This window comes from Pimephales promelas, chromosome 14 (genome assembly GCF_988280905.1).
Source record: "Pimephales promelas chromosome 14, fPimPro1.hap1.1, whole genome shotgun sequence".
NCBI classification, from domain to species: domain Eukaryota; kingdom Metazoa; phylum Chordata; class Actinopteri; order Cypriniformes; family Leuciscidae; genus Pimephales; species Pimephales promelas.
In genome coordinates, this window is record NC_142782.1 from 12,196,444 (window position 1) to 12,268,532 (window position 72,089).

Below are 72,089 nucleotides of genomic sequence, written 5' to 3' on the forward strand. Positions count from 1 at the left end.
AATCTTTACATTAAATCAAATATTTAAATTGAATATATTTAAATTGTAAGTTGAGCTATATACACAGCCATGTCAGCAGTGCTCACTGCATTTAGTTGTGCAATTTTAATTCAAGAGCGAAATTGTACAGATTCACTTAAAGTCATGTAACACCAACATTGTGTAGATGGACATATCAAACACTATCAGACCAAAGAACCGATACTTTAGTTGAGCTCTGGGATTTGTGTTTGGATCTAACATGAGATAAGATCTCTCCTTCCTCTTTGTCTGTCTATTATTTCATTCTTTTTGACTGTCATATCTGTCACGGTTCATGAATCCACTGTCTCATTCTGATGTTGTGTGTGTGTGTATGTGTGGGCGTGGTTACTAATTCCATTGATTGGTCAGATCGTTCTGTTATGAAACAGTAGGAAACAATAGCAAGTAAAACTGTTTATTAAAGTTGGTCAGGTGACACACAGGTCGTGGAACAAACACTCAGGTGGAGGTGAGACACAGGGACGTTGATGGGCAACCCGGAGAGATGTGATGAAGATCGGCGTGCTCAGTGACAGGAACCAGGAACAATAAACAATCCAACCGTGAAGACGTAAAGACGACGACGATCACGGAGACAGGAAATCCGCACGAGGAGAAGACTGTAGCCACACTGGAACAGGACACAACACCGGGGAAGCCACAACGATCTGACAACATGAGACTGAAATTACTGACATTATATAGGAAGCGGTGATGACTCGCAGCTGGTGCTGACAATCAGTGGAATTAGTAACCACGCCCACACATACACACACACACACAACATCAGAATGAGACAGTGGATTCATGAACCGTGACAATATCATATTAATTCCATTTGCTGCAATTAAATTCATGTTTACACCTTAAATCAGAAAACCAATAAATAAGAGAATTTCAGTTAATCAGTTATGTTATACCATTTCCCATTTTTACCATTTATATATACTGTATATACGTATATATATACGTATATATGAAGAGTTCAGATGCAAAAGCCTCTAAATGCCATTTGAAATTTTCTTCTTTAATGATGATTTTTATCAAACTTGTATATTTAAGTTCAGTAATTTCACTTAAATAACAATTAATAGGTAATTATCATTGCCATTTAAGTTAAATTACTGAACTTAAATATACAAGTTTAATAAAAATCATCATTAAAGAAGAAAATTTCAAATGGCATTTAGAGGCTTTTGCATCTGAACTCTTCATATATATATATATATATATATATATATATATATATATATATAAGGAACAGCACTTAACATGTTTTCATAGTCAATGAACAAATAAAATGTCTCGGTTACGGATGGATGTAACCCTCATTCCCTGAGTAGGGAACAGAGACGTTCCGTCAGATGACGACTAATGGGGTTCGCTTAGAAAGCCTATCAACTTCTTATGACTTCGATCAATATAAAACAATCCAACGGCAAATAAATGCCTTTTGTGCATTTCTTTGCGGAAAGTGGCAGGAAGACAGAACATTCTGTAACCGAGACGTTCCCTTTCGTTGTCACTCCGAGTTCCGTCGGATGATGACGAATGGGGAGACCAGTCTAATCACGCCACCTTCTCAATTGTCTTCCAGTGCCCTGCGTAAATCTGAGATCCTTGTCGTGAGACTGACATCGACGAAGGACTCCTATTTAGCACAGGAATACCAAGGTACACTGGGGAGCATATCCCATAGCTTTGCACACAGGAGGCACCTAGCCGACACGCAGGCAATAGACACTGGCGCCAATATCAGGAGTGCTGGAGGAACTCAGGGCTTATGAGGCTCACCTCAGGAGAATATCGCACTTATCGCAATGGCGAGCAAGCAAAGACAGGTCCGGTACTAGCTGGTTGTTGCGAGTACACGAGAGGACACAGGCTCCACTCGGAGATTATAGAATCTGGCGAATGTGTTGAGTGTCGCCCAGCCTGCAGCTCTGCAGATGTCTGTTAGCGAGGCGCCATGCACTAGAGCCCAAGAGGAAGCCACACTCCGGGTGGAGTTGGCCGTCACACCAAGGGGGCAAAGTCGACCTTGCTGTTGGTATGCCAAAGCAATGGCGTCCACTATCCAGTGGGACAACCTTTGCTTGGAGAGAGCCTTTCCCTTCAGCTTCCCACCATAACAGACAAAGAGCTGGTCTGAGGTCCTGAAACACTGCGTTCTGTCTACATAGATGCGGAGAGCATGTTCTGGACAGAGCAGTGCGAAGGCTGGGTCTGCCTCCTCCTTTAGGGGCAGCGCTTGCAGGTTCACCACCTGGTCCCGGAAGGGAGTGGTAGGAACCTTGGGCACATATCCAGGCCAGGGTCTCAGGATCACGTGAGAGTAAGCCCGCCCGAATTCCAGGCTCGATTCGTCAACGGAGAATGCGAACCCCGTGTTTCCGAAGGGGAACAAGGGCTGCCTCGGCGACCTTCGTCGTTACCATGAATTATTTTGCCCACGATATCCACTGTGTGAAAAATCGGATAATGTGACTAATTTTAAACAACACTAAATAAATCTAAAACAGCTTGAAAACATCCATTTCAGCACACAGCAGTGCCCTCAGAAAGCATCAACTCTAATCACACTCAAAGTGTTTAATTTATGTGCTCTGTCTTTGTCTCTCTTTCTTTATCCCTCTTATTTATGCACACAAAAAATGTTTTCCCTCAGTAAGGCAATTAGCACTCATTGTGTTTTAATAGCCTCTTCCTTAGCCACAAACCACAATAGTTCCCCACAGGCTGTGTGAGAGATTACAAAAGGGTAAAAAAAATCTGCAGGATTTCCTGTCTGTTCACAAATCATGTCACTGTGTGCTAGCTGACACTTTAAGCATCAATGATAACATCTTAATTGGAGTCATTGGGCATAATTTGATCAAGCCAGCATAGACAGAGCACCAATGGAGTTCTACAATGTATCATAATGAAGTATAAACCCACAGGACCAAGAAAAAAACCAAAAAAAAAAAACATCATCTCGCTATTAGCCTCATAGTTTCTCATTAATAGCTGTGAGAATTATATGTTTTATTTCCCCTCATAAAAGCCAAGAACTGTCTCCCATAGAGTTTCAGAATAGATCCCAACAATACTGCACTCAGGAATGAACTCTCAAATTCTTCCTATACTGAATTATCAGAGCTGCAATCCACATTTTTCCACACATCTCCCAAACAATTCTGATTGGTCAGTCAGATATTTCCTAACATCCGTTCAGTGCAAATATTACTCATAGAATGTACCTTGATAAAGATTATTTGATTAAAAAATAAATTGAAGCGAATATTTATTAAAGGTGTATTCTGCAAAAATGAACCTAAAACATTAGCCCATCTTTATTCAAACTCCCATCTACCCCCTTGAATTATGTCTCTCAATTCGTAAGTAGAAAAACTGATTCTAATCTGTACCTCGAAAAAAAGAAAAACAAGATTTCAATCTTGTTTGTATTATTCATGTCTTAATTATTTTTTTTCTTAATTATATAAGTTGTTATTTAAGAATTATTTAAAATTGAGTTACAAAGTTATTTTAGGATGAAAAAACCCTGTAAAAACTGTAAAGCAAAAATACATTTGCTGTAATTTTATCTTTTTATTTTGCTGTACATTTCTTTAATCCCTCCTTGTACTTAAATTTCAACATATTTTCCAAGCCTGTTTTAATTAATAAATTAAGTAATCTAACATTCATTGCCACCCAAGGCAACGATTTCTATAGCGCGTTATACACTTGTTTCAAAGCAGACTCACAGTAATAACAGAAATTATTCAAGGATGCAAACAGTTCATTTCACTTGTACAGCAGCTCTAAAAGAAAATAGTGCATTGTAAAGATTATACATTATTAAATTAGTTAATTTATTCTATAAAGCACCATTATCGATTGTTGTGAAAATGACTTCAGTAGGCCTAATTCTACTGTACAGTATCATTGTGTTAGCGTTGGTCTTTATATGCTGATTGTTTTGTACATTTATATAAGTTACTTTTCATTTCTATCCAACTTTTAGATAATATACAGGTACGGTTATAAAATTAAATGTGGACATGACATATTGAGAAAAAATTATGTACAGGGTCCCACTTTATATTAACTGTCTTATAAATTGATACAATGGACTTATTGTGCACATGCATGTTTTTACATCGAACTTATTTAAAAAAAAAAAAATACCAACATGTTATAAAAAACAGGTATAATTATTTACACTGTTGACCTTCACCCTTAATTAAACCGACCCATACCACCACACCTGTCCCTAACCTTACCTGTATCTCACCTCAATAGCAGCAAAAGTGTTTTACAATACAACAGGAACACAATAATACATTGTACTTATTTTTTGATGCAAGTACAGTACTTGAAGCCAGTTAAGACAAATTGGGACCAAGATAATATAAGTATGTAACTGTGTAACAAAACAAAGAGCAACCAAAATCCTCAGAGAATTACCACATCTTTGCATCATGGACATTGAATTCTTGGTCCCACTTCATAGATTTCAATTTATTTTGAATTTTTTTTTTTACTTATTGTGTAAAAACATGTTTTTACATTGTACTTCTATTTAAAATATACCTGCATATAGTTACAGCTGTAGTTTATTTCTGTAATTGTATCTATAATTACACTTTTGACCATTCCCTTACCCCTGAACCCACCACTGAACTTAATCTGAACTTAAGATTTGTCCCGTGTCCCACCTCAAAAGCAGCAAGTGTTTTGCAATACAACATGAACACAATAAACACATTGGGTCTCATTCATGAAACATTCGTAAATATACGAGTAAATATGTGAGTGATTTGCGCGTAAAGAGACCTTCCCGAAAAACTCTTCTCCTGATTCACAAATACTTCGTAAACGTCAGATGTGATAGTGAAAATATGTGTTTGTGTGTGTGTTAATGAATTCCAATGAGTCATAAATGGGATGTGCGCGCATGTTCATTCTCAATTACCATAAATCAGGCCCATTATATCCGACTGACATCTATACGCATATAATAACATGAATGCGAATGAAAAAGAAAGATTTCTCAGATGCAGAAACAGAAATCAGAAGTTCATTCAAAACTCCAATTTTATTTTCATGCATACATCAGGACCTAAAAAAAGGAAGCTTGGCAGCATATTACAGATGCAGTTAATGGAGTTTCATCTGTTAATCGAACAGTCCCAGAAGTGAGAAGAAAATGGCTCGACATTAAGCTTGACAGCAAAAAACGAATTAGTTCACTTCGGAAAAATCGTATTCAAACTGGAGAAGGACCGCCATCGATCACCAGATTTATTACTGGCTCTTATAATGAAAGTAAAAAGATAAACTGTATGCTATTACTATATAATTTTTTTTTTCAAAATGCTGTTTAAATATGTACCCGATTAAGTTGAGTTAAAATGTAGCCTTATAAATGAGCAAAACGTTCGAATGTTAAGCTCACCATTTACGTATGAAAGCTTGTTTCCGCCACTGAATAAAAAAATGTAATAAATAATTGTGACTTTTTATCTCACAATTCTGACTTTTTTTCTCACAATTGCGAGTTTATATCTCACAATTCTGACTTTATTTCTCAGAATTGCGTGATATAAAGTCGCAATTGCGAGTTATAAAGTCAGAATTGTGTGTTATAAAGTCAGAATTGTGAGATATAAAGTCAGAATTGCGAGATATAAAGTCAGAATTGTGTGATATAAAGTCGCAATTCTGAGAAAAAAAGACAGAAGTGTGACTTTTTTTCTCACAATTGCGAGTTTACATCTCGCAATTCTGACTTTATAACACATAATTGCGAGTTTATATGTCGAAATTCTGACATCTTTTCTCAGAATTGTGAGATATAAACTCGCAATTGCGACTTATTAGGCCAATTCTAAGGGGAAAACTTTTTTCCCCCTCAGAATAGTTTAAATCCCACAATTCTGACTTTATATCATGCATTTCTGACTTTATAACACGCAATTGCGACTTTATATCTAGCAATTCTGACTTTATAACTCGCAATTCTGACTTCATATCTCGCAATTCTGACTTTATATCTTGCAATTCTGACTTTATAACTCGCAATTCTGACTTCATATCTCGCAATTCTGACTTTATATCACGCAATTCTGACTTCATATCTCGCAATTCTGACTTTATATCACGCAATTCTGACTTTATATCTCGCACTTGCGACTTTATATCACGCAATTATGACTTTATATCTCGCAATTGCGACTTTATATCACGCAATTCTGACTTTATATCTCACAATTCTGACTTTCCATCTCGCAATTCTGAGAAATAATGTCAGAATTGCGAGAAGTAAAATCACAATTGTGAGAACAAGCTTCCATATTTACTCGTGGCTGGGAGCAGGTGTAGATTTCTTGTGTACCAACTAACATTTGGAAAATACGAACATTTTAATGAATCCGAAAATTTACACCAGAACCACTTTACACACGATTTACACACAATTTCGTTCTGCTTGTGTTTCATGAATGAGACCCATTGTACCTAACATTTTTTTGTAAGTGCCCGATAAAGTGACCAAAGCCTACACTGAAGCTTACTTTTACTGCACATAAAAATAACTTTCCACACCTCCTCAGTTTTAAACTCGTAAACAGCTGCTCTCCATCAACTAAAAGGTAGAGATTGCATTTGATTGCTGCACCAGCTTAGTTCTGGGGGGAAAAAGCTGGAAGTCAGTGCATGCTTTCTGTTGAGTGTAATGCTGACCATAATGACAGGAGATCGCTGGGTGAAGCATTCAGGCTGTGCAGTTTTTCTGAGCATCTAACATTACGTAACTATCAGTCTCCTCTAGTACACAGGTGTTGGGCTGCTCTATCCAGATGTGTTAAACTCTTCAGTACATGAGAAAACACAGACCCGCATTCTTACTCATTAATTGCTGTGCAGAAAAGGAAAAAGGGGGAATTTTCTTTGCCTTTCACAATTCATGTATACCGCTACGAAATCCCTACCCCTCAGATTACGTAAGGGATTGTGAAGTATAATCGAGAGGCATTATATTGGAGGGAAATGTATTGCTATGAGGTACTTCAGCTATGTCCTCGCAGCTTCAGGTTCCCAGGGACCCCTGCTTCCCCCTTGCTAATGGATGTAATCAAGGGGACAATTAGACATTCTGTCCTGGCGTGGAAAATAACAGTCAGGGTATTTGTGGTATCTAAGAAATGCCCTGAAACAGGGCAGCTTTTGTTATCTGCGATATTTTAATAATAACATTATCAAATCAGTGTTTATAAGTGCAGCGTTTAGTTAGAAAGCCAGTGATTAGGATGGTTCTGAAGAGGACTTCTATCCAGAATCAAGAAACAATGGGAAACGTCTATTCCACGTCTCGTAGTCAAGCCTAAGGAAACAGATATGCATATGAGGAACATTTCTAAGTGTATGATTTATTTTTTTAATAATTGGAAAATGTGATGTGTGTGTGTATATATTGTTACGTGCAGAGGAACGAAGGCAAAGGTGAGGATCTAAATGCAGGATCTTTTAATGAAATGAAAATAAATACAAACTAATCAGAACAAAGGAACAAAGCCACAAGGAAACGAAAGCAACCATAACATGTACAACAACTGACAAAGTAAAAACTGACAACAACTGACAAAGTGAAACACAAGGGCTATAAATACACAGGGGCAAACAAGCTTAACTTGGAAATGATGAAACAAGACACTCCTGGGGAGACTAATCAACATGCAAAACTACATAGGAAGACTTAGCACAAGACAGGAAATGACAAAAGTATATATATATATATATATATATATATATATATATATATATGCAACACACCAAAATCTGAAGCATTTTGTATGATGCCATATCTTAAAGACATTTTCCTTTTTACCTCCAACTGTAATAAATGAAAACAGAACACTAACCCTGAATGAGACAGTATAAGGCTTTCACAGTATGCCCAGCACACAGCTCCTGTTTGGAGTTTTTCAAGCCTGGAGTTGAGCCTCATACCTCATTAATCCTTTCCCAGGGCAGACTTTCAACCGCATGATGAATCGGGCAGCAATTTGGTGTAGTCTCCGCTTCATAAACCCATGTGAATGTGGCTGGTCATTAATAAAGCAACCCCTTAAAAAGACCAAAGCAGCCAAATAATTTACATATGTGTCTTTGTCAGTTTACTTTACCAAGTATCATATACACATTATAACATCTTTATAGTACAATACTGCTTTTTCCTCAGCATAGCCTTATATCGATAGATGTGTCAAAACATCACAGCAATGGAAAACTGCAAATTCATAAAGGTTCTGAACATGCTCATTCTCACAACATGACATCATGACTTTTGCGTAAACATATACGCCACTTTCGAGTCAGGTGGCGTGTTATCTCCACGCATTTTGTGCTATCCGCGTGTGTCCGCGTGTATGCGTATAAATGTCTACGCCATTAACGTCCGCGTCATTCCGCGTGTCTGAACACGCAGTCAAATCTCCAGTCATAAATGCCATTAAACCCAGTGACGGTTAAGTTTAGGGATGGGGTTGAGGTAAGTCATATCTTTTTTTTTTTACCTAGGATGGTAAGGGAACAGTCATAAATGCCATTAACCCCAGTGACGGTTAGGTTTAGGGACGGGGTTGAGGTAAGTCATATATTTATATAACGTTAAGTCAACGGCGTTCATAAACACGCTGAAAGGCGATTATGCGTCTTGATAGCACGCCAAAAATGGAAATACGAATTGGCGTGTCATACACACGCTACTTCATGAGATCAGTCTGATTCTCCATACTGGGATTAGAAAACGAAGAGCAGTTCATAATCCATTTAGCTGGATGTGCCGAAAAACTAAGCAGCTGCAGATAAAAATGCAATAACATCATAATGATGTAGTCAGCAGGAATATTCACATTTCTGTAAGTCCATATAATCAACAAAGAGAACATGTGGAAAATGTACCTTTATGTGACAGTATTATTCTGCTGGTAAATGTCACCACAATACCACATGGAAACTAAATGTTTGGCGTGGCATGTAGTCCTCTTAGAGACACCATACAGTGTGAGAAATGGATATAATAAAGTACAGTGCTATTCACTCCCTAGAGCTGGTCAATTTTGATCTGAGACAACCACTTTATAGAGAAGAACAACAAATAGTATTGCAGATAGAGTTGCTACTTCAACTAAATACTATATGTTTAATATGTTAATTTCATCAAAACATGTACTTTTTATTAACTTTTATAATAAAAATTTTAAAAATATTCTGAAATAAAGTAGAGTTTGTATAACTTATGGTTTGCACATTGCGGGGGTGAAATAAACTAAGAAAGAAACTGCAGCATATGTGAAATATTGGCATCTTGGCTAATTGGAACCAAACTTTTAATAAAATGTACTTCAATTTCAAAATGCTTTTTATCACTCACAGCCTCAATGAATTGAGCAAGTATATGATTTTGTCCCTGTAGCTTGGCCGGTAAAAGTGGGTTGCAGTGCTGACTGAGCACTGGCTGGATTTGTCCATGATCAGTGGGGAAGATTTGTGGTTGGACCACTAAAGCATGTATTTTTTGTGGGAGATCAGTTGACAGTGAGATCATGAAAGTCTGCACCATTTCTGTGTCCCACCCTGATTTTACTTTACAGAAATTATTTTCGGTGCTATTTGTTCTTGAATCTAGTACAAGAACAAATCAGAATCATAACAGATTAAATTAATGAACTAAATTATATATATTTAATGATATATTTTATATTTAGGAATTATGTAAGGAATAGGCCTAATTGATGATGGGATGTTGAATTTTTAGAGAAATAATGGACACCCGAGGTGGTAATGCTGTCACACTGCTGTATTTTTCAATAATCCAATAGCCCGAAGTTATTAATTATTATTAATAATTTGACGTTTTTTATCTTATTGTTTCATATATTTATTTGCTTGGTCTGTGTCGTTGTAGTTTTGTGTTATTTTGCTGTTGTAAGGACCTTTGAAATAACTGAAATCATTTGGCGAAGTGATATGGAACTATAATGAGGTCAAGACCAGCCTGGAACTACTTTAGCCGTGCGTTTCCCTGAAAATAATTCCACTCATTTGTCAACCAATCAGCAGTGTTGGGCAGTAGTGTTGTTACAAGTAGTGACTAGTAGGCAATCAGATTCAAGCATTTGTAAATATATAAGTTAATTTAAATCAAATTATATGAAATAAAAAGGCATTGCATTTTTTTTATGTATAATATTTTTAATAATGAACTTTTATTATGAAGTAAACTCTGAATCAACATACAATATGCTAAATTTTCTATATATCCCAATCATTTTGTTAACAACATACAGTATACTCATTACTTCAATGAGTTTATTGTTTCTGCCTTAAATTTATACATTGTTTAAATGAATACAGTGTCAGCTAACTGTGTGATTTGTATATGTACAGTTTTGAAATCCATTACTTGGACACTGCATTCACCTCTGTTCACAGATCGCTCTAAATTGTAATGTAGACTCCGTAAAGCTGCTTTGAAACTATATGTATTGTGAAAAGCGCTATAATAGTAAATGTGAATTTAATTATATAATTAACTGATTTAATAAATGGTTACACACTATTTTAAGGTGATGTGGTTACATTGTAAGTATAAATAAGTACTGAGTAATATTAATCAGCTACATGTACTTACTATAGAGTTACGATTAGAGTGGATGGTTTGTTTTAGGCTTAGTTACTTGTAATTGTGCATAATTAACTGTCATTACTATAGTATGTACATGTCGTAATGTGTAACTACCTTAAAATAGTCATTTTTCATTTTTTTTTTCCTTTTTCTTTTGGACTACCAAATCGACTTTGCAAACAAAATATGTAAATCAAACCAACTTTATGCAGCACAGCAGCCTGCAATGCAATCCTATTGTTCATCATCCAAAACCAACAACGTTTTTCATGACTTTGTATTAGTAAAATAATCTGAAATATGGAAGAAAAAGACTCGAGGTTTGGATTAAAACAAAAAGAATACTTGGCTTTATATGAAAAGTTTTACAGCCAAGGCAAGGCCACACACAACTGTACCAGTCACTTTAATTATTTGGATAACCTGTCAGAGATGTTTGCACAAATCCACTAAAGCAAATGCCAAATCCAGTGTGGACTGATAAGAGATTTTCTTGGCTTTCCTCTTGCAATATATAAATAATATTTATTTTCTTGTTCTTTCAAATATAATAGGTTGTGCCTCCAAACTGCAGGCAAGTCCAGTGTCATTAAACTTGTGCTGACAATAATAACGAGAATATTTTCTATGTTTTTTTTTCTGTCTTCTGACCATCCACTAATTATTTCCAGATTGTTTGACATGCACAATTGGAAGTAATATTTTTTTTTTCGGCCATGGGTTCCTCTGGGTCATCTGCATCAGCGTTCACCACTTAACTCTGTCCGTTCGAGTCAACAACACTCAGCTGACCATTTTAGGAGGCTGTCCCTGTGAATCTTTCTATTATGGATGAGGTTCTCAAACATCTGAATTGACAGCCTATGGCCCTGAAGACTAGAGGGAAGCACCAGTACACATCTCCAGAGAGTTTTGCAGAGCTGAAAGACAAAAGCCTTTGCTGATGCTTTCCATCTGGCTAAGACTGAAGCTGGACTTCTAAAATTCAGGCAAATGTTTGGGTTTTTTGTTTTTAGGTTATGTTCCAGTTATTTGATAGTTTCTGGTCTGAAGGCAAATGAAACAGCATTTTTCTTTAACTGCCAGCAATATGGTGATAAAAAAATAGGAGGAGAAATCATATGTCAATGTATTTACATTCTATAGAAAAATAAAAACTGCAGTAAATATACAGTTACAGTAACTGGAAGCGGTTGACATAGTGTCACATTTAGTGTTTGTTAGTTCATGTTTGCCTGTTAATTTGACCCATTTTTCCCATGAGTGCTTCTCAAAACCAAAAATGCAAAGATCGGACTTGTGTCCTTGGGTAGAACGCTCTTGCCAGTTGTTCTTGGAAGAATTAACTCACAAGGTGACGAGCACACAGACAGTTTGAGACGATGTGTTCTTAATCGTATTGCACAATAATACCCCTGTACAGATGCCATCTGCAGTACCCCAACATAACGAGAATAATTGACGATAACAGCCAGGCTGTAATTTTCTCTTGACTGTGGGGTAAAACGAGTCAGTGAGTAGACTGGCCGGTTGGCTCGCTAGCTAACATAAAACCCGCAGGTGCTTATGGAGATTCTCAGTTCCGAAAACTTTTGAGAACATTTTTGTCACAGGTCGGGGCGGGCCAATCTGACCTGCACCCACCCCTGAGACCCGGACCACCCTTGGAGAGTCGGACGGAGCAAGGAGGACAGACAAGAAGGAATCAGTTAAAACAAGGTTTTTATTAAGGATAAAAATTATTTCAGAAGAATGCAGGGCCAGGGCTGCTTTGTGTCAACTTATCCGGAGTCAATCAGGGGGAATTTACAGCACTCATTCCTATCGTTTGCAGGCTGGTGGTCGCGAACTTGCTGCAGGAAACTTCAGGCTGGAGGTTTCCACTGCAAAGCAGTCAGGTGTGAGTATACAGACACGTCATCCTCTTCACTGCAGGGCCGACAGACACAGAGCTTACAGCGGGAGAACTTCACTGTAAAGCAGACTGCTGAATATACAGGCATGTAATCCTCTGGCATACAAACACACAATTCTCTTCTTAGCTCATAATCCTCTTCTTCTCCCATGGACAGACAGAGAACTTACGGCTGGAGGTCTCCACTGCAAAGCAGTCGGGTGTGAGTATACATGCACATAATCCTCTTCACTGCAAAGCAGTTGGTTAAACATTCACCCCATGTCTCTCTTCACAGTGGGCTGCCAGATAAATACACTCAATAGTCTGTGGAGTATAACAGTGTTAGCCTCTTCTTATACAGTCAGAATGTGATAGAAACCTCAGGTAAGACATGGACATCCAGCAGGTTTAGGTTCACACTTCACACAGCAAGCAGTGCATCACATCACTTCATCTCAGCAATTTAGCACTCAGTGGGAAATACACATATATATGGCCGTTGCCCATCTTCTGATCTGGCTTTCACATCAAGGTGTCACAAGAGAGGAGGATGGAAATTGATTTGGACTACTCACTATCTCTCACAAACGATCTTCCGCCCCATGTTTACCTCTTCCTCCCAACTCACAGCCCTGCGCCCGTCTGTCGGCCCCACTTCCTCTTCACCACGGCTCACTTTCCACGATTACACCGTTCCCAAAAGCAACTCAACGTTTGGTCTGTACTTCCTCCTTTTATCTTCGTTTGGTCACTACATGTCCCAATCGCAAGGCTTGTTTTCCCCATGCGCAGCTGTTAGCGATCTTTGGCTGATCACCCCATTGTCAGGGATGTTTGCGCTACCCCTGGAACTAGCCTGGTGTCCTGTTGTTATGGATCCAGTGGGGGGAAAAACTCGGAGAACATTAAGCTCCATCTTGAGAAAGGAATGAATTTTGTCACCCCGTGATATTTTCGATTATCCATAAATTTGAATAAAAATACCAATTTTTGAAATCTACACAGTTGATTTCTCACATCAAATGTTCTCAGAAGTGAATAGTGTGATGAAATAGTGTACAAAATTGTAGAAAACAAATTACTGTATTGACCTGCCTCTCCTTCCTCGAATGCCGAAATCAATGCTGGGATAATTCTGCTCTCAAGTTCACACAAGTTAGCAACCGATGCATCCTCGGTAAAATGGCCGTGTCAAGAACACTTCCGGGATTTTGAACAGTTCTTGCCAAAATGCAAACTTGTGTATTCGGACAGTACTTGGGCCACAAAATATGATGTTTCACAAAAACACAAGTACAGACAAGAACACAGGTTGAGAAAGGCCCAGTCTGTCTCTTTTATTTAGTGTCCTGATCACCTGTACCTCATTATTCATGTCAGCTATGTCTTGTTACCTTGATTTAGTCCCTGTGTATTTATTCAAGCCCCATGTTAGATTTTGCATCCTTCCCTGCTTCAACCTGCATTGTGACACATAGGAAGACACTCTTACAATAAACATAAGATGTATAATATTAAAGTAAAAGCAATTTTTTTTGTGTGTATATTTGATGTTCATACTAGATGTTTTTCAAAAACAAAGTTCTGGCATGAAACTCTAGATGGTGCAGGCTAATAGGTCCTTTTACTCACCTGTTCATAATCACATCGTTATCTATAGAGCACATCTGATTGGTTCCTGCTGAATCAGTAGCCAATGAGCTCGCTGCTCAACCTTCAAATACTTTGGCAGCATTTGCCTTAGCAGTGCAGTGCTCTTTCAGAAACCCTCCACCTTCCCCAGCTTCACCTGTAGAGATCTGCTACGGGTAATTCATGTACCTATTGAGAATGAGGAGTTGACGTCATTTTACAGAGCCCCTCCCCTCTCCGCCATGTTAGTAGGATTCCCACGGCAAAACAGTATTGTTTACGTGTGTTTTTAGCTCGGTAGTAGAGGAGTTTCTCGCAATACCGCACTGTTTTACCATGCCTGAAAGTAACTGCTGCGTTAAGAACTCCTCCAGTAACTCACACGATACATTTGGAAAACATAGGAACAATGGAATACAGTTTTTGGGGTTACCGAAATGGACACAGCAGGGAGAGTCTGACCTGACGAAGAGACGCGGATTGCTGGGTTTGCTGATGCCTTTAGTATATGGTTTTCACTGTTTGCTGTGCCTTAACAAACATATGCAAAAGTGTTGTTTGAGTGCCTTGGCTTGTTCATTACTTTTTTATTTCATTGAAATAAATGTTTGAAACAACTTGATATGGCCTAACAATATTTATTGAGAACTAAAATATATAGGCTATTTGGACAACAAGTTTCATGGACAACATAAGTAATAATAATAAAATAATAATACTGTTATTAGTGCAAAAGAACAAATAAATTGATGGTGCTTCTCCAAATACAGCTGTTTTGCACTTTGTGTGAGTTTGTTCCTGTAAGGTCCCTTTTCTTTCGCCTTAAATTTTAGCATTGCCTTACTTTCTTCCTTTTTTTCTCGTATTCTTAGATCCGTCTCTGTCCTGCCAAAATAGTAAATGCGCGAAAATTAAAGAGCTCTGGAATGTTTAGTCGCGTCTATGGGTTCTAAAGGCGTTGCCCCTGGTAACCGATAGCGTCTCCTACCATCATGGCCGACCGGCTCAGACCCCGCCCAAATCGGCACGTGACTCCTCATTCTCAATATTGGATGGCAGCAGCATGTCTTACTTGCTCACAGCAGCGAATCGTGTATGAATTGGCAGGCAGTAGTAAGTCCCGTACTTGCTTTGCCGCAGCAATAAAAGCAGCATCAGTGTAGCAGATCTATTCCGCCAAGACCAAACACACAACATTGTCAAACCCATTACCATCCCAATCACTCTGAGAGTTGTCAAGACAGAACTATTGTTATTATTATTAGTCACCTTTCTACTTTTTTTCCACAATTGCAGTTAATTTATGTAATAATTATGAAAATAAGGCAGAATTCAGTTTGTAATGTTGGAATTCTACCCAATTTTAACCCATTTTTCTGAATGTGGAAATTAAAATGATTAGCTACTAGCATTTTTCAGCAGTTTGTTTGATTGATATTGATAAATACTCCCTTGCAGTAGGAAAACACTGGCACTGGAAATGCATTATGCAGTGGAAATTTTTCAAGAGTTGATATATTTGACTAATGAGGTGGAGAGAGAGAGAGAGAGAGAGAGCGAGAAAGAGAAGTAAAAGTGCTTGTATAAAATGAAAGGGAAAGCAAAGAAACATCAAAAACTCATTTTCAATGTTCATTATTATTATAGTGCAGCATTGGTCTGGCTGTCCATCTGTGTTAGTATATCATCTCTTTCGTATTGTTAGTCACTTCACTCATGTTAAAGTTTGGCAGTTAATATAGTGCCCAGATGCATCAATGGACTTTCTTCAAAATGTTGACAAGATCAGAGCATAATGGGACATTTGGTTTTGTTAAAAAGTTGACCTTTCACTCTCATCTGAGACAATTCTCTCAATCGCTTCACAAATTGTCAAGATTGGTACTTGGGTGAGGAAAGCTGGATCAGTGTCAAAGTACCAATAACTTCTGCCCAGATTAATTTGTTTATGCGCCAACCAGGCACCGTTGGCCAGGCTCCAAGAGCAACTCCGAATGTGGAAGATTCATTTATTACTGTTTAGACAGTTGTGAAAGTTTCTCTCATTTAAAATAATAAATAGCCAAAATGAGAAGGAAAGAAATACACTTACAATGTAATTATCATCATAATTTAGAATGGGATCGATCTATCAGAACATTAGTAGCTATAAAATTCTCAGTTTGATGCACATTATTTTAATAGAAAATCTGTTTAGTATGTTGTGAAACATTATGTAACCCTAATCAGTCATTAAAACTATTTGCTGCTATTTGTTCAAGATCATTCTTTCCATACATGACTGGTTGCATGCTTTTATGATACAGTTGCTTTAAGTGTCAGCTACTGCAATGAGAGCATAACTATTTGAAATGTTCCTCTTCAATGTCAACCACACAGCTCAGCATTAAGCATGTCGAAACTTAGAGCGGACTGAGGTGGAAAACATAATGCGACCTTTGACCTTATATAGGACCTTTTCTGCTCCGGGAAATCAGCGAACAGTTCAGCTAATATATGTAAAAATTATATATATATATATATATATATATATATATATATAATTTGCCTGGATCTTTGTTACTAATCTAATTCTAAACAATAGTTATTATATTATATTGCTAAATTGTATTTGTTAAAAAAAATAAATAAATAAAATGTTATTTGCACTTCGTTATAAAGCATTTGTTGTCAGGACTTTCTGATAGCAACTGCTGCAGAGTGATCATAATAGTATTCATTTTGCCTGATGTTGGTTACTAATCTAGTCCTAAACATTTTTAATATATTTCATAATAATAATAATTTTTATTTCTGTTATTTGACAAGTTACAACTTTAAATCATATTTTTTCCTTATTGGATTCTGCTTTAAATGCTAGTCTGTAAAATGTGTGAAACAAATACGTAACAGCTATTTAAAAAAATGTAATTAATGTATAAAATGCTTGGTTCCCTATCACATAACAGTTTTGAGAAACTTTTAATCACTTCGGTTAGGTTTCCATTTCTCATGGACATAATTGACTTAAAAAGGCAATTTCTGCTTTTTTGTATTTATTTTGATTTTCACTCATCTTCCACTCAGTCTGGGCAAATCATTTGCTTTTATTTGGCAGTCCTACAGAAATATCTGCTTCCCTGCCCCAGGCTCACTCAACACTTGGAATGCGAATACCAGAGCAATTATTTATATCCGGATCATGTTCAAAATGGTCCCCAACACTTCACCTATCACGTAGCATCCAGCGGGTGTGATAACAAACAGCTGTAGGCCCAATATTTGCATCACAGATGAGCGAATGTTGTCAGTCAGGATACCAAACAACAATAATTTTTGCCACAATTTTTAACAACAACTTTGTTCTGGCCCTGGTTGTTCTGGTTTATATTGCAAAGACAAATATAAGTAATCCATTCATAAATGAATTCCCCTATAACGTGTAAACGCTATGGCATTATCAAAACATTGCTCTGTTTGTTTGGACGGAGTTGATTTGGGCGGAGCAAATGGTTTTGGCTGACCAATGGCAGACAGGAAGTGGTCAAGGAAACCCATTTGAAAACAGACATTATTTTTGCAATTCTGTTTGGTGCAAAAATTACCCACTTCACTTTTAAAGCTAAATTAATTTTCTTAAAACAATAAAGATTTAGTTAAATCATCAAATCATTTCAAATACCTCCTTACCTTACAACAATTACATTATATTTATGCATTTGGCAGATCCAAAGATAATTCAATTTTATCACTTGCATGCATTCCCAAGGGCAGTTATGTATGAAATCAATTTTGAGTCAGCACTGGTCTTCCTCTGAAATCCACTGGGATTCTCGGGTTATGTAAGACTTATCATTTGGTTCTTATTAGTTTTTGATCTCCCTCCCACATTTTTTCTGCTACTTGCTTTTGACTTTTTTTCAGTCTTGATTCATATCAGTGACCTCCAGCAGAACTAGTTAGAGAGAGTTAATATCTGCTTGTCTCTGGTGTCACATTATAAGAACTCTGCCTATTTTAAGATCTTACAAAAAGAAAATCATTTTCGTCTATGGTTCGTATGACCCTGCTGGATCGGTTCCTGAGAGCTTGGTTAGAGCTCCCCAGCCTATCCCGCTGGGTCACCAGAACGATCAGACTTGGCTACGCGATTCAGTTCGCATGGTCTCCTCCCCGCTTCCGGGGAGTTCGCTTTACGATGGTCGGCGGCAATGCCCCGGTCATGAGAGCGGAGATTGCGACCCTGCTGGCGAAGGGTGCAATCGAGACTGTCCCTCCAGCCAAGATGAGGTCAGGGTTTTACAGTCCCTACTTCATTGTCCCCAAAAAGACCGGTGGGTTATGACCGATCCTAGACCTTCGCGTTTTGAACCGTACTCTTCACTGACTACCAAAATGCTTCAAAATGCTCACGGCCAAGCGCATTTTCGAGTGCATTCGGCCTCAGGATTGGTTTGCAGCGGTAGACCTGAAGGACGCGTACTTTGAGACCGTTTCTGCGGTTTGCCTTCGAGGGACAGGCATATCAGTACACGGTCCTCCCATTCGGGTTAGCTCTGTCTCCTCGCTTCTTTACGAAGATCGTCGAGGCGGCCCTTTTTCCCCTTCACGAACACAGGGTTCGCATCCTGAATTATCTCGACGATTGGCTGATTCTGGCACACTCTCGAGAGCAGGTTTGCAAACACAGAGACCTTGTGCTCCGGCACTTCAGGTCATTCGGGAGAAGAGCAAACTTTGCCCAGTGCAAAGGATCTCTTTTCTCGGTATGGAGATAGACTTGGTCGCCATGTCAGCAGTGCGTGCTCACTCACTGCTGACTTGTCTTCGACAGTTCGAGGGCAAGAGTGCGGTCCCACTGAAATTCTTTTCACTTTAACCGAGGTATTACTTATTGGTCCAAAAAACTACTCACAAAACCTCTTACAATACAACTTTAATATAGACGGATGTCCTGTTACTTTATCCACTACAGTAAAAGACCTGGGTGTTATACTAGACCGCAACTTGTCTTTCGAAAATCATATTTCATGTTACAAGAACAGCCTTTTTCCACCTTAGAAACATTGCTAAGCTACGTAACTATCTGTTTCTGATGCAGAAAAATTAGTTCACGCATTCATGACCTCGAGACTAGATTACTGTAATGCTTTATTAGCCGGTTGTCCTGCATCCTCAATAAACAAGCTACAGTTAGTACAAAATGCAGCTGCTAGAGTTCTTACTAGGTCAAGAAAATATGATCACCGATTTTATCATCTCTACACTGGTTACCTATTAAGTTCCGTATCAACTACAAAATACTACTACTGACCTATAAAGCCCTAAATGGTTTAGCTCCTATGTACTTAACGGACCTTCTTTCGCCCTACAATCCACCGCGTTCCTTAAGATCACTAAATTCAAGGCTTCTGGTCATTCCTAGGATATCGAAGTCCACTAAAGGAGGGAGGGCATTCTCGCATTTAGCTCCAAAACTCTGGAATAGCCTTCCCGATACGGTCCGAGGCTCTGACTCGCTTACACAGTTTAAAACTAGATTAAAGACGCATCTCTTTAGTCAAGCATTCACATAATGCTTACCTTTTAGTCCTCTGTTATGCCATACGGAACCGTTTGCCACTGAAACTGCTTAACGCACCAGTGGGGCTCGACAGCCTTTTAGACAAACAGGTCGGCGCGTATGGTTGGGTTGCGGAGAGTTTGTGAGATAGTGGTTTTCTAACACCAACTCCCCTATAATGGAAATCATTATGAACATCAACTTTGCTAATTATTTCCCATCTGCCTTTCTGCTGTTATCTCGGGACGCTTGTCCCAAGAAAAATGGCGTTCGTCAGGTCCAGTTTTGTGTCCAGCCTCTCACGGGATTTCGGATGAGAGGACCAGCGCCTGTGAAGAGACGACTCAACGCCTGAGATATGTTATGGCGCCGTTTTATACATAAACAATATTTATATTTAATATTTATATATGTTATCACTGTGAAGCTGCTTTGATACAATCTGTATTGTGAAAAGCACTATATAAATAAATTTGACTTGACTTAAGTTCATAGTTTGGTCATTAGTTTTATGTTAGGCTGCATCACATTAAATCCTATTTGTGTGTGACAGAACATAGATGTAATTTCATTTATTTTGGTTGCCTATTGTAGACGTGTTGCAAGTCAGAATGGCTTGATTTGTTTGTTCTTTAATGCTTGCATAAAATTTGTTTCTGAAACTTCAACATGGAGCTGAATTGGGCTCTATGTCTTATTTGCCAGAAAGACACCTCTGAACCCCTGAGATGTCCCTTGCAGACACCTGGGACAAGTGGTGATAAATCTCATGCCTATAGATCATTACTTGCAAATGTCGAACAATTCAGGGCGATTGACAATCTTACTTCACATTCTGCTTCTTGGCACAAATCTTGCCACCTAAAGTTTAACAATTCAAAGCTAATGAAAGCGACAAAGAAGATCGGAAAGCTGTTGAATCTGAAGGGGAAAAGCCAATGAAATGCCAATGACTGGATGTTTAAAAGTTCTTCTTCTGTGAGAGTGGCATAGATCAAGGGACTCTACATGAAGTATCAACATTTGATACTGACAGGAATATCCGAACCATGATCACTGAACTTAAGGACACAAGGCTTATGACAAGGATAATTGGAGGAGATTTAATTGAATAACAGTCCTTCCCTCCTTCCCTCTCTGACTTTGGAAAGCTTCACCTGCCAGGCACAAAGTCTGACTTACTTCAATGCCTTGAGCAACCTGGGCAATCACAGCCACCCTCATGCTTTGACCTCAAAATTTTGGATGGAGCGGTCATTTTCCACAGTCTGTCCACTAATACAGTGAACACATTTAATGAATATGCAAGTAATGTTTTATCCCTTACCTGCAGAGGCAGCTACAGGATACACAAAGATTGGATATTGTATGGGATACATCTCGGACAGTTTAAGGGATTTCACACGTCAAAAGAGAGGTCAAGGTGTACGGAGGAAAGTGTCTGGCCAAACAAAGCTGCCAGGCAATTGGATGGATTTCCTACGTGATCCAATGAATAAGAAATAGCTTTTTGCCTTTCTGACAACTAAGACTGAAGAGTTCAACTGGCCCCCAGACAAATCTCTGTATATCACATCAGGGCAAGTATCTTCTTTTGGTTCCAGCAGCACCATGAGCAGTTGCAATCATGAAGAGGCAGACACCCGGATTGTGTCCTTCAAGCTCCATTGTCCAGAAGAGGAAAGAACTCTTCTGCCATGGGAGTAGGACAATGGATAAACTGCCACCCACCCAAGATACTCTACTGCAGCACATCAGACGGGGAGTTTATCAGACTGGAATCTGGGCGACCAGCACACTCTCACAGCAAGTTATTCCTTCTCCAAGGGATTATGGATGGGCCAGGGAACCAGGGTCTTGTGAACGAATTTGGATGACACTTCCAGAAGTCCCCACAGCCTAGAGAACTTATCAAATGTTGCTGTAAGGGGAATTGTTCCACCTGCAAATGTGGCAAAGCAAGCCTAGACTGCTCCCCTCTATGCAAATGCAACTGTAACGACTCATAATTATCAATTACAGGGCCCATACAGATCCTATTGCATGTATTGAAGCTTATGTAAAAGTTCATGAACATAAATAAGCATATAAAATGTTAACTTTGGGATTCATTTGAATACTTATTCTTTTGCACTAACTTAAATATCGCTGTGTTTTAACCATATTTCATTGATAATGATATACTTCTAATATGACTGTAATACAGTTCAGTTAGGGGTGAAGAAGGAGACAGGATCGGCGAAACTGGAACTCGTACTGTTTTATTACTCAGAATCGTACAAACAAAAAAAAGGCGCGCACACAGCGCATTCACCGTAGCGCAGCTACAGCACAAGTCATTCACAAAAACTCTTTCCACGTTGATAACCATCCGGTTCCAGGTCAACCTCACAGCACGGGCACGAGTTCCAGTCAGTTTCTCTCTCTCCCTCCTCTCTCCCAGTCTGCGGCCTTTACGGTCTCCCCGCTCCAATCACTGCAAATAGACACAGCTGTTCATCATTTGCACTTGACCCACTTACTCTCCGCGCAGCTCATTGACTCGTCTCTCACCACAGACGCCGCGAAAACCACGCCCCCCTACCACATACCCCCACCGCCCGACTCAGGCCGGGGAACCGTCCGGCCTGCAGCCTCCCCCCCCCCTCCTGGAGAGGAAGTCGGCCACCGCCATCTGCGTCCCCGGCCTGTGGACCACCTGAAACTTAAAAGGTTGTAACGCCAAATACCACCGGGTGATCCGCGCGTTGGTATCTTTCATGCGGTGGAGCCATTGGAGGGGCGCGTGGTCCGAACACAGGGTGAACTCCCGGCCCAGGAGGTAGTAGCAGAGGGTGAGGACAGCCCACCGTATGGCCAAACACTCCTTCTCAATGGTGCTGTACATCGTCTCTCTCTTCGAAAGCTTCCGACTGATGTACAGCACCGGCCGTTCCTCCCCCCCACCTCCTGGGACAGGACCGCGCCCAAACCCCTGTCCGACGCGTCCGTCTGTAGGATGAAAGGGAGAGAAAAGTCAGGAGCATGCAAAAGCGGGCCGCCGCACAGAGCAGCCTTTATCTGGGTAAAAGCCCGCTGGCACTGCTCCGTCCACTGAATCGTATCTGGAGCACCCTTTTTAGTTAGGTCAGTCAGCGGGCTAGCGAGGTCCGAATAGTTAGGTACAAACCGTCTATAATATCCCGCCAGCCCCAGGAACTGCCTAACCTCCTTTTTGGTCTTCGGACTTGGACAGGTTGCAACTGCAGCTGTCTTATCAATTTGGGGACGCACCTGTCCATGTCCCAAGTGGAACCCCAGATACTTTACTTCCACCCGCCCAATTGCACACTTCTTCGGGTTGGCCGTGAGCCCAGCTCTTCTCAGCGTTTTCAGGACAGCACGCAAATACTGCATATGACGCTGCCAATCATTACTATAGATGATGATGTCATCCAAGTAAGCAGCGGCATATGCAGCATGCGGCCGGAGAATTCTGTCCATCAAACGCTGAAAAGTCGCCGGTGCCCCGAACAACCCGAACGGAAGCGTGACAAATTGGTGTAATCCAAACGGCGTGGTAAAAGCTGTTTTTTCTTTGGACATTGGAGATAAGGGGATCTGCCAATATCCCTTTGTTAAATCCAGTGTCGAATAAAATCGAGCGGAACCAAGCCGATCAAGCAATTCGTCAATCCTCGGCATTGGATAAGCATCAAACTTAGACACCGCGTTCACCTTTCTATAATCCACACAGAACCGAACCGAGCCGTCAGGTTTCGGGACTAAAACTATCGGGCTTGCCCAGTCACTGTTGGATTCCTCTATTACCCCCAGGTCCAGCATTGTCTCTAATTCGTCTTGAACCACTTTTTTTTTGTGTTCCGGTAAACGATACGGGCGGCAACGTACTACGGCCCCCGGATCAGTCTCAACGTGGTGCTGAATGAGATTCGTTCGGCCAGGTAGGGGCGAGAACACATCCGCAAACTCTGTTTGTAAATTCTTAATGTCAGTGAGCTGCGAGGGTGAGAGGTGGTCGCCAGAGGGAGCCAGAGCGAAGGAATGGTGTTTGATATTCGCTTCTGGCCCGAGGTCCTCCTCTCCACCTACCACCGTCGCCAGCATCACTGCCTCAGCCTCAACCCATTTTTTAAGCAGGTTGAGGTGGTAAACCTGACGTCCCCCGCCCCTATCTGTTCGCACTACCTCATAGTTGAGATCCCCAACCCGCCGTGTGACCTCAAAGGGCCCTTGCCACTTTGCGAGTAATTTCGAACTGGACGTGGGAAGTAATACCAGGACCTTATCTCCCGGTGCAAATTGACGAAGTCTAGCCCCCCTATTATATTGCTGCCTCTGTCTGTCCTGGGCCTGTAACAAATTCTCCAAAGATAGCCGCCCCAAAGTGTGAAGTTTCGTTCTCAGGTCCAGGACATACTGAATTTCGTTTTTGCTAGCGGATGGTCCGTCCTCCCAAGTCTCCTTCAGTACATCCAACACCCCACGGGGTTGACGACCGAAAAGAAGCTCGAAAGGGGAAAACCCCGTGGAGGCTTGGGGGACCTCGCGTACAGCAAACAACAGGGGTTCTAGCCACTTATCCCAATTTTTGGCGTCTTCGTGAACGAACTTACGAATCATGGCTTTTAACGTCCGATTAAACCGTTCGACCAGACCATCCGTTTGTGGGTGATAGACGCTGGTGCGAATCGATTTAATGCCTAACAACTCGTAAAGTTCGCGTATTGTCTTTGACATAAACGCCGTGCCCTGATCGGTGAGGATCTCTTTCGGGACCCCCACCCGGGAGATTAAAGAAAACAGCGCGCTTGCGACACTCTTAGCTGAGATATTGCGAAGCGGAACTGCCTCCGGGTATCGTGTTGCGTAGTCCACTAAGACTAACGCAAAACGATGCCCTCGTGCTGACCGTTCTAATGGCCCGATGAGGTCCATGCCAATTCGCTCGAAGGGGACCTGCATCAGTGGAAGGGGGCACAAGGGTGCTTTTGGAGTGGCCGGTGGATTAACCAACTGACATTCGCGACAAGACGCGCACCACCTGCGCACGTTCTCGTGAATGCCCGGCCAAAAGAATCGGGCCATGAGACGGTTTAGTGTCGCCGTTTGCCCTAAATGACCGGCCATCGGATTACAGTGAGCCGCCTGGAAAAGCATTTCCCGACGGCTCTTTGGTACCAATAACTGGGTTGTATCCTCATTTGTCTGGGCGTCTCGGGCCACCCGATACAACCTATCTTTAATTATGCAAAAATAGGGGTAAGAGAGCGGTTGGTGCGGGTGGAGCCGCCGTCCGTCGATGGACTGGACCTTATCAAACGCATGTTTGAGCGTCTCATCCTGGGACTGCTCCAAGGGAAAATCATCGCGCTCAGAGAGAATATTTCCCTCTGACGCGCTCTGTTCCCCCGCCGCAGTGCCCAGAGGTCCCGGTACAGTGTCTCCCACCTGCACCAACGCTGTCTTCCCCCGCTGTTTTTTTCCCCGAGCGGCACCCGCACATAAAAATTTCAACAAATTCGTAAAGCCCGGCCAATCCGTACCCAAAATTAGCGGATGCCGGAGGTGCGGGTTAACTGCCACCTCCACACTATGCTTTTGACCCCGGAATAAAATTTTTACCGGCATTAAGGGATAACTCACCACGACCCCGTGCACACACCGTACCTTAACCATGCGGCTGTTATCCAATGCCCCAGATCGAATCAGGCTTTGATGAATCGAGGTTTGGTTACATCCGGAATCCACCAAAGCCTGATAAGTACCCCCCTTGATACTCACGGGTATCTGGTACAAGCCAGCTTGATCGGGGGCGGCCCTTGGCGCGTCGGGGACCCGGACCAGCGTCCCCACCTCCATCACCGGACAGCGATCAATAAAGTGTCCCGGATCCCCACAGCGCCAACAGGCCGGCCCGGGCTTTCCCGCTGTCCCAGCGGCGGGAAGTGGGGCAAGGGATTGGTGTGGGGAGAGCGCAACGACCGGAGCCGGGGAGGGGAATCCCCCGCCCGGTGCCCCCCCTTCCGTCATCCTCCCGGCCGACGGGGAGTCCCTCTGGCCGCCGGATCTCCATCGCGGCGCGAGCCTGGGCGCCGGCCCACCCCGAGACCTGGGAGAAGGAATAGTTTTTCCAGAGGGGGACGAGAGAGAGACTGGGGAGGGGGAGAAAAAAGAGTGGGAGAGAGAGGCAGATGGGAGGGGTTCGCCGACCCCCGAGCACGCCACCATGTGATCTTCCGCCAGTTGGATGGCCTGGTCCAGGGACGTCGGACGGTGGCACTGGACCCATTGAGCTGTTTTCTTGGGAAGCCTCGTGATGAACTGCTCCAGAACCACCAGGTCGACGATTGTCCCGACGTCCCTTCCCTCGGCCACCAGCCATTTACGGCAGGAGTCCCGGAGCTGTTGCGCCATCACGAAGGGCCGACCGGCCTCCTCCAGAGTCAGGGAACGGAACCGCTGACGATGTTGTTCCGCCGACCGGCCGACCCGCTGCAGAATGGCGCGCCGTAGATCTTGGTAGACCAGGAGACTGGAGACTGGCAGTTGGTGGGCGGCGAGCTGCGACTCCCCTGATAGAAGTGGGATGAGTCGCAGCGGCCAGTCTGTTTTGGGCCACCCCCGGGCCTCAGCTGTCCTCTCGAACAGGTCCAGGAACGCCTCCGGTTCATCCTCGGGACCCATCCTTGACACCGAGAGTGCCGCGGCCGATGTTGTAGCGGGGGTGGCCGCAGCCCCCTGGTCGAAACAGCTCCGGAACAACTCGCGGTCCTCCTGCTGTCCTTGAAGCAGCGCCTGGAAGCGCTGCTCGTGTTCTTCCTTAAAGGACAGCAGGGCTTGATGTTGTTCCCTCTGCATGGCCGCGAGTGATTGAATAATCTCCGTAAACGGCGAACCTGACGGGCTCGACATGGCGACGGCGGTCTCCTTCTTCCCGGGTTTCGGCACCAGTGTAATACAGTTCAGTTAGGGGTGAAGAAGGAGACAGGATCGGCGAAACTGGAACTCGTACTGTTTTATTACTCAGAATCGTACAAACAAAAAAAAGGCGCGCACACAGCGCATTCACCGTAGCGCAGCTACAGCACAAGTCATTCACAAAAACTCTTTCCACGTTGATAACCATCCGGTTCCAGGTCAACCTCACAGCACGGGCACGAGTTCCAGTCAGTTTCTCTCTCTCCCTCCTCTCTCCCAGTCTGCGGCCTTTACGGTCTCCCCGCTCCAATCACTGCAAATAGACACAGCTGTTCATCATTTGCACTTGACCCACTTACTCTCCGCGCAGCTCATTGACTCGTCTCTCACCACAGACGCCGCGAAAACCACGCCCCCCTACCACAATGACATATGACAAAATTACACAAAGGAAACACCATGCAAAATGTGGTGCTTTTATCACCTCGGTAACGGTATTTTCACTATGCCACCGGACTATTTGGTTGGTCCCTTGGATGGGAAATTTTGTTATAATAACGAACGGATGGAAGCGTCATTAAGAGCATGGTTGTGTGCAAGCTATGCAACAAGGAATTTGCATATCACATCGACCCTCAAGTTTCACCTCAACGCAAAACATATACAATTGCACTGGTCAGCTGGGGTCTGTTCTTCGTACGTTAAAACATCCGAGATCAAACGAGACATCCAAGATAATATCATCGCGTCAATCATGATCCGGCTAATTAGGTTCTTCGAACACTCCTGCTGGTTATAATTAGTATAGCTGGATTGAGTTTTCTGAGATAATTGCGCGTTCATGCACTGGGTTAAAAGGGGATATGTATCGATAGCAGAAACATTGATCAGCAACGCTGCTATTGGCTGTTTGCCGTGGCCAAAAAACACGCCCAGTTTTTTTTCTCCACAGAAGAGCAATAGTTATTAAGAGTTATTATCTATTATTATCTATTATAGTTATTATTATTCCCTAGTTATTGCTTGGAGGATAAGCTGAATTTGAAAACTTAATTAAAACGCAGGAAACACCTTAAAATATGCAAAAGCCACGAGAGAGAGCCGGCAAAAAGTAGTAGACCAATTAAATTTGTAGTTAGATATTTTTATTACTTATTAAAGTATATATGAAGAGTTTGGTTCCAAAACGCTATAAATCCATTTTGATGAATTTGAGTAAAACTGTGTTTTCTTTAGCAAGAAAATGGGAAGCTGAAAACCACTATTTTTGGTTTCAAATTTTCACATAGCATTTGTAGGTTATAATAACAATAAAAAATGAAATCCAGGTTTTGATTTCCAAAGATTTATTATAAAAACAGATCGTTTTTTCCCCAAAATGCAATAAATCCAATAATTATTTTTTTTTCAAAATGCAATTAATCAAAATAAAATTTTATAGACATTGAATTTCTTGTGCATACTATCCATTGTATCCATTGCTTTAATATAACAATATTCGGTAACACTTTAAGGGTTGATGTCATGAATTATCATGAATTCATGGATAAATGAATTATGCATTAATTCATATTAATATCATCAGGAACTATCAATGGTTTTTTTTTAACAGTTCAACGTTTTTCATTCATGACTTCATGGATGAACAAAACCTTAATTAAAACATTAACTAAGACGAGCACATCATCATGAATTATGATTTATTAAGCATGATCTAACGTTATGCATATCGCTGTTGTCAACCTTGGGACGTCGCCGCTGAACTTTTTTGACGGCGATCAGCTGTAAACTGGCTTGGTCCTGCTCGGTTTTCGTTGACTTTGAATAAAACAACTGAAAGTTTTCCAAAAGATCCTCTGGGGGTCAGTGTGTCAGCGTGACAGAAGTTTGTTGCTGTCGTGTGAGAACAAGCAACAGCCGGCATTTCCTCCTCCCGAGTCCATCTTCTTCCTCACGTAAATGATTCGATTTCGATGTCACGTTTACCCATGCAGGATGCCTTACTGGTCTGTTGTTTCCTTATCACCTAGGTGTTGTCACCTTATCACCTTATTCACATCTCACCAGCGCACTTGGATCGGCGTTCGTAGATCGATATTGATATTTTTTCTCATTCAACTGTACATTTCTACTCTATTGCATAGATAGACAGTCTGAATTCTATTGATCATATTGTATGGTATATACAACAATTACTATAGTATAGTATATAAAAATAATTTTCTTTTAAACTGTGTTTTTACCTTGAGAGCTGTAGTAAGAATATGCCAAAAGGTTTCGAGAGATTTCCACATGTAATACCATCACATGCCAATCACAACTAGCCGTTGTCACAGTCCTCGTCTGCACCTTTCTGTCTGCATCTGCTGCACTACACGTCCCAGGATCCTCTTGTCTCCATACCTGAACTCACTCCCTCATCAGCCACCTGTTCCTTGTCTTGATCATCTGTGTCACCTGTTTTCACATCGTTATGTTTGATTCCTGCTTGTATTTAGTTCCCGCTGTTTCATTCAGTCTTTGTCGGTCGTTGTAAATGTTACCTGGTGTTGCTGCCTGTACCTGTACCTGTACCTGTACCTGTGCCTGGTCTTTGTAAGTAAAAGTTATCTTCATTGGAATTCTGGACTCCTCCTGTTCTTCTGCCTGCACCCACACCGTGACAGCCGTTTACACGGAAGTCTCACAGCAGACAAGCCCCTTAAAACAGTGAGTTCAAATCAGAGGGCTAAAAACAGAGTAGGAAAAATGCCTTTATTTATAAAAGATGATGAGATTTTTTTTTATGTAAAAATCATAACAAAAAACAAGAACAAAACAAATGCTTAAAAAAGGGAGGGAGAAAACATTGAACCTGGGTATTTTTTTTTTTTTTTTAACTCCACTGTGTAATTGAATCATTCAACTCTTGGTTATCAGCTATCAGAAAGTGACCAGGTGCACCAGAAGTATGTTATCATTTGTAATTCCCATTACTTCATTTTGCTCTTTGTAGTCTGTTCAAACACACGGTTTCTAAACTAGGTTGCTCTGAGTTGGGACTGCATCAGGCGTCTTTTTGATGCTGGCAGGGAAGGCATTTTTTTTTTTTTTTTTTTTTAGAAAGCATTTGTTAATTGTTAGTCTTTAGAAAGCATTCTTTGTCATTAGTTTCTGAGTGCGGCCTAAATGAAGCAAGTACTTTGAGATTATTTCCAGGTGTTATATTGATAAGTAAAATGTTTGAAGGTTGTGTTGTTGTTGTGTGTGTGTGTGTGTGTGTGTATGACTGGTGACAAAAAGGATGTAAATAATTTTAGGCCCATTAAATGCCTTACAAGTTCAAAATGATTGAAAGAACAACGATGTAGGGGTGAAAACAAGTTTCTGGTCCACTGCGGGAGATGATGATGCTTTATTTCTGACGCGTGCAAAGTACCATGAATTGATCCAGAGAGGCGTGTTGATGTTCCAAACAAATAACTGAAGTTTATTAAATCAAAAATAAAGATGCCTTGTAACACAAAACAAAACTAACAACTTTTAGGCCGCTTGCTGGTTTGTGGCACCATGCCACTCTCGCTCCATGTGCACGGTCAAAAGACTGTGTGCTCTTGCACCAGCGCCCCCTCCTGTCAGGGGTGGCCTCTTATTTATACAACTTTACCCCTCTCACCTATAGAGGGCACACACTCAGAGAAATGAACACAATTAACAATACACAATTGACTGATATTTAAATGAACAAATTAATAAAAATTAAATAAGGTGGTAAGTATGGCTCCTACAAACGATATTCCTGATCCCTTGCTGACCTTAACAAACCTCTTGATTGTTCAAGCAATGCTGTCATATCCTTGCTTTTATGTAAATACAGATCCCAAAATACCCCCATGATGAGGTCAGGATCCCTTTAGCTTCAACAACCCTAATACTGCTACTTATCAAGTTGTGAACAAAACAGCAGTTTGACATAAAAAAAAACGGCATTAAACACAGGCATTTTTCGTGCATTTCAAATATGCATAAATAAAAATAAATTATAAAAATGTAATTGTAATAATTGAATTAATGTTGCAGTCCCCCTGTTATATGTTACCTTTTAAGCTCCCTATAACCTTCAATGCATGTTTTAAGACAAGGTATTCTGACATTTAGAATATTAATTGCAATTCATTAATTAGCTGATTAATATTGTATTGTTAATTCTATAGCTTTGCATTCATTTGATTAATATACAGTAATACCAAGTGTAGCATCAATTCAGGCAGGTCATGTTAGTCGAGCTCACATCAGCTGACTTTCAGCTGATCCACGTCTACCAATAGGAATAGGACGCCGCACTGTATACATATAAACTCCTTCAGTATTATCAACAGCTATTGCGTTTCTCATGAGCTAATTACCCTCCTCTATCCCCAGCTCCTCATCTCACCCAGTCAGGATTTGGCATTCTGATTCCTATTGAATCAGAATAAATTCTCAAATTATGTTGTACTTTAAAATCTTGAATTAATGATATCTGCATACATTCATATTGGTTCTGTTCTGTTTACCCTAAGCGAGGTTATCCCTGCTCTTATCCATGCTTGGCTGCATGGATGCGTAGGGAGTTCAACCATACCGCCAATCCAAACTGTATGCTAATTGCCAATCGTATTTGACAATAGTGGTCCTGACAGAAATGATTATTTACACAACAAACATGACAGAAATAATGCAAATATAAAATTATTTTCTATTAATAATATTTATATTTTTTATATTAAATTAATATATTTCTGTAATTTTTTAAAGCAAGATGAAATGTTTTAAAGAGATACAAAACCAACTATTACCACAAGATTACAGAATAATGTCATTGAAGAGCTGCTAGTTAAAGTGATATATAAAAAGTATAATGCAAAGTTAAATCAATAATCAAAATAATGTTTGGTTTGAATTTTGATTTGACTTGAAAAATTATTTAAAAATTAAATTTAAGGACACCTATTATGCAAAATTCACTTTTACATGGCTTTTTGAACATAATTGTGTGGCAGTGTGTGTACACAACCATTATGACCCACTGACAATTAAAAGTAAGTGTATTTATTTTTTAGAAGGGTCCACAAACTTAGTACTGTAAAATTTGATATTTATAATACACTCTAATGGCCCAAACTATTTGCAATTATGTAAAAATGAAAAAAAAAAAAAGGAAGCCAGAGTTTTGTGTTCACAAAACACAAAACAGCTAAGTTAGAGTATATTCACAAGCCAAAACTGTTTGTCACCTAAAGTCTGACAGAAATTATATATGAGTGGGAATGACTGTTTTTGCACTGTCTATGACAACGAAAGCAGCTTGAGTTGGTACTGGATAAATGCATGCTCATTTCTCACCTACATTGTCTCAGCTGTGCGAACACTGTCCCTCACACACTCTATCAATGAAGCTCTTGCCAAAAATAGCAAAGACTGCTGAAGCTGTCCAGTAGGGTGAATAATTTACATAAGATAAACACTGCCTTGCCTAATAGTGGACTAGTTGACAAGTAAAAATGAATAGTTATGTAAGGCCTACCAGATCCAGGCATGTGGATGAAAGGAGCAGGTACATTTGGGAAGGTGTGAATTCACAACTCTCTCCCCAACTAAACCAAAACGCCAACACACACACTCATGCAAACAGTGCACAAACTTCATGTAAATATATTTGGAAGGAATTCCACATTCCACAGGAAGCTTACATGTCGCTCCTTCCTCTCTGCCTCTTATCCTCACTGATCTGAGATTATTGTTGTGGCCTGGGAGGGAAGATAATGGAGGAAAGAGAGATATGAAAGAGGAACCACGACAGCATAGACATCATTACCTTCCTCATTATTGTATATCTAACAATTATGGCAGAGGGGCGTGGCAACATAACACGCGTTTATGTGTTTTGGGGGCGTTGCATTGTAAGGATCTCAGACAGGAGGGGGTGGGAGTGAATGAAATAATGAGCTGTGTTTATTGCAGCACTGAGAGGACTACAGCCACTCAATTTGTATACTTTCTTTTTCAGAGTACTTGCATTTTAATTATGTATTGGTATATAGATTTATATTTTAAATATATATATATAGAGATTATATTTTTTTTCCCGAAAATTTCAACCTATCCCACCTTTAAGTTTAGTCTATTTTATTCTGATTGAAATTTAATTTAATTAAATGAAAATAGGAAAAAAAGACAACTTTTTTAATATACATTTTCATCATTTAATTGACAAAATTAATTGATGACAATTTACCATCAGCGATCAACTTTCTCTTAGCAGAATTTCCAATCGTATTCTGACCAAAAGAGTCTTTCCATTGTTCTTAGGTGCCATTCACAGAACAGTGGAAATGGTGAGCTAGGCTAATCATTGTGGGAAATAGAAAATGAGATGTGACTCTGTAGAAAAGCCACGGCAACATTGCTGGAAAACAAGATTATCACATAAAAAATAAAAAATAAACATTCGAGAATTAAACAGAGACAAACAGTGAGTGGAGCTGTAAGAGAAAAGTCTGCCTTCAATTTTCTACAAGGCCATTTTTGGCATTGCGTTCAATGTTTTCTTTCTCTTTATGAATAGAAACCATGTTCTGACTCAAGAGTTGTCAAATGTCGGAGGAGCCATTTCCTGAAGCTATTGAAATTGGGCAACTATCGGACAACAAGCTACTGATGGCGTTAGAGTTTACTTTGCTTTGTTTCAATTTGCAGCTTTATTCTTTAAAGGTGCCATATGGAATAATTGAGGTAAAAATATCCGAAAAATGAGCAACACGCATCAAAAGAATGAGAAGAAATACGTGCAATGATGTCATTAAAAAACTGACAAGTTATAGTGCTGCCGAGATATAAACCTAAATTAGCATGCTAAATTACTAGCCCCGGCCCGGCAGGTGTCGTAATACCAGTTCCGGCCATGGGAGGCGGTATGCGGGGAGGCAACGTTACCACCAGCCAAACTGCTGTACACGAGTGAGTCGCGCTCGCGCCGGCTTGTGTGTGTACTTGAACCTGATGTCAGTCGTGTGGAAATACAGCCCACTACTACATTTCAGTTCAGGGAAGAGTTCAAAAAATGACTGCTCGATATTATGCATGAGGAATACATTTTGGTAAGTTGTAGCATACTGTATCTTTCAACAGAGTTCATGTTCTTTTTCCATTAGCTAGTAGAGACGATCGGTTCACGTGCGCTAGGGATCTGTGGTGTAACATGTACAAGCACCAAAACGGTATTTATTCTTTGAATTGCGTAATAAAATTGACAGAATCTGACAGCTTAACTAACCTGCTTGCTAAGTGTCAATAGCGTGTGTCTCACGGTGAATTCGTTAAGAGTTGGCAGCTCTGAATGGCGCTAGCTTGATCAACATCAGCGAATGCTGTCTGTCAAATTAATTCAAACTAACAATAAAAGTGTAATATGAACAAAACGAATACCATAAACTTCAAATAATTGCCCAAGCTTTTATTTTCCCATGTCGTCGAAATGCACCAGCTTGTTTTTGAGACAGGCGTCTATGAGGCGGTCTTCATCATTTAGTGTTGAGATGTTGTTCATTGAGTCTCTGAAAAATCTCCAAATGCTCCACGTGAAACTGCGGTCTTTTACTATCATGTCAAATGATTTGAATAACATGCGCGATGGTAAGAGCACAACTCATTTTCTGGAGGTATACTGCCCCCATCTGTTATGGAATATGGAGTAGGATTTGATTTATTATGTCAGATGGCACCTTTAAGCCCTTCAGAATGATGAAAGCCCTTCAGAATGGGTGCCCTTCAGAAGATGAAGTGTTAGAGTGAGACTTGGAGTGAGATTTTTGGAATGGGGTGATTTCACAATTCGATTCATAAGCTTGGGATTTAATTTTGGTCGCTACTCACTATCGATTCATTCTGATATATAAATAGGGTACAGCGCACTGCTGTAAAATGATTTGATTTGATTCTCTTCTAAACCACTAGATGGCACAACTTACTGCATAAAATAATAATTTGAATATACATTTAATAAAAAAATAATTATGTATTATAAAAAACAAAAAATGTTACAAACTTTGCTGAAGTGATTGTTTTGAAAAAGTATTAGTTATTATGCAAAACATATTACTTTACCTAAAGGATTAATGTTTTAATAATGGTGCCTTTTGCCACCCGAAAATGGTCTAAAAGGCCCCCCCTTGCCACCTCGTACATTTCTATGATTTTTTTGCGAAACAAACCACTTTAATGAAATAATTTCACAAAATATTTGAATCCATTAATGTTCAACACAGGACTATAGGATTTTGTTATAGTATTATAGACATAGTATCCTCGCAAGCACGGTTGAGTTAAATTAAGTCTTAACCCCTTAACTGTCACTTGCCCTTATACGGGCAATCTAAATTTACTTCACTATATTACTATTAAATCCTAAACCCCTCCCCTTTTTTGGCATCATCTTTCATAATTTATTATCAAAACCTTTTCTAATCTTGACAAAACACATTGTCAAAAAGGTCTGAGTCTGAAGGTTCCATATTTAGTGACAGAAGTGATATTTGGATAGAAATTTATTAATTTGTTATGGCAGAATGCATACAATTAAATTCAATGGAATTCAATGGCACCCGGTTGCTATTTTTGGTATAACGCCTAAACAAAATCTCATGGGAACTTCAAAATTTGTGGTATCAACTTTAAATTTGGAACACAACTTGGTTAGATATATAGCTTTCATTTTTTAAGTAATTTTATAGTAAAAAAAATTTTGTAAAATATTTATTTTATATTAAAAAATTTACTGTAAATTATAACTTCCATAACTTTTTCATACTTTAATTTTTTTAAGTGCTTTCACTTCAGTAATAATCTGCTGATTGTTTTCTTTAAAACAAGACCAAACTTGGGTATGTATATATGTGTAGCCTTCGCGCTCTTAAATCACCCACAATCCTATGCGCAGCTTTGCTATCTTGTTCAAAAAAATAAAAAATGTCGACCGTTAATGGAGTCGGAGTGATAACGGCAATATGCTTTCAAGTGTAAGCAAGTATAATTTCATCTTAGCCATTTATTTAATGTTTGTTAAACTATTTAATATATCGGCTCAAATTCACAGAGGCGATTTAAAGCTTTTTTCTGTTACTGGTGATTAACTTTTTAATTTTTACTTCATATAACGTTATAGCCTTTTTTGTTGGTCACATATTTTACCATTGCATGTGTTTTAACAGCTAAATCATGTTGCTATGGACGTAGTTCTGTTCACTCAGGTAATATAATCATTTTTGAACTAAACTCCTTTTTAAATCAATATTTTGTGTCAAATTATTGATTTATTTGGTAGGTAGCCATGTTAGAAGGGAAAATGTATAGCGAGGCGGTTGTTACAGCGAATACAACCCCTTCAGGCTGATTCAATCAAGACCCCTCCGCTTTAGAGTTTGCGGGGTTGTATTCACTATAACAACTTCCTGGCTATACATTATCCCTTATACTTTATTTATTTATTTCTGAGGACTGACAAGACAAAATAAGGACTGTCAAGTGTGTTTCACTGATGTAATGACGCAATGACGTGCACTTGCCACTTCCATGTATGTGTTCTGTTCTCTGAATGCTAAAGAGGACCCTCGCCTAGCTTCTGAAGACTTGAAAGGACCCGTCCTGCCAAGCAAGTATCCTTGACATTGAGACACCTTATATCTACCCCATAATGTCCTGTCACGTGAAATAAAAGATTTAGCTTTGCAGTGGTTCAGCCCATGATTGAGACTGCACATTTCAATTTGAATACAAACTTTTGCTGATTAAAATAATACTATTGTGTCAGGAGTGCAGAAAGAAAGAGGTACCATACAGTACTTTGGTAACTCAGGTCCAATGCTTGAGAGGGTCTATATTTGGATTTGGCTTAAGGATGTGACTCACTTTCTTTTTTTCTTTCTTTTTTTTCTTTATGGCAAAAAATAAAGAAAAGAAAAAAAATAGCTGACATATTGCCCTAGACTTGATCAGGCATGAGGTGCCCCACCAACATGAACACAATTAAACATGTTAACACCTTTTTTTTTAATAAAGTACTGATTATGTCATGCTATGGGAGTGACTTTAAAGTCAACATGATATCAAAAGTGACCCTATTTACTTTCTTAATGTACTTTACTGGTCTTATTGTGACCAATCCATTACTGTATGTTATTTCAAAGAAAAAAAAAATGTTTGTCTTTGTAATCTTTAATCAGAGTATAATAACAAATTCTTCCTATGAAACAACTTTCCTTTTACGCTGACGCTAATCTGACGGCATGGATGAGGAGCAAAAGGTCATGGTGTAGCCAGATTTTCAGACTGAGGGCAGCAGGTCTGAACTCTAAAATAGATTTAATTTGCCAAGGTCCGCCCAAGAGGACGTCTGACTTAAATATACAAGCTTGATAAAAATTATCATTCTAGAAGAAAATTTCAAATGGCACTTAGAGGCTTTTGCATCTGAACTCTTCATATGAAGAGTTCAGATGCAAAAGCCTCTAAGTGCCATTTGAAATTTTCTTTTAGAATGATCATTTTTATCAAGCTTGTATATTTAAGTTCAGTGATTTCACTTAAATGGCAATGATAATTACCTATTAATTGTTATTTAAGTGAAATTACTGAACTTAAATATACAAGTTTGATAAAAATCATCATTAAAGAAGAAAATTTCAAATGGCATTTAGAGGCTTTTGCATCTGAACTCTTCATATATATATATATATATATATATATATATATAGGCCATTTTTCATCGCCTTTTTTATTAGTACTTATCATAAATTAGGTATCATTTGAAAGCTTATTCTTGCATAGTGCGCCTTTTAGTTTGAACAGTGCATTTTAATGTCCATTCTCAAAAAAGGGGGGTGAAAGTTAAAGACACACTATGCAAGAACTGTACCTTAATATAACAGCTTTAAAATAATTTCGGTGGTTAACAAACGCATAGTAGGGCAAATCACCCTTGTAGTAAAGCTTGGGGGGGATGCAGCTGGAAAAACCAGCAATGCAAGTTTGAGAGGAGAGACCCCGACAAATCTCGCGAGAATCACAACATGCTTTACGGCAACGACGTTACACACGTCAACCACAACATGAAGCACGAAGACATTTGCACGTATTTCAGACGTGATACTCGACGATGGAAAAAACAAAATGCGGTCGGAAGAGACTATGAAAAAAGAGAATGAGCCTCTCTGCTCAACCCGTAAATAAATGCATAAATCCGCAAGGTTTGTTTGAGTTCTTTAATTGGTTTAAGTGGTAGATCTTTTGCCAAGCGTGTCAGGTTCGACGTTTTTTCTCTCTCATCAACACTGAATATGTTCATCAGTGGTTACAGTCTATATGAAGCAGGGACACAATTTTGTGCATTTTATTTTGTTATTTCACCGGAATGAATAGAGTCTCCATAACTGTGATAGATTGTAGAGCACGTCTGAGTGAAGACTGCTATTTCGGCTCCCATGTTAACGGATTAGAGCTTGCACACTGCCTGTGTGACGCGCGTCTCAGGAAACAATGTTTATGTCATTTTGTACACAAATACATATTAATAAATTACATTTTGATGTGTGAAAGTCTAGGTTTTGACATAAATTCATATATCAATGTAATTTAAACAAATATTAATAATAATAGAGTCAGTATAGAGAAAAAAAATCTCTGATAACCGAGGCAACCCTTGATTAAAATGTCTTTATTGCAAAAGAAGAAGGCTCCATGCCACTACGTGTGGGCGTTTTAAATGTGTCTGTTTAGGACAAGATTTTTTTTTCTCTATACTGACTCTTAGATGGTCTACCTTGGTCCGAAGAGCACCCGAATCAAACGAAAAAGGAATTGAGCACACCATTCATCTTAAATCAAAACAGCATTAATAATAATAATTATCGATTTTCAAATATTGCCGTTATTTTTGCCTATATATAATTTCATGTTATTTTTTTAAAGTCAAGATCAACACACCACTAATCCAAATTTAGAATGTAGATAATTTTCTTTAAATTACACACTGTCTCTTTCTCTCTCACACATATGTAGGCTAGATATAAACTCTTTAGACATTTAATGATTTAGTGCTTTATTTTTAAAGTTTGTGGGTAAGAGTCCTATTTAAAAAAATCCCTTATTTTGGGGTTGGATTCTGGGAAATCTCCCTCATTTTCAATGTTCAATGTTGACAGCTATGACACTGATAGCAGCGGACATGAGCGCTCAGCTTGAGTTCAAAAACACATTTTAGCACTAGGTCTCTTATTTAATACAAAAAAATGCACACTATGCAATATTTGTACCTTAATATAACAGCTTTAAAGTATCAGGCTGTGAGTGCAGAGACAAGTCTAGGACAGAGACGCTCTACGTGAGTGGTATTTATGACAGTAACATTAATACAAGTACTCCAGAGCGACTCTAGGGGTCACTGTTTGACAAAAACAGAATTCCTGTATATTGTGCCTTTAAGGGGCTAGGGGTGTGGAAATGTGAAGTCAATGACTTCTGTGCAACCAATACATCATTAATTCAAGAATGTTGTGCAAATTTCCTGCAATGATTGTGCATCAGTCAACCAAAAAAAATAAAAAAAAAAATAAATAATTAAAATCCAACATTTAATTTATCCTGATAATCACTCATTGCTATTATTTTTAATCTCTATTATTGTTTTTAATTGTATTTACATTTTAAAGTTGTTTTATTATGCCAATTAAAATAAGAATGTTCTGGGGGTTTTAATCCCTTTTTTTATATATATATATATATATTATGCCTGGAGACAAAAACTTGAAAACTTATTAAAAAAAAAAAAAAAGTTCAAACACACAAACAAAAAATAAAAAAATAAAAAAAATAAAAAATATTTCCTAATTAATTAAAAATAAATAAATACAATGAAAAAACACCCCTTTAGTAAAAAAAAATGACTATACTATTTTGGATTTTATGAAAAGTTTTGCTGTCTATTAATTAATAAATCTTGAGGTAAAGAAGTGTGAATAATTCAATTGATTTTGCAAATGTAGAGTACTTAAAATCTTAAAAGTATATTTTTAAAAACCCAGTACTTGCAGATGATATAATATTAATGAAATAAAAGGAAGTACAGTTTCATAGCTATGTTTACTTAAGTGCTTTTATGTCAAATATATTCAATGTCAAATTACAAGTTTTAATATTATTTTTAAATAATTACATTTAATAATCTAAATAATTTAATAAGTACACATTTTGATGTGTAGTTTAACATGTAAAGCACATGACATTAAAGTATATTTTAGTTTACCATAAATGCCCTTCTGAACATTTGGCAGTACAGTTTAACCATATTTAAAAGACAAAAGCATTACTTTGAAATGTCAAATAAAGATGTACTTTGGTCCTTCTTAAGTGGGTCAAACAAACACTCTCAAGTTCAACTACTCAAATTTCAACTGAAATATGGTTTTATTTAACCCTTTCAAAAGTATGCTAAAGTGTAATTATTTTTCACAAGGGTGAATTACCCAAGATAAAAATAAACAAAAATAAAAGGGCATGTACAGAATATTGTAAATGAAGGGTATTTTTGCAGGCACAGATAATTCCATGTGATCCAGATCAAGATCCCTATGTCACTAAATGAGGTAAAAGAATATTAATTCTTCAGAGAATTTCATGGACTATTAAAAAATTGTGATTATGAAAGATTTAAACTTAAGGACACGGCAAATAGGTCAATAATTAGACAGTTCACACAACGGTGAATCGAAAGTTCTTTGACATTTGACATTTCATTGCCTTTATCAAGTTTATTTTTTGATCATAGTTGAATGGAGATAATGCCTTCATTAAACATTCTTCACAGTGAATACATGCCACATTCACTTTGTGGTGCTCCTTCATATCTAGGATCATCTCTACCACGGGACTCACTCTCTATTGATAGGATCCTGTTTTAGCTCTTACTTAAGCCCTCTCATGAAGCTTTCCTGTCATCTACGATAACCCATCTTCCTATCTTCCACCCTGACCTTATACAAAATGTGCTTCACTTCAAAGAGTCTTGGAGAAGTAACTTGTAGTTGTGGAGGTCCTAAATAGGTAATGAACATTTCTGAGACAGTTAGTGAAAAATCATCTTTGAAAACAGAAGCTTCTCTAATGAGGCATTAAGACCAACCCAAACACATCAGAACTCCTCTTTTTCTTTTTTTTTCTCTATTTGTTGACACAGTTTGGAACACTGTCCCCCCTAAGCTTGTAAAAACAACATGCAATATTAGATGATTTTCTGATTACACGTCTCTCTGAAACTGTCTTTATGTGACTAATAAAGCAAAACCATTGAAAGCTGACATTTTGATTTAAGTTGATTCAATCGGAATGGGTTGAAGCTGAGGGGAGTCCTTTTCATTTTCGGACCAGAAGCTTAATTTCAATTGCAATACCTTTTCAGTACATCCAATAAACGACTTGGAGAAGCTCCAGACTAGAATATTTTATTCCACGATTGAGCTTTATTTTGAGCTTTGCAGTACAACAGCACCATCTAGTGTTTAAGTGGCGCAATTTAAGTTAAGGCATTCATTTCTAAAAATCTTGTCTGGCTTACTATTTGACCAACATTTATATTTACAAATCAGACCTTTCTTTTTTATTTTTTTTATTTTTATTTTTTATTCAACACAATTTTAAATATCAAGGGGTACAGTGCAGATGTGACTATATAGAGTTGATACACACTTTGTCACTGTTTCTTCTGACCTTCTAGGTTATCATCAAATTTGCAGATGATTCGGTGGTGATGGGCCTCATCTCTGGCTATAATGATGCAGCCTACCTTAATGAGGTGGAGAAACTGTCATCATGGTGTCAGTCAAACTGTCTCTCTCTGAATGGAGATGGTTGTTGACTTCAGAAGGAGGAACTAGTCAGCATCGGCGGGATACTAGGGCTGGGTATTGACACAAATTTCACAATTCGATTCGATTTCAATTCACAAGCTTGCAATTCGATTCGATTCCGATTCGAATCAATATTGATTATTTTGGATATTAGTTACAATAAATGGCAAATTTTCTGAAGGAAATCAAATCTCTTAACTAATGCTGTAAAATATGGGAGTCTAGTTGTAGCCTATAGGCTTCATTAGCCTAATATGAAGGTAATAATGAACTGTTTTGTAGCTGTACAAACACTTAAATTACACTTTTATTTATTTTATAATAAGAAGATTATATGAAATATAAACATTTAAATGGTGGCTGCATACAAAACTTGCCAGATTTATTCAATTATGCATTAAATAGTGAAGAACATTTAGATTAGAATGCATATGTAATATGGTGTATATATTTAGCAAAATGCTCCTCTCTAGAATTATTTTTTCTAGCTGACTAACGAGTTTATGGGTTTTGAGGTAAATGACAAAGACATTGAAGGCCTAAGCGGTTTAACTGATGTCTTTCCACGGTTGAAACGCTGATTGAGCAAATCAATGTGACGTGATACGGATTTCGATAAGTTGTACTCTATGTTTTAACACACTTTCATTTGCTCATTCATTTTTATTTCGCGCTGTGACTGGTATTATTAAGCCGGAAGAGAGATCAGCGCTGCTTTCTCTTGAGCTCCGCCAGAGCGATCTCACGCCACAGCACCAAAACCTTATTTATGTTTTTGAATTTCTAAAGAAAATGGACATAATTTGAAAATTGAGACTTTGTTTCATAATAGTAACAAAGCACAAAGACTATTGCGATTTTTTTTTGGATGCGTGCAGCCGCGATACAATGTTCCATTCATTCAAATGAAACAGGATGACTAATCGATTCTCGAGATTTAAGAATCGATATCAGTTCGTAAAAATGAGAATCGATTCATATCGAGAAATTGATATTTATTACCCAGCCCTACGGGATGCCTTCAAATACCTTGGAGAATATCTCTGAGGGTTTGTGGACTCAACACATTCAAGCCTAAGTAAAAAAGCCAGTTAATGGCTGTACCATCCGAGACTGGAAATTTCTATATTGGGGCATCACTAGGGATGGGCGGATCGATCCTGAAGTATCGATACTTCGATACTGACATGGTATCGAAAAGGATCGATCCTCACATAAAAATATCGATCCAAATGTGTATTTTTTTTAACCAGTAATTTTTTAATAATTTAGCACGCAATTCAGTGCGAAAAATAAGCTTCTAAGTGGAAAATAAGCGAATGTTAGCGGGTTGTGTAGGATAGAACCTTTTCTACTAGTCATCTCTATACAAGACGAAACCAACCAATCACAGAGAGCGTTCGATGCTGGTGCTTTGCTGAGCTCACAGGCCCAGTGCGTTTGGGAAACGAAGCCTTGCTTAGACGACAGAGAAGCAATCGGGAGTTATTTCGCAATAAACAAACCAAAACTGTACATAACATTTTAAAATGTTGACGTCAGTAATATCTTTTTTATGAAATTATTATTTTTATTCAACAAGCATCGATGCATTCAATTAATCAAAAGTGAAAGTCAAGGGTTTTACACTGTTAAAAAATCTACTTCATATAAATGATGTTCTTTCAACTTTGTTCATCAAATAATTCTGCATAAAATGTATCATGGTTTCCAACAAAATATTAAACTGTTTTCAACATTGATAAAATAAGAAATGTTTCCTGAGTAGCAAATCAGCATATTAAAATGAATTATTATCATGACTGGAGTAATGATGCCGAAAATTCTGCTTTGATCACATGAATAAATTACAGTTTAGTATGGCATAGAAAACAGATAGCCTATGTTAAATTGTTAAATTGTAATATTACAGTTTACAATATTACTAAGAGAAATAAAAATCTTAAAGACCCCAAACTTTTGAACAGTAGACTAGTGCTAGTACTATAATTAGGGTAGTTTTGTAAAAGTCACTGACTAATTAAAGGGTAGTTGAGAGCACAAATCACAAAATAGCTATTTAGGCCTAGTAGTCTTGAAAACATGTTCAGATTTAACAAGTTCAAATGCATGCTTTTAAAATGAAAAAGTATCGGTATCGGTATCGATATCGGCGATACTGGCCCTCTATTTACTTGGTATCGGATCGATACAGAAATTTGCAGTATCGCCCATCACTAGGCATCACCAGCAGGGGGGATTATTGTAATGTACTCCTCACTGGCCTTTCCAAAATGTCAAAAAGACAGGTAGTTGCAGCTCATACAGTGAGGGTTCTCAGCAGAACCAGAAAATATGAACATATCACACCTGTCCTCAGGTCATTACACTGGCTCCCAGTTACATTTAGGATTGATTTTAAAAAGTACTGGTATATAAATCATTCAATGCCCTAGGACCTCAATACATTGCAGATATGCTCACTGAATGTAACATATAGTATAGCACTCAAATCATTAGGATCACATCAGCTAGAATTACCGAAGGTTCACTCTAAGCATGGAGAGTCTGCTTTTAGCTATTATGCCAGCCGCAGCTGGAACCAGCTTCCAGAGGAGATCAGATGTGCTCCTACAGTAGACACATTCAAATCCAGACTCAAAACACACGTGTTTAGCTGTGCATTTACTGAATGAGCACTGTAAGTCTGACTGTTTGACCTGCTATTTTACTTCATTTTTATTCTAAACTGTTTGTTTTGATTATTTTAATTACTTCTATTAGTATGGAGGTTAAGCCCAAACAATATGCCATGCAAAATCATGATGCAAAAGTCGTCTTTGGTATGGATATTTAAAGCACTTTGAATTACTATTGTGTATGAAATGTGCTATATAAATAAACTTGCCTTGCCTTGCCTTGCTAGAAAGTATATTGATTCAATGCATTTCATCATGGTACAAGAACTGATCAGCCCAGGACCGTAAAGCCATTATAGAAAGTGATGAGCTCATCCAAGCGTATATCCAAAACTGCTTTCCCTTTTCTGCACTATATCCACACCAGGCGATGCAGAGCCAGGGCTGTCAAGATCCTCAAGGACTCCACCAACACTGAAAACTCACTGTTCAACATGTTGGGCAGGCAGACTTTTCTGCAGCCTGATGGCTAAAACTAAGAGGCTCAGGACATCAGACTTCTTAACATGGACATGAAAAAAATTGCACTTTCTGATAGTAAAGAGTTACTTAGTTGCAAAGAAAAAAAATAACTGCACACACTCTTAAAGGAGTAGTTCAAAAAAAAACTTTTGCTGATACTTTACTCACCCTCATGTCATCCAAGATATCCATGTCATTCTTTCTTCAGTCGAAAAGAAATTAAAGGTGCCCTATAATGGTTTTTTAAATTATTTTTATAATGTTTCCTGGGTTGCCCTTATAATGTTAATATGTTTTTTAGATCAAAAATAGTCATAATTTAGAAATAAAAGGCATTTTTCCTAGCCTGATTTTAGCCTCTGATCTGAACACTCTGTTTGAAGGGGCGTGTCTGCTGTGTGTAACCGGCCTCTGCTGTGATTGGCTGACATGCTTGCATATGAAATAGCCATGTACCCCATAGAGCATCACAGTCCCGCCCACAGCCCGAGAGAGCGCTGGTGCCGGAAGTAAATTTCCCATTCATTTCTTCCATTGACATTTTGTAAAATCCATGTCTAAAGAGTATTAGAGCATGTCTGAGGATAATGAGCTACGGCTGAACACATTTATTACTAACGTCTCGGCACAAGTAGCCTTTGTCAAGGAATAATGTCTTACAAGATGAAGAACAGTATAAATAGAGACGATAGTGATGCACAGATGAGAGTAATGGCATCGAAATTCTACTTTCACTTGACTTGAGCAACATCTAACGGTTCAGTTGCGAGTTTGCACTAAGGGCTCAGCCCACTTCTCACCCCTCCCTTTCGAAGAAGCTATGGTGGCAAAAACGAGACAAACATATCATCGTCTGACTGAGACAGCAGAAAATAGCCAATGTAAGCCAGAAGTGTGTAACATTGTCACTGTCGCTGCAAAACTTTCCACTGTAAACACTCAACTTACCCCCGTTATCGCTGAGAACAAAGCCATGCAAGAAACCATCCTGGATATACAGTCACGAAGCATGAGAGACAATCTAACCTCTAAGCATTCCCGAATCATCCGAAAAATCTGTTAACGACTTCATGGTTAACCAGCTCAAACGTGCACCAGAGACTGTAGAGCACATCACTTTCCATCGTGTTCACCGTTTAGGACAGAAACACATCAACTCCACCCGTTCCCGGCCCATCATCGCCAAATTTGAACATTTCAAGCAAAAAGTATGAATGGGAAATTTACTTTACTAGGTACAACATCACCCTCTAGAGTTTTTAAAGGGAAGGCCTACACTAATGAACATTCATTAAAACAAATTAACATGAACACAGCGCAATCAGTCAGCAAATATTTACCCCAACTTGATAGCACTTTCTACTTTGGTTGAAAAGAAAGATGCACAAGTTAGAGTAGATATCAAATGACATTCCGTCGATAGGGCAAGGAAATGAAAAATGGCTGCAGAAAAGGATGCAAAAAAAGTTTCCAAAGGTTTCTTTAAGATGTTGGTCTGACACGGTTTTTGCATTTAGTGTAGGCCTTTGCTTCATACCTCTCCCTACATCTTGTAACTTTAAAGTGCCAATGTCTTGGAGCAACATTTGGACACCATTTTGCATCTTCATCTGCAGCCATTTTTGCTCTCTCCCTCTCGTCTACAATATCCGTTGATATCTACTCTAACTTTGGCATCTTTCTTTTCAACCAGTGTAGAAAGTGCTATCAAGTTGGGGTAAATATTTTCTGACTGATTCCCCTGTGTCCATATTTTTCTTTTTTTTTATTCCCAAAAGCAGGCCACATGCTCCTCGAGTCTCTGACTGCAAAGGATCTCGTCCGGTCCTACCGAGTTTCAGGCTAGAAATTGGACAAGATTTTCAAGTGCTGCTACTGTCACCCTCGGTACCCTCACAATGGCACTAACTCGTCTGTTGTATTTGGTAAGTGCTATTTGTTGGGGTAGTTTCAAGTGACCAGTGCTTCAAGAGACAACTGCCTTCTAGAATTCCAGACTGCGTTCTCCATGCAATGGTCACTTAATCACAGAGTTCAACACATTAAGATTACTTCAAATGGGAGCATTGATTGGTCCTGCGTTCATAAGTGCTTCTCTTTGGGGTAGTTTTAATGAGGAAGTGAACTACAGTCAAGACTCTTTTCTATGGAATTTCATTTTTCAATGTAACTAATATTGTCAACAATTATACGTCTCCCATGAAGGTTTAAGTGCAAACATCTTAAAGAAACCTTTGGAAATTTTTTTTTCATCCTTTTCTGCAGCCATTTTTCGTTTCCTTGCTCTATCGACGGAATGTCTTTGATATCTACTCTAACTTGTGCATCTTTCTTTTCAACCAAAGTAGAAAGTGCTATCAAGTTGAGGTAAATATTTGCTGACTGATTGCGCTGTGTTCATGTTAATTTGTTTTAATGAATGTTCATTAGTGTAGGCCTTCCCTTTAAAAACTCTAGAGGGTGCTGTTGTACCTAGAAGCTTGGTCTGACATGGTTTTTGCATTTAGTGTTGGCCTTTGCTTCATACCTCTCCCTACATCTTGTAACTTTAAAGTGCCAATGTCTTGGAGCAACATTTGGACACCATTTTGCATCCTCATCTGCAACCATTTTTGCTCTCTCCCTCTCATCTAAAATATCCGTTGATATCTACTCTAACTTTGGTATCTTTCTTTTTAACCTGTGTAGAAAGTGCTATCAAGTTGGGGTAAATATTTCCTGACTGAGTCGCCAGTGTCCATGTTAATTTGTTTTAATTAATGTTCATTAGTGTGGCCTTTCCTTTAAAATCTCTAGAGGGTGCTGTTTTACCCAGAAGCTTGGTCTGACACTGCATTTAGTGTAGGCCTTTGCTTCATACCTCTCCCTACATCTTGTAACTGTAAGTGCCAATGACTTGGAACAACATTTGGACACCATTTTGCATCCTCATCTGCAGCCATTTTTGCTCTCTCCCTCTCGTCTACAATATCCGTTGATATCTACTCTAACTTTGGCATCTTTCTTTTCAACCAGTGTAGAAAGTGCTATCAAGTTGGGGTAAATATTTTCTGACTGATTCCCCTGTGTCCATATTTTTCTTTTTTTTATGCGGGTCCCTTACCTTTACAAAGCCCCTTTAGATGACTACAAAGGGAAGCATTCCTGATTCTATTTAAGAATAAGTGCTTCTGTTTAGCGCAATCGTGTTGCAGCTTACACAGTGTAAACACTAGATGGTGCTGGTTTACCTTAAAGTTTGTTCTGCCGCTTCCTGTTTATGTATTTAGTGTAGGTCTTTACTTTACAAATATCTCAACCTCTATTCTAAATTCAGGGGGAATAAAGTTCATAATTGTTGTATTTGTATGAAGTGCTTTAAATGTGTGAAAAGTCAACCCATGCTGAAAAGTGCTGAGTATTTCCGAAGATGTTAACTGGGCAATCAAAACTTGATGGGCTTTACAGAAAAGCAGAGTGTCAACGACCAAGGCAAAGCCAATGGGGCATGGACACACATATATTGGGAGCAGCTGGTTAACCACATGGCTCAGTCCAGCTCTTCCCAAAAGCAGGCCACATGCTCCTCGAGTCTCTGACTGCAAAGGATCTCGTCCAGTCCTACCGAGTTTCAGGCTAGAAATTGGAAAAGATTTTCAACTGCTGGTACTGTCACCCTCGGTACTCTCACAATGGCACTAACTCGTCTGTTGTATTTGGTAAGTGCTATTTGTTGGGGTAGTTTCAAGTGACCAGTGCTTCAAGAGACAACTGCCTTCTAGAACTCCAGACTGCGTTCTCCATGCATTGGTCACTTAATCACAGAGTTCAACACATTAAGATTACTTAAAATGGGAGCATTGATTGGTCCTGCGTTCATAAGTGCTTCTCTTTGGGGTAGTTTTAATGAGGAAGTGAACTACAGTCAAGACTCTTTTCTATGGAATTTCATTTTTCAATGTAACTAATATTGTCAAAAATTATACGTCTCCCATGAAGGTTTAAGTGCAAACATCTTAAAGAAACCTTTGGAAACTTTTTTTGCATCCTTTTCTGTAGCCATTTTTCGTTTCCTTGCCCTATCGACGGAATGTCATTTGATATCTACTCTAACTTGTGCATCTTTCTTTTCAACCAAAGTAGAAAGTGCTATCAAGTTGGGGTAAATATTTGCTGACTGATTGCGCTGTGTTCATGTTAATTTGTTTTAATGAATGTTCATTAGTGTAGGCCTTCCCTTTAAAAACTCTAGAGGGTGCTGTTGTACCTAGAAGCTTGGTCTGACACGGTTTTTGCATTTAGTGTAGGCCTTTGCTTCATACCTCTCCCTACATCTTGTAACTGTAAGTGCCAATGACTTGGAACAACATTTGGACACCATTTTGCATCCTCATCTGCAGCCATTTTGGCTCTCTCCCTCTCGTCTACAATATCCGTTGATATCTACTCTAACTTTGGCATCTTTCTTTTCAACCAGTGTAGAAAGTGCTATCAAGTTGGGGTAAATATTTTCTGACTGATTCCCCTGTGTCCATATGTTTCTTTTTTTTATTCAGGTCCCTTACATTTACAAAGCCCCTTTAGATGACTACAAAGGGAAGCATTCCTGATTCTATTTAAGAAGAAGTGCTTCTGTTTAGCACAATCGTGTTGCAGCTTACACAGTGTAAACACTAGATGGTGCTGGTTTACCTTAAAGTTTGTTCTGCCGCTTCCTGTTTATGTATTTAGTGTAGGCCTTTACTTTACAAATATCTCAACCTCTATTCTAAATTCAGGGGGAATAAAGTTCATAATTGTTGTATTTGCATGAAGTGCTTTAAATGTGTGAAAAGTCAACCCATGCTGAAAAGTGCTGAGTATTTCCGAAGATGTTAACTGGGCAATCAAAACTTGATGGGCTTTACAGAAAAGCAGAGTGTCAACGACCAAGGCAAAGCCAATGGGGCATGGACACACATATATTGGGAGCTGCTGGTTAACCACATGGCTCAGTCCAGCTCTTCCCAAAAGCAGGCCACATGCTCCTCGAGTCTCTGACTGCAAAGGATCTCGTCCGGTCCTACCGAGTTTCAGGCTAGAAATTGGACAAGATTTTCAACTGCTGCTACTGTCACCCTCGGTACCCTCACAATGGCACTAACTCGTCTGTTGTATTTGGTAAGTGCTATTTGTTGGGGTAGTTTCAAGTGACCAGTGCTTCAAGAGACAACTGCCTTCTAGAACTCCAGACTGCGTTCTCCATGCAATGGTCACTTAATCACAGAGTTCAACACATTAAGATTACTTCAAATGGGAGCATTGATTGGTCCTGCGTTCATAAGTGCTTCTCTTTGGGGTAGTTTTAATGAGGAAGTGAACTACAGTCAAGACTCTTTTCTATGGAATTTCATTTTTCAATGTAACTAATATTGTCAAAAATTATACGTCTCCCATGAAGGTTTAAGTGCAAACATCTTAAAGAAACCTTTGGAAACTTTTTTTGCATCCTTTTCTGCAGCCATTTTTCATTTCCTTGCCCTATCGACGGAATGTCATTTGATATCTACTCTAACTTGTGCATCTTTCTTTTCAACCAAAGTAGAAAGTGCTATCAAGTTGGGGTAAATATTTGCTGACTGATTGCGCTGTGTTCATGTTAATTTGTTTTAATGAATGTTCATTAGTGTAGGCCTTCCCTTTAAAAACTCTAGAGGGTGCTGTTGTACCTAGAAGCTTGGTCTGACACGGTTTTTGCATTTAGTGTAGGCCTTTGCTTCATACCTCTCCCTACATCTTGTAACTGTAAGTGCCAATGACTTGGAACAACATTTGGACACAATTTTGCATCCTCATTTGCAGCCATTTTTGCTCTCTCCCTCTCGTCTACAATATCCGTTGATATCTACTCTAACTTTGGTATCTTTCTTTTCAACCTGTTTAGAAAGTGCTATCAAGTTGGGGTAAATATTTTCTGACTGAGTCGCCAGTGTCCATGTTAATTTGTTTTAATTAATGTTCATTAGTGTAGGCCTTACCTTTAAAATCTCTAGAGGGTGCTGTTTTACCCAGAAGCTTGGTCTGACACTGCATTTAGTGTAGGCCTTTGCTTCATACCTCTCCCTACATCTTGTAACTGTAAGTGCCAATGACTTGGAACAACATTTGGACACCATTTTGCATCCTCATCTGCAGCCATTTTTGCTCTCTCCCTCTCGTCTACAATATCCGTTGATATCTACTCTAACTTTGGCATCTTTCTTTTCAACCAGTATAGAAAGTGCTATCAAGTTGGGGTAAATATTTTCTGACTGATTCCCCTGTGTCCATATTTTTCTTTTTTTTTTATTCGGGTCCCTTACCTTTACAAAGCCCCTTTAGATGACTACAAAGGGAAGCATTCCTGATTCTATTTAAGAATAAGTGCTTCTGTTTAGCGCAATCGTGTTGCAGCTTACACAGTGTAAACACTAGATGGTGCTGGTTTACCTTAAAGTTTGTTCTGCCGCTTCCTGTTTATGTATTTAGTGTAGGTCTTTACTTTACAAATATCTCAACCTCTATTCTAAATTCAGGGGGAATAAAGTTCATAATTGTTGTATTTGCATGAAGTGCTTTAAATGTGTGAAAAGTCAACCCATGCTGAAAAGTGCTGAGTATTTCCGAAGATGTTAACTGGGCAATCAAAACTTGATGGGCTTTACAGAAAAGCAGAGTGTCAACGACCAAGGCAAAGCCAATGGGGCATGGACACACATATATTGGGAGCTGCTGGTTAACCACATGGCTCAGTCCAGCTCTTCCCAAAAGCAGGCCACATGCTCCTCGAGTCTCTGACTGCAAAGGATCTCGTCCGGTCCTACCGAGTTTCAGGCTAGAAATTGGACAAGATTTTCAACTGCTGCTACTGTCACCCTCGGTACCCTCACAATGGCAATAACTCGTCTGTTGTATTTGGTAAGTGCTATTTGTTGGGGTAGTTTCAAGTGACCAGTGCTTCAAGAGACAACTGCCTTCTAGAACTCCAGACTGCGTTCTCCATGCAATGGTCACTTAATCACAGAGTTCAACACATTAAGATTACTTCAAATGGGAGCATTGATTGGTCCTGCGTTCATAAGTGCTTCTCTTTGGGGTAGTTTTAATGAGGAAGTGAACTACAGTCAAGACTCTTTTCTATGGAATTTCATTTTTCAATGTAACTAATATTGTCAACAGTTATACGTCTCCCATGAAGGTTTAAGTGCAAACATCTTAAAGAAACCTTTGGAAACTTTTTTTGCATCCTTTTCTGCAGCCATTTTTCGTTTCCTTGCCCTATCGACGGAATGTCTTTTGATATCTACTCTAACTTGTGCATCTTTCTTTTCAACCAAAGTAGAAAGTGCTATCAAGTTGGGGTAAATATTTGCTGACTGATTGCGCTGTGTTCATGTTAATTTGTTTTAATGAATGTTCATTAGTGTAGGCCTTCCCTTTAAAAACTCTAGAGGGTGCTGTTGTACCTAGAAGCTTGGTCTGACACGGTTTTTGCATTTAGTGTAGGCCTTTGCTTCATACCTCTCCCTACATCTTGTAACTGTAAGTGCCAATGACTTGGAACAACATTTGGACACAATTTTGCATCCTCATTTGCAGCCATTTTTGCTCTCTCCCTCTCGTCTACAATATCCGTTGATATCTACTCTAACTTTGGTATCTTTCTTTTCAACCTGTTTAGAAAGTGCTATCAAGTTGGGGTAAATATTTTCTGACTGAGTCGCCAGTGTCCATGTTAATTTGTTTTAATTAATGTTCATTAGTGTAGGCCTTACCTTTAAAATCTCTAGAGGGTGCTGTTTTACCCAGAAGCTTGGTCTGACACTGCATTTAGTGTAGGCCTTTGCTTCATACCTCTCCCTACATCTTGTAACTGTAAGTGCCAATGACTTGGAACAACATTTGGACACCATTTTGCATCCTCATCTGCAGCCATTTTTGCTCTCTCCCTCTCGTCTACAATATCCGTTGATATCTACTCTAACTTTGGCATCTTTCTTTTCAACCAGTATAGAAAGTGCTATCAAGTTGGGGTAAATATTTTCTGACTGATTCCCCTGTGTCCATATTTTTCTTTTTTTTTTATTCGGGTCCCTTACCTTTACAAAGCCCCTTTAGATGACTACAAAGGGAAGCATTCCTGATTCTATTTAAGAATAAGTGCTTCTGTTTAGCGCAATCGTGTTGCAGCTTACACAGTGTAAACACTAGATGGTGCTGGTTTACCTTAAAGTTTGTTCTGCCGCTTCCTGTTTATGTATTTAGTGTAGGTCTTTACTTTACAAATATCTCAACCTCTATTCTAAATTCAGGGGGAATAAAGTTCATAATTGTTGTATTTGCATGAAGTGCTTTAAATGTGTGAAAAGTCAACCCATGCTGAAAAGTGCTGAGTATTTCCGAAGATGTTAACTGGGCAATCAAAACTTGATGGGCTTTACAGAAAAGCAGAGTGTCAACGACCAAGGCAAAGCCAATGGGGCATGGACACACATATATTGGGAGCTGCTGGTTAACCACATGGCTCAGTCCAGCTCTTCCCAAAAGCAGGCCACATGCTCCTCGAGTCTCTGACTGCAAAGGATCTCGTCCGGTCCTACCGAGTTTCAGGCTAGAAATTGGACAAGATTTTCAACTGCTGCTACTGTCACCCTCGGTACCCTCACAATGGCAATAACTCGTCTGTTGTATTTGGTAAGTGCTATTTGTTGGGGTAGTTTCAAGTGACCAGTGCTTCAAGAGACAACTGCCTTCTAGAACTCCAGACTGCGTTCTCCATGCAATGGTCACTTAATCACAGAGTTCAACACATTAAGATTACTTCAAATGGGAGCATTGATTGGTCCTGCGTTCATAAGTGCTTCTCTTTGGGGTAGTTTTAATGAGGAAGTGAACTACAGTCAAGACTCTTTTCTATGGAATTTCATTTTTCAATGTAACTAATATTGTCAACAGTTATACGTCTCCCATGAAGGTTTAAGTGCAAACATCTTAAAGAAACCTTTGGAAACTTTTTTTGCATCCTTTTCTGCAGCCATTTTTCGTTTCCTTGCCCTATCGACGGAATGTCTTTTGATATCTACTCTAACTTGTGCATCTTTCTTTTCAACCAAAGTAGAAAGTGCTATCAAGTTGGGGTAAATATTTGCTGACTGATTGCGCTGTGTTCATGTTAATTTGTTTTAATGAATGTTCATTAGTGTAGGCCTTCCCTTTAAAAACTCTAGAGGGTGCTGTTGTACCTAGAAGCTTGGTCTGACACGGTTTTTGCATTTAGTGTAGGCCTTTGCTTCATACCTCTCCCTACATCTTGTAACTTTTAAGTGCCAATGACTTGGAGCAACATTTGGACACCATTTTGCATCCTCATCTGCAACCATTTTTGCTCTCTCCCTCTCGTCGAAAATATCCGTTGATATCTACTCTAACTTTGGTATCTTTCTTTTCAACCTGTGTAGAAAGTGCTATCAAGTTGGGGTAAATATTTCCTGACTGAGTCGCCAGTGTCCATGTTAATTTGTTTTAATTAATTTTCATTAGTGTAGGCCTTTCCTTTAAAATCTCTAGAGGGTGCTGTTTTACCCAGAAGCTTGGTCTGACACTGCATTTAGTGTAGGCCTTTGCTTCATACCTCTCCCTACATCTTGTAACTTTAAGTGCCAATGACTTGGAGCAACATTTGGACACCATTTTGCATCCTCATCTGCAGCCATTTTGGCTCTCTCCCTCTCGTCTACAATATCCGTTGATATCTACTCTAACTTTGGCATCTTTCTTTTCAACCAGTGTAGAAAGTGCTATCAAGTTGGGGTAAATATTTTCTGACTGATTCCCCTGTGTCCATATTTTTCTTTTTTTTATTCAGGTCCCTTACATTTACAAAGCCCCTTTAGATGACTACAAAGGGAAGCATTCCTGATTCTATTTAAGAATAAGTGCTTCTGTTTAGCGCAATCGTGTTGCAGCTTACACAGTGTAAACACTAGATGGTGCTGGTTTACCTTAAAGTTTGTTCTGCCGCTTCCTGTTTATGTATTTAGTGTAGGCCTTTACTTTACAAATATCTCAACCTCTATTCTAAATTCAGGGGGAATAAAGTTCATAATTGTTGTATTTGCATGAAGTGCTTTAAATGTGTGAAAAGTCAACCCATGCTGAAAAGTGCTGAGTATTTCCGAAGATGTTAACTGGGCAATCAAAACTTGATGGGCTTTACAGAAAAGCAGAGTGTCAACGACCAAGTCAAAGCCAATGGGGCATGGACACACATATATTGGGAGCTGCTGGTTAACCACATGGCTCAGTCCAGCTCTTCCCAAAAGCAGGCCACATGCTCCTCGAGTCTCTGACTGCAAAGGATCTCGTCCGGTCCTACCGAGTTTCAGGCTAGAAATTGGACAAGATTTTCAACTGCTGCTACTGTCACCCTCGGTACCCTCACAATGGCACTAACTCGTCTGTTGTATTTGGTAAGTGCTATTTGTTGGGGTAGTTTCAAGTGACCAGTGCTTCAAGAGACAACTGCCTTCTAGAACTCCAGACTGCGTTCTCCATGCAATGGTCACTTAATCACAGAGTTCAACACATTAAGATTACTTCAAATGGGAGCATTGATTGGTCCTGCGTTCATAAGTGCTTCTCTTTGGGGTAGTTTTAATGAGGAAGTGAACTACAGTCAAGACTCTTTTCTATGGAATTTCATTTTTCAATGTAACTAATATTGTCAACAGTTATACGTCTCCCATGAAGGTTTAAGTGCAAACATCTTAAAGAAACCTTTGGAAACTTTTTTTGCATCCTTTTCTGCAGCCATTTTTCGTTTCCTTGCCCTATCGACGGAATGTCATTTGATATCTACTCTAACTTGTGCATCTTTCTTTTCAACCAAAGTAGAAAGTGCTATCAAGTTGGGGTAAATATTTGCTGACTGATTGCGCTGTGTTCATGTTAATTTGTTTTAATGAATGTTCATTAGTGTAGGCCTTCCCTTTAAAAACTCTAGAGAGTGCTGTTGTACCTAGAAGCTTGGTCTGACACGGTTTTTGCATTTAGTGTTGGCCTTTGCTTCATACCTCTCCCTACATCTTGTAACTTTTAAGTGCCAATGACTTGGAGCAACATTTGGACACCATTTTGCATCCTCATCTGCAACCATTTTTGCTCTCTCCCTCTCGTCTAAAATATCCGTTGATATCTACTCTAACTTTGGTATCTTTCTTTTCAACCTGTGTAGAAAGTGCTATCAAGTTGGGGTAAATATTTCCTGACTGAGTCGCCAGTGTCCATGTTAATTTGTTTTAATTAATGTTCATTAGTGTAGGCCTTTCCTTTAAAATCTCTAGAGGGTGCTGTTTTACCCAGAAGCTTGGTCTGACACTGCATTTAGTGTAGGCCTTTGCTTCATACCTCTTCCTACATCTTGTAACTGTAAGTGCCAATGACTTGGAGCAACATTTGGACACCATTTTGCATCCTCATCTGCAGCCATTTTTGCTCTCTCACTCTCGTCTACAATATCCGTTGATATCTACTCTAACTTTGGCATCTTTCTTTTCAACCAGTGTAGAAAGTGCTATCAAGTTGGGGTAAATATTTTCTGACTGATTCCCCTGTGTCCATATTTTTCTTTTTTTTTATTCAGGTCCCTTACATTTACAAAGCCCCTTTAGATGACTACAAAGGGAAGCATTCCTGATTCTATTTAAGAATAAGTGCTTCTGTTTAGCGCAATCGTGTTGCAGCTTACACAGTGTAAACACTAGATGGTGCTGGTTTACCTTAAAGTTTGTTCTGCCGCTTCCTGTTTATGTATTTAGTGTAGGCCTTTACTTTACAAATATCTCAACCTCTATTCTAAATTCAGGGGGAATAAAGTTCATAATTGTTGTATTTGCATGAAGTGCTTTTAATGTGTGAAAAGTCAACCCATGCTGAAAAGTGCTGAGTATTTCCGAAGATGTTAACTGGGCAATCAAAACTTGATGGGCTTTACAGAAAAGCAGAGTGTCAACGACCAAGGCAAAGCCAATGGGGCATGGACACACATATATTGGGAGCTGCTGGTTAACCACATGGCTCAGTCCAGCTCTTCCCAAAAGCAGGCCACATGCTCCTCGAGTCTCTGACTGCAAAGGATCTCGTCCGGTCCTACCGAGTTTCAGGCTAGAAATTGGACAAGATTTTCAACTGCTGCTACTGTCACCCTCGGTACCCTCACAATGGCACTAACTCGTCTGTTGTATTTGGTAAGTGCTATTTGTTGGGGTAGTTTCAAGTGACCAGTGCTTCAAGAGACAACTGCCTTCTAGAACTCCAGACTGTGTTCTCCATGCAATGGTCACTTAATCACAGAGTTCAACACATTAAGATTACTTCAAATGGGAGCATTGATTGGTCCTGCGTTCATAAGTGCTTCTCTTTGGGGTAGTTTTAATGAGGAAGTGAACTACAGTCAAGACTCTTTTCTATGCAATTTCATTTTTCAATGTAACTAATATTGTCAACAATTATACGTCTCCCATGAAGGTTTAAGTGCAAACATCTTAAAGAAACCTTTGGAAACTTTTTTTGCATCCTTTTCTGCAGCCATTTTTCGTTTCCTTGCTCTATCGACGGAATGTCTTTTGATATCTACTCTAACTTGTGCATCTTTCTTTTCAACCAAAGTAGAAAGTGCTATCAAGTTGGGGTGAATATTTGCTGACTGATTGCGCTGTGTTCATGTTAATTTGTTTTAATGAATGTTCATTAGTGTAGGCCTTCCCTTTAAAAACTCTAGAGGGTGCTGTTGTACCTAGAAGCTTGGTCTGACACGGTTTTTGCATTTAGTGTAGGCCTTTGCTTCATACCTCTCCCTACATCTTGTAACTGTAAAGTGCCAATGACTTGGAGCAACATTTGGACACCATTTTGCATCCTCATCTGCAACCATTTTTGCTCTCTCCCTCTCGTCTAAAATATCCGTTGATATCTACTCTAACTTTGGTATCTTTCTTTTCAACCTTGGTAGAAAGTGCTATCAAGTTGGGGTAAATATTTCCTGACTGAGTCGCCAGTGTCCATGTTAATTTGTTTTAATTAATTTTCATTAGTGTAGGCCTTTCCTTTAAAATCTCTAGAGGGTGCTGTTTTACCCAGAAGCTTGGTCTGACACTGCATTTAGTGTAGGCCTTTGCTTCATACCTCTCCCTACATCTTGTAACTGTAAGTGCCAATGACTTGGAGCAACATTTGGACACCATTTTGCATCCTCATCTGCAGCCATTTTGGCTCTCTCCCTCTCGTCTACAATATCCGTTGATATCTACTCTAACTTTGGCATCTTTCTTTTCAACCAGTGTAGAAAGTGCTATCAAGTTGGGGTAAATATTTTCTGACTGATTCCCCTGTGTCCATATTTTTCTTTTTTTTATTCGGGTCCCTTACCTTTACAAAGCCCCTTTAGATGACTACAAAGGGAAGCATTCCTGATTCTATTTAAGAATAAGTGCTTCTGTTTAGCGCAATCGTGTTGCAGCTTACACAGTGTAAACACTAGATGGTGCTGGTTTACCTTAAAGTTTGTTCTGCCGCTTCCTGTTTATGTATTTAGTGTAGGCCTTTACTTTACAAATATCTCAACCTCTATTCTAAATTCAGGGGGAATAAAGTTCATAATTGTTGTATTTGCATGAAGTGCTTTAAATGTGTGAAAAGTCAACCCATGCTGAAAAGTGCTGAGTATTTCCGAAGATGTTAACTGGGCAATCAAAACTTGATGGGCTTTACAGAAAAGCAGAGTGTCAACGACCAAGGCAAAGCCAATGGGGCATGGACACACATATATTGGGAGCTGCTGGTTAACCACATGGCTCAGTCCAGCTCTTCCCAAAAGCAGGCCACATGCTCCTCGAGTCTCTGACTGCAAAGGATCTCGTCCGGTCCTACCGAGTTTCAGGCTAGAAATTGGACAAGATTTTCAACTGCTGCTACTGTCACCCTCGGTACCCTCACAATGGCACTAACTCGTCTGTTGTATTTGGTAAGTGCTATTTGTTGGGGTAGTTTCAAGTGACCAGTGCTTCAAGAGACAACTGCCTTCTAGAACTCCAGACTGCGTTCTCCATGCAATGGTCACTTAATCACAGAGTTCAACACGTTAAGATTACTTCAAATGGGAGCATTGATTGGTCCTGCGTTCATAAGTGCTTCTCTTTGGGGTAGTTTTAATGAGGAAGTGAACTACAGTCAAGACTCTTTTCTATGGAATTTCATTTTTCAATGTAACTAATATTGTCAACAATTATACGTCTCCCATGAAGGTTTAAGTGCAAACATCTTAAAGAAACCTTTGGAAACTTTTTTTGCATCCTTTTCTGCAGCCATTTCTCGTTTCCTTGCCCTATCGACGGAATGTCATTTGATATCTACTCTAACTTGTGCATCTTTCTTTTCAACCAAAGTAGAAAGTGCTATCAAGTTTTGGTAAATATTTGCTGACTGATTGCGCTGTGTTCATGTTAATTTGTTTTAATGAATGTTCATTAGTGTAGGCCTTCCCTTTAAAAACTCTAGAGGGTGCTGTTGTACCTAGAAGCTTGGTCTGACACGGTTTTTGCATTTAGTGTTGGCCTTTGCTTCATACCTCTCCCTACATCTTGTAACTTTTAAGTGCCAATGACTTGGAGCAACATTTGGACACCATTTTGCATCCTCATCTGCAACCATTTTTGCTCTCTCCCTCTCGTCTAAAATATCCGTTGATATCTACTCTAACTTTGGTATCTTTCTTTTCAACCTGTGTAGAAAGTGCTATCAAGTTGGGGTAAATATTTCCTGACTGAGTCGCCAGTGTCCATGTTAATTTGTTTTAATTAATGTTCATTAGTGTAGGCCTTTCCTTTAAAATCTCTAGAGGGTGCTGTTTTACCCAGAAGCTTGGTCTGACACTACATTTAGTGTAGGCCTTTGCTTCATACCTCTCCCTACATCTTGTAACTGTAAGTGCCAATGACTTGGAACAACATTTGGACACCATTTTGCATCCTCATCTGCAGCCATTTTTGCTCTCTCACTCTCGTCTACAATATCCGTTGATATCTACTCTAACTTTGGCATCTTTCTTTTCAACCAGTGTAGAAAGTGCTATCAAGTTGGGGTAAATATTTTCTGACTGATTCCCCTGTGTCCATATTTTTCTTTTTTTTATTCAGGTCCCTTACATTTACAAAGCCCCTTTAGATGACTACAAAGGGAAGCATTCCTGATTCTATTTAAGAATAAGTGCTTCTGTTTAGCGCAATCGTGTTGCAGCTTACACAGTGTAAACACTAGATGGTGCTGGTTTACCTTAAAGTTTGTTCTGCCGCTTCCTGTTTATGTATTTAGTGTAGGCCTTTACTTTACAAATATCTCAACCTCTATTCTAAATTCAGGGGGAATAAAGTTCATAATTGTTGTATTTGCATGAAGTGCTTTAAATGTGTGAAAAGTCAACCCATGCTGAAAAGTGCTGAGTATTTCCGAAGATGTTAACTGGGCAATCAAAACTTGATGGGCTATACAGAAAAGCAGAGTGTCAACGACCAAGGCAAAGCCAATGGGGCATGGACACACATATATTGGGAGCTGCTGGTTAACCACATGGCTCAGTCCAGCTCTTCCCAAAAGCAGGCCACATGCTCCTCGAGTCTCTGACTGCAAAGGATCTCGTCCGGTCCTACCGAGTTTCAGGCTAGAAATTGGACAAGATTTTCAACTGCTGCTACGGTCACCCTCGGTACCCTCACAATGGCACTAACTCGTCTGTTGTATTTGGTAAGTGCTATTTGTTGGGGTAGTTTCAAGTGACCAGTGCTTCAAGAGACAACTGCCTTCTAGAACTCCAGACTGCGTTCTCCATGCAATGGTCACTTAATCACAGAGTTCAACACATTAAGATTACTTCAAATGGGAGCATTGATTGGTCCTGCGTTCATAAGTGCTTCTCTTTGGGGTAGTTTTAATGAGGAAGTGAACTACAGTCAAGACTCTTTTCTATGGAATTTCATTTTTCAATGTAACTAATATTGTCAACAGTTATACGTCTCCCATGAAGGTTTAAGTGCAAACATCTTAAAGAAACCTTTGGAAACTTTTTTTGCATCCTTTTCTGCAGCCATTTTTCGTTTCCTTGCCCTATCGACGGAATGTCTTTTGATATCTACTCTAACTTGTGCATCTTTCTTTTCAACCAAAGTAGAAAGTGCTATCAAGTTGGGGTAAATATTTGCTGACTGATTGCGCTGTGTTCATGTTAATTTGTTTTAATGAATGTTCATTAGTGTAGGCCTTCCCTTTAAAAACTCTAGAGGGTGCTGTTGTACCTAGAAGCTTGGTCTGACACGGTTTTTGCATTTAGTGTAGGCCTTTGCTTCATACCTCTCCCTACATCTTGTAACTTTTAAGTGCCAATGACTTGGAGCAACATTTGGACACCATTTTGCATCCTCATCTGCAACCATTTTTGCTCTCTCCCTCTCGTCGAAAATATCCGTTGATATCTACTCTAACTTTGGTATCTTTCTTTTCAACCTGTGTAGAAAGTGCTATCAAGTTGGGGTAAATATTTCCTGACTGAGTCGCCAGTGTCCATGTTAATTTGTTTTAATTAATTTTCATTAGTGTAGGCCTTTCCTTTAAAATCTCTAGAGGGTGCTGTTTTACCCAGAAGCTTGTTCTGACACTGCATTTAGTGTAGGCCTTTGCTTCATACCTCTCCCTACATCTTGTAACTTTAAGTGCCAATGACTTGGAGCAACATTTGGACACCATTTTGCATCCTCATCTGCAGCCATTTTGGCTCTCTCCCTCTCGTCTACAATATCCGTTGATATCTACTCTAACTTTGGCATCTTTCTTTTCAACCAGTGTAGAAAGTGCTATCAAGTTGGGGTAAATATTTTCTGACTGATTCCCCTGTGTCCATATTTTTCTTTTTTTTATTCAGGTCCCTTACATTTACAAAGCCCCTTTAGATGACTACAAAGGGAAGCATTCCTGATTCTATTTAAGAATAAGTGCTTCTGTTTAGCGCAATCGTGTTGCAGCTTACACAGTGTAAACACTAGATGGTGCTGGTTTACCTTAAAGTTTGTTCTGCCGCTTCCTGTTTATGTATTTAGTGTAGGCCTTTACTTTACAAATATCTCAACCTCTATTCTAAATTCAGGGGGAATAAAGTTCATAATTGTTGTATTTGCATGAAGTGCTTTAAATGTGTGAAAAGTCAACCCATGCTGAAAAGTGCTGAGTATTTCCGAAGATGTTAACTGGGCAATCAAAACTTGATGGGCTTTACAGAAAAGCAGAGTGTCAACGACCAAGTCAAAGCCAATGGGGCATGGACACACATATATTGGGAGCTGCTGGTTAACCACATGGCTCAGTCCAGCTCTTCCCAAAAGCAGGCCACATGCTCCTCGAGTCTCTGACTGCAAAGGATCTCGTCCGGTCCTACCGAGTTTCAGGCTAGAAATTGGACAAGATTTTCAACTGCTGCTACTGTCACCCTCGGTACCCTCACAATGGCACTAACTCGTCTGTTGTATTTGGTAAGTGCTATTTGTTGGGGTAGTTTCAAGTGACCAGTGCTTCAAGAGACAACTGCCTTCTAGAACTCCAGACTGCGTTCTCCATGCAATGGTCACTTAATCACAGAGTTCAACACATTAAGATTACTTCAAATGGGAGCATTGATTGGTCCTGCGTTCATAAGTGCTTCTCTTTGGGGTAGTTTTAATGAGGAAGTGAACTACAGTCAAGACTCTTTTCTATGGAATTTCATTTTTCAATGTAACTAATATTGTCAACAGTTATACGTCTCCCATGAAGGTTTAAGTGCAAACATCTTAAAGAAACCTTTGGAAACTTTTTTTGCATCCTTTTCTGCAGCCATTTTTCGTTTCCTTGCCCTATCGACGGAATGTCATTTGATATCTACTCTAACTTGTGCATCTTTCTTTTCAACCAAAGTAGAAAGTGCTATCAAGTTGGGGTAAATATTTGCTGACTGATTGCGCTGTGTTCATGTTAATTTGTTTTAATGAATGTTCATTAGTGTAGGCCTTCCCTTTAAAAACTCTAGAGAGTGCTGTTGTACCTAGAAGCTTGGTCTGACACGGTTTTTGCATTTAGTGTTGGCCTTTGCTTCATACCTCTCCCTACATCTTGTAACTTTTAAGTGCCAATGACTTGGAGCAACATTTGGACACCATTTTGCATCCTCATCTGCAACCATTTTTGCTCTCTCCCTCTCGTCTAAAATATCCGTTGATATCTACTCTAACTTTGGTATCTTTCTTTTCAACCTGTGTAGAAAGTGCTATCAAGTTGGGGTAAATATTTCCTGACTGAGTCGCCAGTGTCCATGTTAATTTGTTTTAATTAATGTTCATTAGTGTAGGCCTTTCCTTTAAAATCTCTAGAGGGTGCTGTTTTACCCAGAAGCTTGGTCTGACACTGCATTTAGTGTAGGCCTTTGCTTCATACCTCTTCCTACATCTTGTAACTGTAAGTGCCAATGACTTGGAGCAACATTTGGACACCATTTTGCATCCTCATCTGCAGCCATTTTTGCTCTCTCACTCTCGTCTACAATATCCGTTGATATCTACTCTAACTTTGGCATCTTTCTTTTCAACCAGTGTAGAAAGTGCTATCAAGTTGGGGTAAATATTTTCTGACTGATTCCCCTGTGTCCATATTTTTCTTTTTTTTTATTCAGGTCCCTTACATTTACAAAGCCCCTTTAGATGACTACAAAGGGAAGCATTCCTGATTCTATTTAAGAATAAGTGCTTCTGTTTAGCGCAATCGTGTTGCAGCTTACACAGTGTAAACACTAGATGGTGCTGGTTTACCTTAAAGTTTGTTCTGCCGCTTCCTGTTTATGTATTTAGTGTAGGCCTTTACTTTACAAATATCTCAACCTCTATTCTAAATTCAGGGGGAATAAAGTTCATAATTGTTGTATTTGCATGAAGTGCTTTTAATGTGTGAAAAGTCAACCCATGCTGAAAAGTGCTGAGTATTTCCGAAGATGTTAACTGGGCAATCAAAACTTGATGGGCTTTACAGAAAAGCAGAGTGTCAACGACCAAGGCAAAGCCAATGGGGCATGGACACACATATATTGGGAGCTGCTGGTTAACCACATGGCTCAGTCCAGCTCTTCCCAAAAGCAGGCCACATGCTCCTCGAGTCTCTGACTGCAAAGGATCTCGTCCGGTCCTACCGAGTTTCAGGCTAGAAATTGGACAAGATTTTCAACTGCTGCTACTGTCACCCTCGGTACCCTCACAATGGCACTAACTCGTCTGTTGTATTTGGTAAGTGCTATTTGTTGGGGTAGTTTCAAGTGACCAGTGCTTCAAGAGACAACTGCCTTCTAGAACTCCAGACTGTGTTCTCCATGCAATGGTCACTTAATCACAGAGTTCAACACATTAAGATTACTTCAAATGGGAGCATTGATTGGTCCTGCGTTCATAAGTGCTTCTCTTTGGGGTAGTTTTAATGAGGAAGTGAACTACAGTCAAGACTCTTTTCTATGCAATTTCATTTTTCAATGTAACTAATATTGTCAACAATTATACGTCTCCCATGAAGGTTTAAGTGCAAACATCTTAAAGAAACCTTTGGAAACTTTTTTTGCATCCTTTTCTGCAGCCATTTTTCGTTTCCTTGCTCTATCGACGGAATGTCTTTTGATATCTACTCTAACTTGTGCATCTTTCTTTTCAACCAAAGTAGAAAGTGCTATCAAGTTGGGGTGAATATTTGCTGACTGATTGCGCTGTGTTCATGTTAATTTGTTTTAATGAATGTTCATTAGTGTAGGCCTTCCCTTTAAAAACTCTAGAGGGTGCTGTTGTACCTAGAAGCTTGGTCTGACACGGTTTTTGCATTTAGTGTAGGCCTTTGCTTCATACCTCTCCCTACATCTTGTAACTGTAAAGTGCCAATGACTTGGAGCAACATTTGGACACCATTTTGCATCCTCATCTGCAACCATTTTTGCTCTCTCCCTCTCGTCTAAAATATCCGTTGATATCTACTCTAACTTTGGTATCTTTCTTTTCAACCTTGGTAGAAAGTGCTATCAAGTTGGGGTAAATATTTCCTGACTGAGTCGCCAGTGTCCATGTTAATTTGTTTTAATTAATTTTCATTAGTGTAGGCCTTTCCTTTAAAATCTCTAGAGGGTGCTGTTTTACCCAGAAGCTTGGTCTGACACTGCATTTAGTGTAGGCCTTTGCTTCATACCTCTCCCTACATCTTGTAACTGTAAGTGCCAATGACTTGGAGCAACATTTGGACACCATTTTGCATCCTCATCTGCAGCCATTTTGGCTCTCTCCCTCTCGTCTACAATATCCGTTGATATCTACTCTAACTTTGGCATCTTTCTTTTCAACCAGTGTAGAAAGTGCTATCAAGTTGGGGTAAATATTTTCTGACTGATTCCCCTGTGTCCATATTTTTCTTTTTTTTATTCGGGTCCCTTACCTTTACAAAGCCCCTTTAGATGACTACAAAGGGAAGCATTCCTGATTCTATTTAAGAATAAGTGCTTCTGTTTAGCGCAATCGTGTTGCAGCTTACACAGTGTAAACACTAGATGGTGCTGGTTTACCTTAAAGTTTGTTCTGCCGCTTCCTGTTTATGTATTTAGTGTAGGCCTTTACTTTACAAATATCTCAACCTCTATTCTAAATTCAGGGGGAATAAAGTTCATAATTGTTGTATTTGCATGAAGTGCTTTAAATGTGTGAAAAGTCAACCCATGCTGAAAAGTGCTGAGTATTTCCGAAGATGTTAACTGGGCAATCAAAACTTGATGGGCTTTACAGAAAAGCAGAGTGTCAACGACCAAGGCAAAGCCAATGGGGCATGGACACACATATATTGGGAGCTGCTGGTTAACCACATGGCTCAGTCCAGCTCTTCCCAAAAGCAGGCCACATGCTCCTCGAGTCTCTGACTGCAAAGGATCTCGTCCGGTCCTACCGAGTTTCAGGCTAGAAATTGGACAAGATTTTCAACTGCTGCTACTGTCACCCTCGGTACCCTCACAATGGCACTAACTCGTCTGTTGTATTTGGTAAGTGCTATTTGTTGGGGTAGTTTCAAGTGACCAGTGCTTCAAGAGACAACTGCCTTCTAGAACTCCAGACTGCGTTCTCCATGCAATGGTCACCTAATCACAGAGTTCAACACGTTAAGATTACTTCAAATGGGAGCATTGATTGGTCCTGCGTTCATAAGTGCTTCTCTTTGGGGTAGTTTTAATGAGGAAGTGAACTACAGTCAAGACTCTTTTCTATGGAATTTCATTTTTCAATGTAACTAATATTGTCAACAATTATACGTCTCCCATGAAGGTTTAAGTGCAAACATCTTAAAGAAACCTTTGGAAACTTTTTTTGCATCCTTTTCTGCAGCCATTTCTCGTTTCCTTGCCCTATCGACGGAATGTCATTTGATATCTACTCTAACTTGTGCATCTTTCTTTTCAACCAAAGTAGAAAGTGCTATCAAGTTTTGGTAAATATTTGCTGACTGATTGCGCTGTGTTCATGTTAATTTGTTTTAATGAATGTTCATTAGTGTAGGCCTTCCCTTTAAAAACTCTAGAGGGTGCTGTTGTACCTAGAAGCTTGGTCTGACACGGTTTTTGCATTTAGTGTTGGCCTTTGCTTCATACCTCTCCCTACATCTTGTAACTTTTAAGTGCCAATGACTTGGAGCAACATTTGGACACCATTTTGCATCCTCATCTGCAACCATTTTTGCTCTCTCCCTCTCGTCTAAAATATCCGTTGATATCTACTCTAACTTTGGTATCTTTCTTTTCAACCTGTGTAGAAAGTGCTATCAAGTTGGGGTAAATATTTCCTGACTGAGTCGCCAGTGTCCATGTTAATTTGTTTTAATTAATGTTCATTAGTGTAGGCCTTTCCTTTAAAATCTCTAGAGGGTGCTGTTTTACCCAGAAGCTTGGTCTGACACTACATTTAGTGTAGGCCTTTGCTTCATACCTCTCCCTACATCTTGTAACTGTAAGTGCCAATGACTTGGAACAACATTTGGACACCATTTTGCATCCTCATCTGCAGCCATTTTTGCTCTCTCACTCTCGTCTACAATATCCGTTGATATCTACTCTAACTTTGGCATCTTTCTTTTCAACCAGTGTAGAAAGTGCTATCAAGTTGGGGTAAATATTTTCTGACTGATTCCCCTGTGTCCATATTTTTCTTTTTTTTATTCAGGTCCCTTACATTTACAAAGCCCCTTTAGATGACTACAAAGGGAAGCATTCCTGATTCTATTTAAGAATAAGTGCTTCTGTTTAGCGCAATCGTGTTGCAGCTTACACAGTGTAAACACTAGATGGTGCTGGTTTACCTTAAAGTTTGTTCTGCCGCTTCCTGTTTATGTATTTAGTGTAGGCCTTTACTTTACAAATATCTCAACCTCTATTCTAAATTCAGGGGGAATAAAGTTCATAATTGTTGTATTTGCATGAAGTGCTTTAAATGTGTGAAAAGTCAACCCATGCTGAAAAGTGCTGAGTATTTCCGAAGATGTTAACTGGGCAATCAAAACTTGATGGGCTTTACATAAAAGCAGAGTGTCAACGACCAAGGCAAAGCCAATGGGGCATGGACACACATATATTGGGAGCTGCTGGTTAACCACATGGCTCAGTCCAGCTCTTCCCAAAAGCAGGCCACATGCTCCTCGAGTCTCTGACTGCAAAGGATCTCGTCCGGTCCTACCGAGTTTCAGGCTAGAAATTGGACAAGATTTTCAACTGCTGCTACTGTCACCCTCGGTACCCTCACAATGGCACTAACTCGTCTGTTGTATTTGGTAAGTGCTATTTGTTGGGGTAGTTTCAAGTGACCAGTGCTTCAAGAGACAACTGCCTTCTAGAACTCCAGACTGCGTTCTCCATGCAATGGTCACTTAATCACAGAGTTCAACACATTAAGATTACTTCAAATGGGAGCATTGATTGGTCCTGCGTTCATAAGTGCTTCTCTTTGGGGTAGTTTTAATGAGGAAGTGAACTACAGTCAAGACTCTTTTCTATGGAATTTCATTTTTCAATGTAACTAATATTGTCAACAATTATACGTCTCCCATGAAGGTTTAAGTGCAAACATCTTAAAGAAACCTTTGGAAACTTTTTTTGCATCCTTTTCTGCAGCCATTTTTCGTTTCCTTGCTCTATCGACGGAATGTCTTTTGATATCTACTCTAACTTGTGCATCTTTCTTTTCAACCAAAGTAGAAAGTGCTATCAAGTTGGGGTGAATATTTGCTGACTGATTGCGCTGTGTTCATGTTAATTTGTTTTAATGAATGTTCATTAGTGTAGGCCTTCCCTTTAAAAACTCTAGAGGGTGCTGTTGTACCTAGAAGCTTGGTCTGACACGGTTTTTGCATTTAGTGTAGGCCTTTGCTTCATACCTCTCCCTACATCTTGTAACTGTAAAGTGCCAATGACTTGGAGCAACATTTGGACACCATTTTGCATCCTCATCTGCAACCATTTTTGCTCTCTCCCTCTCGTCTAAAATATCCGTTGATATCTACTCTAACTTTGGTATCTTTCTTTTCAACCTTGGTAGAAAGTGCTATCAAGTTGGGGTAAATATTTCCTGACTGAGTCGCCAGTGTCCATGTTAATTTGTTTTAATTAATTTTCATTAGTGTAGGCCTTTCCTTTAAAATCTCTAGAGGGTGCTGTTTTACCCAGAAGCTTGGTCTGACACTGCATTTAGTGTAGGCCTTTGCTTCATACCTCTCCCTACATCTTGTAACTGTAAGTGCCAATGACTTGGAGCAACATTTGGACACCATTTTGCATCCTCATCTGCAGCCATTTTGGCTCTCTCCCTCTCGTCTACAATATCCGTTGATATCTACTCTAACTTTGGCATCTTTCTTTTCAACCAGTGTAGAAAGTGCTATCAAGTTGGGGTAAATATTTTCTGACTGATTCCCCTGTGTCCATATTTTTCTTTTTTTTTATTCGGGTCCCTTACCTTTACAAAGCCCCTTTAGATGACTACAAAGGGAAGCATTCCTGATTCTATTTAAGAATAAGTGCTTCTGTTTAGCGCAATCGTGTTGCAGCTTACACAGTGTAAACACTAGATGGTGCTGGTTTACCTTAAAGTTTGTTCTGCCGCTTCCTGTTTATGTATTTAGTGTAGGCCTTTACTTTACAAATATCTCAACCTCTATTCTAAATTCAGGGGGAATAAAGTTCATAATTGTTGTATTTGCATGAAGTGCTTTAAATGTGTGAAAAGTCAACCCATGCTGAAAAGTGCTGAGTATTTCCGAAGATGTTAACTGGGCAATCAAAACTTGATGGGCTTTACAGAAAAGCAGAGTGTCAACGACCAAGGCAAAGCCAATGGGGCATGGACACACATATATTGGGAGCTGCTGGTTAACCACATGGCTCAGTCCAGCTCTTCCCAAAAGCAGGCCACATGCTCCTCGAGTCTCTGACTGCAAAGGATCTCGTCCGGTCCTACCGAGTTTCAGGCTAGAAATTGGACAAGATTTTCAACTGCTGCTACTGTCACCCTCGGTACCCTCACAATGGCACTAACTCGTCTGTTGTATTTGGTAAGTGCTATTTGTTGGGGTAGTTTCAAGTGACCAGTGCTTCAAGAGACAACTGCCTTCTAGAACTCCAGACTGCGTTCTCCATGCAATGGTCACTTAATCACAGAGTTCAACACGTTAAGATTACTTCAAATGGGAGCATTGATTGGTCCTGCGTTCATAAGTGCTTCTCTTTGGGGTAGTTTTAATGAGGAAGTGAACTACAGTCAAGACTCTTTTCTATGGAATTTCATTTTTCAATGTAACTAATATTGTCAACAATTATACGTCTCCCATGAAGGTTTAAGTGCAAACATCTTAAAGAAACCTTTGGAAACTTTTTTTGCATCCTTTTCTGCAGCCATTTCTCGTTTCCTTGCCCTATCGACGGAATGTCATTTGATATCTACTCTAACTTGTGCATCTTTCTTTTCAACCAAAGTAGAAAGTGCTATCAAGTTTTGGTAAATATTTGCTGACTGATTGCGCTGTGTTCATGTTAATTTGTTTTAATGAATGTTCATTAGTGTAGGCCTTCCCTTTAAAAACTCTAGAGGGTGCTGTTGTACCTAGAAGCTTGGTCTGACACGGTTTTTGCATTTAGTGTTGGCCTTTGCTTCATACCTCTCCCTACATCTTGTAACTTTTAAGTGCCAATGACTTGGAGCAACATTTGGACACCATTTTGCATCCTCATCTGCAACCATTTTTGCTCTCTCCCTCTCGTCTAAAATATCCGTTGATATCTACTCTAACTTTGGTATCTTTCTTTTCAACCTGTGTAGAAAGTGCTATCAAGTTGGGGTAAATATTTCCTGACTGAGTCGCCAGTGTCCATGTTAATTTGTTTTAATTAATGTTCATTAGTGTAGGCCTTTCCTTTAAAATCTCTAGAGGGTGCTGTTTTACCCAGAAGCTTGGTCTGACACTACATTTAGTGTAGGCCTTTGCTTCATACCTCTCCCTACATCTTGTAACTGTAAGTGCCAATGACTTGGAACAACATTTGGACACCATTTTGCATCCTCATCTGCAGCCATTTTTGCTCTCTCACTCTCGTCTACAATATCCGTTGATATCTACTCTAACTTTGGCATCTTTCTTTTCAACCAGTGTAGAAAGTGCTATCAAGTTGGGGTAAATATTTTCTGACTGATTCCCCTGTGTCCATATTTTTCTTTTTTTTATTCAGGTCCCTTACATTTACAAAGCCCCTTTAGATGACTACAAAGGGAAGCATTCCTGATTCTATTTAAGAATAAGTGCTTCTGTTTAGCGCAATCGTGTTGCAGCTTACACAGTGTAAACACTAGATGGTGCTGGTTTACCTTAAAGTTTGTTCTGCCGCTTCCTGTTTATGTATTTAGTGTAGGCCTTTACTTTACAAATATCTCAACCTCTATTCTAAATTCAGGGGGAATAAAGTTCATAATTGTTGTATTTGCATGAAGTGCTTTAAATGTGTGAAAAGTCAACCCATGCTGAAAAGTGCTGAGTATTTCCGAAGATGTTAACTGGGCAATCAAAACTTGATGGGCTTTACATAAAAGCAGAGTGTCAACGACCAAGGCAAAGCCAATGGGGCATGGACACACATATATTGGGAGCTGCTGGTTAACCACATGGCTCAGTCCAGCTCTTCCCAAAAGCAGGCCACATGCTCCTCGAGTCTCTGACTGCAAAGGATCTCGTCCGGTCCTACCGAGTTTCAGGCTAGAAATTGGACAAGATTTTCAACTGCTGCTACTGTCACCCTCGGTACCCTCACAATGGCACTAACTCGTCTGTTGTATTTGGTAAGTGCTATTTGTTGGGGTAGTTTCAAGTGACCAGTGCTTCAAGAGACAACTGCCTTCTAGAACTCCAGACTGCGTTCTCCATGCAATGGTCACTTAATCACAGAGTTCAACACATTAAGATTACTTCAAATGGGAGCATTGATTGGTCCTGCGTTCATAAGTGCTTCTCTTTGGGGTAGTTTTAATGAGGAAGTGAACTACAGTCAAGACTCTTTTCTATGGAATTTCATTTTTCAATGTAACTAATATTGTCAACAATTATACGTCTCCCATGAAGGTTTAAGTGCAAACATATTAAAGAAACCTTTGGAAACTTTTTTTGCATCCTTTTCTGCAGCCATTTTTCGTTTCCTTGCTCTATCGACGGAATGTCTTTTGATATCTACTCTAACTTGTGCATCTTTCTTTTCAACCAAAGTAGAAAGTGCTATCAAGTTGGGGTGAATATTTGCTGACTGATTGCGCTGTGTTCATGTTAATTTGTTTTAATGAATGTTCATTAGTGTAGGCCTTCCCTTTAAAAACTCTAGAGGGTGCTGTTGTACCTAGAAGCTTGGTCTGACACGGTTTTTGCATTTAGTGTAGGCCTTTGCTTCATACCTCTCCCTACATCTTGTAACTGTAAAGTGCCAATGACTTGGAGCAACATTTGGACACCATTTTGCATCCTCATCTGCAACCATTTTTGCTCTCTCCCTCTCGTCTAAAATATCCGTTGATATCTACTCTAACTTTGGTATCTTTCTTTTCAACCTTGGTAGAAAGTGCTATCAAGTTGGGGTAAATATTTCCTGACTGAGTCGCCAGTGTCCATGTTAATTTGTTTTAATTAATTTTCATTAGTGTAGGCCTTTCCTTTAAAATCTCTAGAGGGTGCTGTTTTACCCAGAAGC

At 39.4% G+C, this 72,089-nt stretch overlaps 1 protein-coding gene across 1 annotated transcript; it reads right to left on the reverse strand.

Annotated features, from left to right (window-relative positions):
* Window positions 1-22,404: 22,404 nt before the first annotated feature.
* LOC148973691 (uncharacterized) lies at window positions 22,405-27,102 on the reverse strand. The gene has a single exon (XM_089119432.1). The coding sequence runs from the start codon at window positions 26,686-26,688 to the stop codon at window positions 22,531-22,533; it is 4,158 nt and encodes a 1,385-aa protein (XP_088975558.1). The 5' UTR covers window positions 26,689-27,102; the 3' UTR covers window positions 22,405-22,530.
* Between the last annotated feature and the right edge of the window lie 44,987 nt (window positions 27,103-72,089).

Coding starts and splice junctions, on each gene's coding strand:
- LOC148973691 (XM_089119432.1), bottom strand. CDS start 26,688: ATGTCGAGCCCGTCAGGTTCGCCGTTTACGGAGATTATTCAATCACTC.